This window comes from Pogona vitticeps, chromosome 5, assembly GCF_051106095.1.
Source record: "Pogona vitticeps strain Pit_001003342236 chromosome 5, PviZW2.1, whole genome shotgun sequence".
Lineage (NCBI taxonomy): Eukaryota > Metazoa > Chordata > Lepidosauria > Squamata > Agamidae > Pogona > Pogona vitticeps.
This window is the reverse complement of record NC_135787.1, coordinates 72,808,017-72,874,682: the sequence shown is the minus strand read 5'-3', so window position 1 is coordinate 72,874,682 and position 66,666 is coordinate 72,808,017. Positions and strand designations below refer to the sequence as shown.

General features: G+C 40.7%; 2 protein-coding genes and 1 long non-coding RNA gene across 13 annotated transcripts; 1 reads left to right on the top strand and 2 right to left on the bottom strand.

Annotated features, from left to right (window-relative positions):
- Nucleotides 1-8,961: 8,961 nt before the first annotated feature.
- Nucleotides 8,962-37,120, top strand: GUF1 (GTP binding elongation factor GUF1). 7 transcript variants are annotated; one of them, XR_012087614.2, is made up of 19 exons: nucleotides 8,962-9,060; nucleotides 11,730-12,132; nucleotides 14,979-15,090; nucleotides 16,274-16,422; nucleotides 17,267-17,347; nucleotides 18,451-18,528; nucleotides 19,962-20,045; nucleotides 20,720-20,784; nucleotides 23,424-23,627; nucleotides 24,096-24,235; nucleotides 25,209-25,332; nucleotides 25,577-25,709; nucleotides 28,246-28,389; nucleotides 30,756-30,889; nucleotides 31,552-31,653; nucleotides 32,665-32,784; nucleotides 33,923-33,959; nucleotides 35,526-35,661; nucleotides 36,866-37,024. XR_012087614.2 is itself a non-coding variant. In XM_078394714.1 (19 exons), exons 4-19 carry the CDS (start codon nucleotides 14,991-14,993, stop codon nucleotides 37,001-37,003), a joined length of 1,833 nt encoding a protein of 610 aa, XP_078250840.1. In that variant the 5' UTR covers nucleotides 8,962-9,060; nucleotides 11,730-12,132; nucleotides 12,755-12,871; nucleotides 14,979-14,990; the 3' UTR covers nucleotides 37,004-37,120. The 7 variants fall into 7 exon arrangements, 6 of the variants coding, with proteins under 6 accessions (XP_078250840.1, XP_072857305.2, XP_078250839.1 ...); XM_078394714.1 differs by lacking the exon at nucleotides 35,526-35,661 and adding an exon at nucleotides 12,755-12,871 and having other exon boundaries at nucleotides 36,866-37,120; XM_078394711.1 differs by lacking the exon at nucleotides 35,526-35,661 and adding an exon at nucleotides 11,498-11,596 and having other exon boundaries at nucleotides 9,029-9,060; nucleotides 36,866-37,120.
- LOC140707507 (uncharacterized) lies at nucleotides 31,415-36,640 on the bottom strand. The gene is made up of 4 exons (XR_012087616.2): nucleotides 36,510-36,640; nucleotides 32,322-32,439; nucleotides 31,877-31,926; nucleotides 31,415-31,677 (listed from the first exon to the last, which is right to left on the bottom strand). It is a non-coding gene; the product is annotated as an uncharacterized LOC140707507 (long non-coding RNA).
- A 4,122-nt stretch (nucleotides 37,121-41,242) lies between the features above and the next one.
- On the bottom strand, nucleotides 41,243-50,816 carry GNPDA2 (glucosamine-6-phosphate deaminase 2). Of its 5 annotated transcripts, none has more exons than XM_020786306.3 (7): nucleotides 50,576-50,816; nucleotides 48,111-48,274; nucleotides 47,187-47,288; nucleotides 46,838-47,020; nucleotides 45,641-45,825; nucleotides 44,507-44,681; nucleotides 41,243-41,651 (listed from the first exon to the last, which is right to left on the bottom strand). In XM_020786306.3, the coding sequence occupies exons 2-7, from the start codon at nucleotides 48,232-48,234 to the stop codon at nucleotides 41,590-41,592; spliced, it is 831 nt and encodes a 276-aa protein (XP_020641965.1). In that variant the 5' UTR covers nucleotides 48,235-48,274; nucleotides 50,576-50,816; the 3' UTR covers nucleotides 41,243-41,589. The 5 variants fall into 5 exon arrangements, with proteins under 5 accessions (XP_020641965.1, XP_020641966.1, XP_020641967.1 ...); XM_020786307.3 differs by having other exon boundaries at nucleotides 50,582-50,782; XM_020786308.3 differs by lacking the exon at nucleotides 47,187-47,288.
- Nucleotides 50,817-66,666: the final 15,850 nt, after the last annotated feature.

The following is a 66,666-nucleotide window of genomic DNA, read 5'->3' as shown; positions in this document are numbered from 1 at the left end:
AGAGAAATACAGGGAAAATAATATCTGTTGCCCTCTAATGGCCCATTCTGATATTCCACCATGTAAATATTTACAAAAAATAGAAACACAAAACCAAAGCATATCTATCTTCCTGCTTAGTTCTGAGAAGAGTATGCCATAAGACCTGAATAAATCCTGTCAAAATACCTAGAAAATGCATTACAATGGGCTTTAAAAGTAAATTTTTAAGTAATTAGGTCTTAAGTTTTACACCTAAATACCAACTTTGTAATTACTACTTATACTACACGTTACCCCCTGTGACGGCTGCGATGACGCCACCTGCCTATCAATGTTATGCTGCAGCTCATCTGCCTATAGCAGGGCAGGAGGTGGGACTCCAGGAGGTGGAGCTATGTATATAAGGGGGGAGTGAATGATATGTGGAAGTTGAGCTAGGATGAGAAGATAGAGTTTGAGTTAGGGCATGTATGTTATGAAGTACTGTGTTAGATAAGGTCTGAGTGATAGAGTGATTGAAGGGATTCTTTATTTTAATGATTGACTTATTCAGTTCATATATTGATTTACTATACATTAAGTTGTACCAATAAACAATAATTTTTATTTTTAAAATCCATACCTTTGTCTGAGGAGTCAGATATATGTGTGTGGTTGGTGGCAGCGTGTTAAGAGAAAGAAAGTGTGAAGTGGTGTCCCCTCTGTGATGTATGAGGAGGCAGCCACACCCCCATATAACTAATTTAAGGTAACTCAATTATTTATAAAGCACCCGATGTAGCATAATGAATAGAGAGATGGACTAGACCAGTGATAGCTAACCTTTTTGAGCCGGAGTGCCCAAACGGCGACACAAACCAAATTATTTCTTTCGAAGTGCCAACACTGCAATTAAATCTGAATACTGATATTTTAGTTTAGAAAAAACAACTTATACAGTTGTCTGAATTAATCATCACCTTTTGTCTTCAAAACATAACAGAACTTTGAATGATACTAACACTTTTTATTGAAAAATAATCATTAACTCTAGTAAATGGAAACAAATATTAAAGTAATGCAAGCCAGGTAATTTATACAAACTTTTAAAATAATTATATGCATGTATTTTTTGACAAGGGATACTCAACTTGCATGCTTTCGCACAATGTGATTTTTTATGTTGAACGCATGCTGATAATTTGTCAAACCTTGGCCTATATGCTGTTAGTCTGAGAGCAACACATACAGCACCCAGACAACCCAGATAGTGTGGTTGCTGACCTTGAGTCAGACATCCTGGAGAGTGAAGTCAAGTGGGCCTTAGAAAGCATGGCTAACAACTAGGCCAGTGGAGGTGATGGCATTCCAGTTGAACTACCGGTATTTAAAATCTTAAAAATGACACAGTTAAGGTACTACACTCAATACTACACTCAAGTTTGGAAAACTCAACAGTGGCCAGAGGATTGGAAAAGATCAGTCTACATCCCAGTCCCAAAGAAGAGCAGTGCCATAAGAATGCTCCAACTACCATACAATTGCACTCATTTCACATGCTAGCAAGGTTATGCTCAAAATCCTCCAAGGCAGGCTTCAGCACTATGTGGACCGAGAACTCCCAGAAGTACAAGCTGGATTTCGAAGGGGCAGAGGAACTAGAGACCAAATTGCTAACATGCGCTGGATTACGGAGAAAGCCAGAGAGTTCCAGAAAAACATCTACTTCTGCTTCAGTGACTACGCAAAAGCCTTTGACTTTGTGGACCACAGCAAACTATGGCACAACTATATACCACAATTTAAACATAGTAATAATAATGTAGCGCAAGATGGGAAAACAATAAAAAAAGACAGAAAATTAAAATAAAAGAATAAAGCTCAAGCAGTGACAAAGGGGAAGGCCTGCCTAAAGAGCCAGGTCTTAATTTGGCTCTTGAAAATACCCAGCGAAGGAGCCTGGTGAATCACAGACGGAAGACTATTCATAAAAAGACAAGCTCATTGGAAAAGGCAGCAATGCAGGAAAATGTCCAAAGCAGTAGGAAAAGAGGAAGACTGCACATGAGATGGATTGACACAATAAAAAACCCACAGACTTTTTGTTTGTAAGACCTTTTGTTTGGTGTTGCAGTCAAAGTAGGACCAGGAGCAGAAAGACCGGGATTCAGATTTTGTTAATAAACTCTGGGGGGTAGTGCTCTGCTTGCGTGCCAAGGGAGATGTTTCCGCATGCCACAGGTGGCATGCATGCCAGAGGTTTGCCATCACTGGACTAGACTCAGGAGGCCTGAGTTTGAATGCCCACACTGCCAAGGACGTACACTGTGGGTGTGAAACTGGTAAGGAGACTCCTTAAACACCTCACTTACCTTAAAAGCCCTATTAGGGTCACTATAGGTTGGTTCTGACTTTACAGCACTTTAGGAATGCTGTAAAATTTTGTAAGCTGTGGCATTCCCAATAAAAATCTAATGTATAGGATAGTCTTGTAGAAGTAGGTGGTGTGGAGGGGTCATCAGCTCCCAAATCCTGTGAGGCTGATGGCAGAGAGGGTGCAAGATGAGGGAATAGATTTGTATTTCCCACCTATCTTTTCACAACCCTAGATCTGGGGTTCAGTCAAAGCAGGGCCCTCACAACAGAACTTACTATCTATGGATGGACTGACTCTAAACCCATGGTGAGGAATGCCTGCTGCTTTTCCTCTGGCCCTTGACTCTTTTTCCAGGGAATAGAAGAATGCACCATTAGGCAATAACATAGATGCCAGGAAATTATTTCTGCAGTGCGCTTCTATGTGTGTTTACTCAGAAGCAAGTTCCATTGTGCCCAGTGGGAAAAGGCTTCAGGAAATGTTTTTCAGAGTGAATCTACACACCTGAATCTTCTCCATCAAGCCTTGTTCATTTTAATGGGAATTGCTCCCACTGAAATGTAGTTAGGGTGGCCACCCATGACTGAGTGTCTCCTATAATACGCCTGAGTTCTCATTCTTTGATCTACCAGGTGTTTGGACTTTGGTTACCATGATCTAGGATTCCAGGATTTTAAGTCTAAAAGCAACTGAAAGACCCGAGGTTGAGAACCATCGGTTTACATTAACAGCAAACTCAGGGTGTTACTACATTGACTAATAATAATGTGGGAAATGCTACAGGACTCGATGGTCTGATTCGCATTGGGATGGTCTGATTTGCATACAAGTCAATGCAACTCAGTAGAGAGTGGGAGAGGTGTGTACATCACTAACAAGCAAATAAATATTTAAGAGTGGAAAATTAAAGGGGAATACCTCCCCCATGCATAGCCCAAAGAGTGAACATATTCAGTGAATCCAAATGACTATTGGGAGAGAAAACAATGTTCCTTGAAAACTTGGTTTGGCTGTACTTGGTAAATGAAACAACTCATTTTACTCCCTCAGTGCAGAGTAGTGGGATTGATGGCAGGGTCGAAGTAGATATGAAGAAACCTCATTACAAAATCTTATAAAATCCCTGCAATTAACACATTTTCCCTCCGGAGATGCGAGTTTCTGTGAAATGAGTGTCTCAGCAATCAAACTGACAAAGTAGACTTGTGCTTCTTTTCTAGTCACAAATCAAAGTGTCCCTGAATACAAAAAATGGAGGTGAGAAAGGCTGATGCTGTTATGTCCATTGTTATATTTATTTTAATCTACAAAAACTCTTCTCTCTCTCCCTCTGAAAGAGAAGAGCATCTGTATATTAAAATCATCATAGCAATGGACACATGTCAGTAACCCTGAATGTGATCAAACGGCTGCAAAAGTGTGTGTGCCTGATCACACTGGAAAGGGTTGACAGCAGTCTGTGATCTTCGCCGGAGAATTAGAATCCAGATTTGGATGTTAACAGGGTCACTTTACAGAGTGTAATCTGCTTTAAAGCCACCCTTACGCCTGCCAGGGAATCACTCCAGCCCAATTCCCCAAAGTTGCAGTCCTACAGGGCATGGATTGGATTGGGGTGCATTCCCCCATATGTCATGTGATCTCCAGGAATTGGATGGCACTGGACTGCTCCACAAGCTGTCCAAATTGCGTTCTATTTCCTTGTGTAATCACACCCTTTGTTGCACTTACAGAAGCAATTGGGTCCTTTTGAATCTCGGTCGCTTTAGATATACCTGTTCTAAAATGTTCTAAATTGGATATCAGAATCCCACACAGTCACGGCCCTTTGATGTTGCAGTCCATGATGCTGTTGCAAAAGCTTAGAGCAGTTGTAACTACTCTCAATTGGCTGCTGCATCTCCGTGCTTACACAGGCCAGGCAGGAGCTCTGACAACTATTCTTGCATCTCTCAGCAGTGTTTATGATTGTGGAAGAGCTTTGTTATGTCTCTGTTCCCTGGATTGCTTAGCATCTTCTTGTGCTCGGGTATTATATTTGAAGCAGGCTGAGAAACAGAACTTAGAAGCATTGCTTTTTTGGACTATAAATCCCACACTACGTAGTTAAAGGATTCTGGAAGCTGCAGTTCAAAAATCAACTTTTCCAACTTTACTGAGAACTTGGTACACAAGTGAGGACTTGCGCTTTTCTCAAAATTCCATGTGTATGCAGAATGTCTGATACATTCAGAACCTGCTTGGAAAATGAACACAATCATGTGAACAAAAAACAATACTGTAACTAAGAGTCAAAATCCATGTGACACTGCACTGGGGCCAACAAACCTCTTCCCATCCACCCCTATTAACAGCAGCATGGAAGCGTGTTTTTTGTTAGGACAATTGTGAGGATGAAAGGGTTAAACCTTTTCATACCATATGCTGTAATTCTGATGAAACAAATTAGGAGGTGAAATGGAGCAGGAGAACAACTTGTAGAGTTTCGTGACACCAACATTCTGTTTGTTGTAAATAAGCAACTAAACATATTACTGTACATGTGGACATCACTAGATGGCCAAAAAAGAAATAAAATACACCATATAATTGGAAACAGGAGATGGAGAAGCTGTGTTCTTTCTTCGAAAACAAGACAAGGATGCAGTGACACCTTGTATCTATTAAGCAGGGAGAACCGTAGAATGGTGTGCTTCTATAAATGCAATATTTAGATAATCTATTTTTTTCTTGATAAGGGATCATTTAAAGTGAATGAGGCATACCTTCCTTCCCCAGACTAACAATTATGTGAGGCTGATCTGTGTGCTGTATCTCTCAAAGTTGTGTCTGCATTATTTGAGAGAGAAAGAAAAAGATGGAGAAAGTCTAAGAATAGACATTTGGGTTCTAAAATCTACAGGAAGTCCAGTTTTTGTGGTAAGGGACAATTTTCTAGAAATTTTTCATGCAGTCAGTGGCTTCGGCTGTTGGAGAATTTAAGCCACAGTTAAATTTGCTTTCCACGCTCTAGTGCCCCCTCCCCGATGTTAGAGGCAATACCTCTCATGCTGGCTGGGGCTGAGTTCAAAATTTAATGAGAAAGGAAGAACAATTCTTAACCAGTACCCTTGCAAATATGTACACATGTTTTAAAAATACTAAAAAACTTCTGAGGATCTCATTTCAAAGGACAACAAATCTGAGTAATCTATGCAACACCAGAACTACTCATCACTCAGAGAAATGGGATGGGTGTAACATCAGACATAGTCTTAGAGAAATGGATCGGCTGAAGGAAGTGGTTAACAATCTGTCCATATAATTTTATCATGCATGTTAGTCTGACTGGAGAGTGTGGTGCCACGCCAATTTGCTGTATCCAGAGTCATTCATTTGCATTTAGTGGCACTGACATTTCTAGGAATACATGGGAGCGTGTACTTTTTTCTCTGGCATTTCTGGTCATTTTCCTGGGCACAGACTGCTACAGGGTCATTTGCAGGTGTAAATAAAAGCAGGTGCATAGTACTGAGACAGTGATTTATGCAATGTTTGCTATATTTACATTCTTCACAAGTTTTCCATTTTGCCATGCTGTACGGTATATTATTCCCCATGCTGCATTTTGGAATGGCAGTGTCTTGTCAGTCACATGCAACTGCTTATATATACTAATGAATACATTGCTACTTCAATAACTTTTCATTTCTTCAAGAAGCTAGTTATAGGATCATAATTCTGAATGATTTCCTGCATTACAGTCCCACCCCCCTTAAGTATATAGAATTTTTAAAACAAATCTGAAGGAAGTCCAACCATGTCCTTGCTGTATTAGACTTTTTTTAATCATAAAGGGATTTTTTTCCTTGTTGGTTAAGAGAACATCCAAGTACTGTATGTGATCCTGTATATACCACCATCTGTTCTAATATTCTGCCATATGTATGGAGCAAGCGTGAACAGATTTATATGAATTTTAGTCAGAAGTCCAACATTATACTGTATCATATTATTAGAAGCAATAAATTAATATTAATTAAAAAGTTATTTTCCTAAATTGGGCCAGTTTTTAAAATAGAACATTATGGTGAATGAAAATATTTAAACAGAGTACCACAAATGCAGGCACTACTTTAAAAAGTGAATCTGATAAAGTGGGCTGTAGTGCAGACAAGCTTCTTTGCCAACAAATTACTGTACTTTAGAAGGGGGTAACCATGTTAGTCTGTGCTAATGTATCAGGCAAAACCAAAAATAAAATAAAATAAAATAAAGAAGACAAAGATGTTGTGGCAGAATAACTGCTATATTTAGATGTCTGAAGAAGTGGACTTGTCTGCGAAACCTCACATTAAAATATAGCAGTTTTTATCTTCTTTTTCTTTTGTTTTTGCCAAATTTCTTTAGTCTTCAAGATGCCACATAACACAATGTAATTGTTTTAAGAGATTGTTCTGGCTACTCCTCCACCTCCAATGGTCTTAGAAAAGGCATTCCCTCCTTTTAAATAATTACTGTTGAGGAATTTTATCTCCCAGGTTATCAGAATCACAGGAGGGGAACAAAATCTCATTGCAGTGCTCATTTTTCTCCATCAGAGGCATCCTGCGAATCAAGCGGGAGTCCCAACGAAAAGCAAGAGCCCACCATAGGCGAACTCAGGGAGGGCACTGGGCATGCTAAGCTTTCTTCCCTCTCCTGCACTTCGAACTAGAGCAATCATGAGGAATCTTTAGCCTTCCAGGTATTATAGGACTACAGCTGCCATGAGCCCTTACCTTAGCCATGTTGTCTCATGGCATTTCTGAGTTTGGTCGAAAATACAGTACTGAAGACCAAAATCTCCTTATTCCTGCCGCAGGGGACGAGAGTGCTTCAACAAAATCAAGGTACATCATCTACTGTAAAATCTTAAGAAACTTCACATTATTATTTGGAACTACAGTACTGCTTTTCCTTGCATAAAAAGGTATGCAGACTTAAACAATTTCATTAGCTAACATTCCTGTAAACTGGCCAGTTGTTTTCATGTTACTGAATGGAATCTGGAGATTTAAAAAAAGCTTCTCAGCCGCTGAAAAGTTTCAAGTGTGCTACACAAACGCAACGTATTTCACTGCTTTTAAAGCCAAAGAGGCTGCAATGTGCTATTGCAAATACACATATATACGAACAGAGGACACCAGAATAGCAGACACCAACTCCACCCACCCAGCGGCCACTTTGCGTGCATACGGTTTTTTTTAAAAAAAAACTTTGGCTAGACTAACACACCAGATTTCCTGGTGCTTGCTGCCCATCGCCCATGCCAGCAAATGTTAGTGTCGGTATGACATAGGAGTTCAAGTAGGATGTGAAATCCTATTAGTAAAACCAAAGAAGAGCCTCGTGGCATCTTAATGATGGAGTTTTATTTGGGGAGGGGGGGAAAAGAGAGAGAAGAAACTGTGGTCCTTTTACACAAAAATCCAAGGACAAGTATGGATTACAGTACATTTCCTCAGATATTTATGTCACAAAAACGTAAGAAATCCTTTATAGTATGTCTTCTTGTGGGGTCACTGATCCATGAAAACAAGAGCAGATCCTCTATTTCATATTTTTTTTATATGGGATCCTTAACAAATCACCATCAAATCATATCTCCCATCTATGCCCACAGACTACACCTCAGAAATAATGGATCCTTTGGCACATGGCTTTCGACTAGAACAAAAAACATTGCTCTGAGGGACAGATCCTTATGATTTTATGCGATTTTTAGATGGAATCCTCTACACCACCATTAGATCATAGAGGCTATCTGTGTCCACAGACTATAGTACAGAAATCATCAGTCCTTTTTATCGTATGGCTTTCAAGTGACACAAAAACACTAATCCAAGGCAAGGATCCTTGGTTTGAGGTTGATCCCATGTAAAATCATGTGTATTCATAAGGATCTGTGCAGTGGATCCATGTTTTTGTGCCACTGCAAAGCCATGCACCAAAGAATCTATAATTACTGTGTTGTAGTCTGTGGACACAGATGGGACCTATGATTGGACAATGGTATGGCGATGATCCTATGTAAAAACCATGTGGATCCATGAAGATCTGTGATATGGTTTGGAGTTTTTCGCCACTTGAAAGCCATGTGGAAAAGGACCCATGATTTCCGTTAGATGGGATCTATGATTTGATGGTGATTTGGCAATGGTCACAAGTAGAATTAAGATGAATTCATGACGATCCATTCTTGATCTCATGTATTCTCCTTTTGCTTTCTTCCCTTTTCGTGCTGGAAAAATTGGATTGCTAAAAAATTGTGGTTATGAGTTGACTTAAAACAAACCTTTGATGTCTCCAGAATTATTATTCGCTATTACAACATATGGCTGAGGGTCCCTTAGGACAGATCCCCAGGGTTGAACTAATATAACCTTTCCGCAATTGTAGGGCAATAATTACGGGGAGGGAGACAGAGAAAACTTTTATAACACTTGCTAACCCGCTCAGGAACCTGTGATTAATCTTATTTAAGGTCCTCCCCATAAACTACAGACATTCTGCATTAAAATCGAACCATTTATTAGAAGCTGTGCACCCCTCTCTAAATTATAGCTCTATGAGTTCCGGTCCTTTTCCTGTCATAGAGATGAGAAAAGATGACAAACTGGCCTTACTACACCTACTGGTTCCGTGTCGCGGGGTCATTTTCCCGGAAGTGTCTGATTTCTGAGTCTGGTTTGCCGTGATGGGTGAGTATTCGTCCTTTAAAACCTCGCCGCTGCCCGATTGGGTGCTGTGCAACCTGAGCGGTGGGTTACCCGGTAAAGGAGTTGATGGGGTTCCGATGCAAACCTTACAGAAAGTGTATCGGATGAGAATTTAATTGTAGTGCAGTTTAAGAGATTTTTTTTTGTCTTTTTATTCATTCATCTTTTGCATGCCACTCTCAGCATTTCTTGGAGCAGCTCAAAAGAGGGTACATGCTTTCCTCAAGCTGGCTTCTGTTGTAGTATTTATCTCCATGTGGCAGGTTAGACGAGGAGAAAAGTAGACCAGGAAGATTTAGGGCTGGGTGGAGATTTGAGCCATCATCTGTCCTGTCCATAACTCTTAACACTGCGAAATCACATTGGGACTCCAGAAATTGCATATCAGTTTGAGTTGATAGAAGTGAGTTAGTTGCATAACTCTGAACTCCCAAAAGTTGGTTTCTCCAGGTATATCATGTGTTGCAGAACTGCAGAATTAAAGGCACTCGCAAAAGGGCTATATCAGCTCTTGTGTCATCTCTCAGTAAACCCTGCAGATATCTGCTCCTGAAAGTATTCTAGATGTATGAACACATGAAGTGAAACCAATTAACAGTGGAGCAGGATCATAGAAGAGACTTGGCAGTGCGGTTGCATGTTTTGTAGTCAAAATTGCAATCTTCTGTCTCCCCACATCAGGTTTAAGTATGGAAGCATTTTGCAAAAGTTATATTTACACCAACTCTGAAACAGAGCTTGGAAAAATTACTGTTCCTATATGCTTCTTACAGTTTTCCAGGGAACATGGCTATTGCTGGTTAGGGGATTCAGATAATCTTACTGACTATGTTGGTGTGGTGAATTCTGGAGTTGTAGCCTGAGCTACAACTGCTCTGAAATCATGCAACACATGCATAATGTAGAGATAGAATTTTGCAGTGTACAACTTCATATTCCCCCCCCCCCAAAAGAAGAAGAAGAAGAAGAAGTTTTGAGTGCCCACAGAGCCTGAAAGAGAAAATGCAGAGAGATTTTTATGTGGATACGTTTTCAAACGTATCCCTCTCAGAATTCTAGCACTTTATTCTACAGAACCTTGTTAGCGTTCTCTGTGTATGTGTTATCTTTGTGTAAATGGCCAATGTGCTGATTTGTCACTTGAAGGCACCACTGGTCATAGTTTCCTGGCCTACGTACATGTGGTGGAAAACACTTAAGCATACAGGTTGCCCACTCAGATTTTCTTTTGAAGAAATGCCTTTCGTGTAGTGATGCAGCTGTTGAATCAGCTCTGAGAACTATCACCAACCAAGTGAATAATAATCAAACTCAATGGAAGTGAACTTCAACAATAGTAGGAGTGAAAAGGCTCTTTGGGCTATTGGGGATAATGGTAGGCACTGACTGTGTAATTGAGCTGACTACTCTGTTAGAGCTTTACTTCCAGATGTAAAAGGTTATTAAATAGTTAATAGGCTATGCATTTGAGCTTGCAGATCAGACTTACGATATTTGAGCTATTGAATATGGAACTCAGCCAAATAAAATTCTGTTTATTAGCTGATGTTGGAGTATCCTGCAAAGGCTGATTCCATTGTATTGTTTGCTGTTGGAAGCAGGCATTCTGAATGTTTAGGCTGTGCCAGATTTAACAAGCTGATTGCATTTAAAACTAGACTAAAACTTTTGAATGACACAGTATAAGAAGACTTTGATGGAGTGGATAAAAAAAATCTTTCTGACCCAGCATTTCTGCCAAGGTTTAGTTGAATGCTGAAAGTATCTACCCTCACTCATGTGACCTTATCCAAGGGATACAGGTTTGGATGTTTTACTTAGTTATCCTATTTTGCTTAACTTTCACTTCAATTAATTATCTTCCATAACTTGAATAGAAAGACTTTCACCCCTACTGTTGTTCATATTTACCTCCATTAGGTTTGAAAATTGCTCAGTTGGCTGATTAGTAGATTTTTTTGTTTCATGAATGTATTAGTGCTGTAACTTAGAAATGTTAAGCACAATAATGTAAGTGCAATAATTCTCGAAGGCTTTCACAGCCGGGATCTAATTGTTGTTGTGGGTTTTTTCAAAGGACAGGAGTGCTACTCCTGTCCTTTGAAGATGCCGGCCACAGAGACTGGCAAAACGGTAGGAAGAACAACCTTCAGAACATGGCCAAAGAGCAAGGAAAAGCCCACAACAACCATAAGTGCAATAAATGTGCAATAAAAATGTGAGTATAGCTTAGGAGGATATTGCTTATGAGCCAAGATAGACTACTTCAAGATTTATTTTTGTTACGAGCTATAAGCTTTGCACTCCAGGAGTTGACTCCTGAAAAAGCTTGATTCATAGACCATGATCTACTAAATGATTCTGATGATGGAACTGCTTCAGTCAGTGGAATGACCAGGATGGATCTCTCCCTTTGCAGCTCACACAGCACATCCCAAAACCTGTTTTAAAAAACTGGGAAATCTTCTGTAGCTGGTTTTCAGGTACCAGAGAAGGCAATGGATGATTGGGCTTGGAGGTGAGGGAAAACATATTATATATCATCCACTATATCTTGAATGTTGGTTGTGGTTTGGTTACGGCAAGGGAAAAGTATGATTTTAGACTGGATGTACTTTTAAAATCTAAGTTAAAACTTTTTCTTTCTGCAGGTGTAATTGAGTATATAGCCTGTGCAAGGAGGAGATAAACTCTGGATTGTGCACCGTCCCATCCTATAAACAGTCTTCTTTACAAAAGCAACCTGCTCCATTTCTTCACAATGTGTCTGGATGAAGAATTCCTTTAGCTTTTATAGAAACAAGAATATTTGTGTGGAACACAGTGCCGAATCAACAGTTAATTTTGGACACTGTTCTAATACTCAGGTTTCAATGTTGACACTTACAGCTTTCCTGAAATATGTCTGCACTTGTGAACAGAGCACTGTATGTTTGCCTTAGACGTCAGGGAACACACAATGCTTTTGTCTGTTCATATGTTACTTCAGGGATAGAAAAACCTGCTGCTCATCATGTTACATTCCTCAGGCGATATGGCTCTGAGAGTGGCAAGGTATCTGTATATGTTCAGATATATCTATGGATGTGACTTGCTTTTGTCAGTGTTAACCGCCTTTTATATGAACAGTAATAAAATACTGCAGAAAAATAAGTATAAGATTTAACTTTGTCCAAACCAACGACATACAGTGGTGCCTCGCTTAACGAGCGCACCGTAAAAAGGAAGAATCTTCATAGCGACACGTTTTTTGCGATCGCTAATGCGATTGCATTGCGACGTTTTGAATGGCAAAACATTGCATTGCGATGATCGGTAAGCGTTTTGCTTATTGATCTTTGCATTGCGATGTTCTAAAAACAGCTGATTGGCAGTTCCAAAATGGCCGCCGGAAGAAAAAAAATGGCCGCCCGCTCCATTTTCGCGCCCTGCCTTCGCTTACTGGGCGGCAAAAATGGCGGCCGGATGGGGGAATCTTCGCATAGCGGTGAGTTTTCGCCCCATAGGAGCGCATTAAACAGCGTTTAATGCGTTCCTATGGGTTCCCCCCCCGCATAACGACGAATCCGATTAGCGATGTTAATCCTGGAACACATTAACATCGCTATGTGGGGCACCACTGTATGTTCATTTGTTGTGTTGTATTCTGAATTTATTTTTTGTCTTATATTCTGAGTTTCCTAATGACATCGGATAGCTGGCTTCTGTTGTGGCTTCACAAGCACCACTGTGAGGGAAATGAAAGCTCTCTAACATCCTAATCCTATGGACATTTATCTGGAACTGAGCCCTGGTAATTTCAGTGGAATCTTTCTTTAAATAATTGCATTTTGCATCTATCAGTTCTGACTTATTTTTCAGGACTGCATATGAAATGGTCCTTCTTTTACCCATAACTCTGATCGTTTCCTGCTTTGATTACTGCAGTCTTGGTTCTCTGTTTATTGGGCATTCTGCTGACCATGGGAAACCACTGCTTAAGTCCCTTGAGTTTTTTATCACCTTTTGGGCCTCGTACACTTTCTGTTCAAAGCCCTTCATCATTTTTGATCCTCAGCCTCTCTCTTTCTCACTGCTTATTTCTCTTCCTATGACAGTTATTCCTCCAGCTAAAATGAAAACTGAACAAATGCTGGAAGAGTTCTAAAGACAAGTATATTTTTAAAACCACTTTAATAGATAAGTTGCTCCTAAGGTCTGTCTAAGCCCAGAATCCTGTTTTCAACAATATCCAGAAAATTTTCAGATATCCTACTCATTCTATCACAAGTGGTATTTAGGAGTAAACTGTTTCTCAGTCAAAATCATGGCTCTCTTTAATCTGTGTGCTCAGACTAGTACTGCTTTTCTAGCCTTTTCTAGTATGGAAAGATTTTTCAAGTCTTGTTAACTAGCTTCAATTTCTTAGGTAGTCTGTATATAGATTAAAAGGTATTCTATATTTTTAAGTAGACTAATAAATATATGGTTCATACAGTATTGTGCTATCAGTATGCATGGTACTTTACGGAGTGTGACAGAAAGTGTTTGAGATTGAGCCTGAGTTAGTGTTTGCAAATTGTGTTTCACTGAGCAAGGATTCCTCTCTCTTATTTTTATGTTAGTTGATTACAATATGTTCAATTCAGTTAACATACCTGTTTCCCCAAAAATAAGACAGAGTCTTATACAGTGGTGCCTCGCTTAACGATTGATTCGTATAATGAAAAATTCGCTTAATGATGGCTTAACGATTTCCCTATGGGTGATTTTCGCTTAACAATTTCAGGACCATGCTTTGCATAACGATTAGGTTTTTAATCCCCTTGTTTTGCTTAACGATTTTTTTGACAGCCCCGTTTTCGCTATTTTTAAAATATTCTAAAATGTTTAAAAATGTTTAAAATGCTTGGAATCGTTAGTGCACCTAATAAAACCTTCGTTAAATTAATTTGGCTTTGTTCTGAGTCTTTTTGAATTTTTTGTGAATTTTTTTTCTCCCCCATTGAAATGCATTGAAAAGGCTTCAATGCATTTCAATTGGGGAACCGCGTTTCGCTTAACGTTTTTTCCTATGGTGATTTTCGCTTAAGGATGATAATCCATTCCAATTGGAACGGATTATCCGGTTTTCAATGCATCTCTATGGGAAATGGTGTTTTGCTTAACGATGTTTTCACATAGCGATTTTTTTTGGAACCAATTAAAATCGTTAAGCGGGGCACCACTGTATTAATTTTTGCTCCAAAAACGCAGTGGGGCTTATTTTCAGGGGATGTTTTATTTTTTTATGTACAACAATCTATATTTATTCAAATACAGTCATGTCATCTTCTGGTTGCTGCACAAGGGTGGAGGGTGGGGTTTCACTTAACTGGGGCTTATTTTTGGGGTAGGACTTATATTATGAGCATCCTGAGAAATCATACTAGAGCTTATTTTCAGGTCAGGTCTTATTTTCAGGGAAACAGGGTATTTAAAGGCTTTTATATTTAAAAGGCTCTGTATTAGAGAGGCTTTTGGGGTGGGGGTGTGGTTTCTGGAGACATCTGTTTAAAAATAGAGGATTCCTGCTTTAAAAATAAATTATAGCTTAAATGCATGAATGAGCCCTACTGTGTTCAATGCGACTTATTCTGAAGTAAGCGTACACAGGATTGTCTCAATTTTCATAGCTTGTCTGATTTGCATAAATTATTGCTCAGCCAGTACAACTAGGTAATATTAAAATGGTGAACTTATGTAAGGATCTTGATTATTCATTTTATTTGGAATCTTGGAGCAATAAAAATACACTGTATATGTTTATGAAGCTGTAATGACAATATAATTATATTGGCAAATGCGTATATTCCATTGTGTCATTTATCCACTATCATAAGTCAGCTACTGATTCCTGACTTTCCCTTTATGTGTTTTAGGATGCGGTAGATATGTCAGTGTTTCCAGCTGAAAATATCAGAAATTTTAGTATAATAGCTCACGTAGACCATGGCAAAAGTACTCTAGCAGATAGGCTGCTGGAGATAACAGGTGAGGTAATTTTACAGTATGCTTTCTTTCTTTTTGTTTCCACTTCATCTGTTTCTGTATTACCTTGTTATGTATGCATGGTGATGTAATGAGGTAAAAGAGTATTGGTTTTTCTGCCTCAGTGGTTCCCAACTTTGGTTTCCCAGATGTTCTTGGACTGCAACTCCCAAAAGCCTTCACCACTAGCTGTGCTGGCTGAGGTTGCTGGGAGCTGCAGTCCCAAGGCTGGGAACCACTGTTCTACGTATAGTCCACACATACGGTAACAACATTGATCTGGCACAGGAGTGGTCAATGTGTGGCCCTCCAGGAATTGTTCCAGCCCTGATCAGCCCCAGCCAATGTAATCGGTAGTCGTGCATGTCAAGTTCAGAAGCATGTAGAGGGTCAGAAAGGCTACCCACCTCTGGTTTGGAAGGCAGTTTCCAAATATTTATAATCCATTGGTAAAATCTAGCACTTTTTCAGTGTTAGTGGCGCATACAATGGGAGATTCCAGAATTTCTCTTATTAAATGAGAAATTTCATTACAGAAATTTCATTACTGACATTTCATTACAGCTGTTGCTTTGCTGACCTATTTCTCGAGGAACTACTGTTTGCCTGCATTTAAAAAGTGCATTTTGTCTAATTGACACAGAAAGCGTGAAAATATAAATATCCATATGTCTGCCTTCCAACTTCATAACATTGTGGAGCAAATGTATTTGATACCTTTCCCTAGGAGTTTTATGTCTGATGTGCTGTTGAATTTTACAACAATTATGCATAACACAGCTTTCTTAATCTCAGTAGATTAGGAAAGCTAGTATATGCAAATTGATATTTTTGTAGCCATGTGTGTACATAAAAATATATAACTATATACAGTCACAGAGTTGTATATTCTGTATGTCTTTGAGCATGTAGAAATGTGTGTAAATAGAAGATGGGGAAGGAAGATTATTTTTGCTGTTCCTCTCCCATCAACTGACTTGCTTCTATTTTGGGGGCTAGGAGGATGTTTCAGAATAACATGGTAGGTGGTTTGGGGTGTAAGGGAAAAAGGAAACACCTATGAAAAGTACCTCCCCTTCAGTTGATGGATGCCTTGGATGGAGGATAGTGAAATGTTGTGGGATACAACCCATTATCTTCTTACTTAAAGAGTACATAAGTAATCAGATATGTTTTAACTCTTCAGGAACAATTGCTAAAACTGAGCATAATAAACAGGTACTGGATAAACTGCAAGTGGAGCGGGAAAGAGGAATCACTGTTAAAGCACAGACTGCCTCTCTCATTTATAATTATGAAGGAACAAACTACCTCTTAAATCTCATTGATACACCTGTAAGTTAATTATCACAATGGCTAAAATTATCACCTAATTATAACTTAATTTGGGTGTTTGTATTTTTATTGTGGGGCTGGAGCAAAATTAGTTGTCTGCAGTTTTGATTTGCTTTTGTACATGGGTTTGGGCAAAGGTACACTGTTCTAAAATGTAAGCAGCAGAGTATTGTTATGAGTGTAATGGTTAGATCACTTTACAGCCCTATTGAATCCCATCACAGGACTTATTGCTTCAGCATGCTCCTGACATCTAGTGGTGTGCCAGATTGAAATTGGGGAAATAACCACATCTGTTTTTCTATAATGTGTTGTCTTTTTAAAACAAAGTGTATGTGTGTGGGAAACTTCTGCCTAAAGGTTGTAGCTGCATTCTGCTTCAGTGACGTGCGTACACTCCTGGCATGATGCGGCAGCTGCCAGCAGCCGGGGTAGCCCCTTCTTCTGCCCTTTCACTTAGAGGTAGAACATAAGATCAAAGGGTTATTTTAGCCAATCCTAGTTACGATTAGGTAACTAGTATTCTATCTGTTTCTCTCATAACATACTGTGAAATCATGCTAAATCAATAAGAAGAGCCCTCAGGGAGTTGCCAGTAGGTTCCGCTGGCTCAGAATATGTCTTTCATTAACTTGATTACGGACAGCATCTATACTATCTTTCAGAAAACGAATTCAAGAAATAGCTGAAAATGAGTTCAGATTGTATGCTAAAAATGATTGAGAATATGGAACACCATGACTTTATGACATTTGATTGACAGTATTTTTAACTAGACTAAGCAGTTAAAGAAGTACTATTCTTGACATTTATGGACCATACTTTTTTCCTGTCCTTTGAATAGGGCCATGTTGATTTTAATTATGAAGTATCAAGATCATTGTCAGCTTGCCAAGGTGTCCTGCTGGTAGTGGATGCAAATGAGGTAGGACTTAAACATGTTTTCCTTTGATTTACAAATAATAAGGGTAATCTCTGTGTGTTTTGTTCTCAGAACAATGATTAGATGTCCTATTGCAAGTTAATACATACAGTGGTGCCCCGCAAGACGACTGCCTCGCATCATGAAAAACCCGCTAGATGAATGGGTCTGGCTAGGGTTTTGGTGCCTCGCTAGGCGATTGTCCCTTTTCGCAAGACGAATGTGGCCGTGGAGATCCCCGCCAGAGCTCTGATGGTGCAGGGGAAGACATCAGAAGCCTGGCAGGGGTGCCCTGAAACCACCCGTGCCTGCTTTAGAGCACTTCGGAGAATTTAAACCTTGCTCTTATTATGTTACCATATGAAATTTTCCAGCATATAAAACTATCCAAAAAAGTCGTGTATCCCCCAAAATTCACAAGTATAGTGATAATCAGCTTCATTGATCACCTCCAAGCCACCGTTTGGTATCAGAGATCTGAATACACATGCGCCAGTGCATGTTTATAAAATAACTATCCAGGCTTTTCTCTAAACCACTAGGTACAGCACAAGCTCTAGGGTCAGTGGTTCTCAACTTTGGGTCCCCCGGTGTTTTTGGACTACAGCTCCCAGAAGCCTATACCACTAGCTGTGCTGGCCAGGATTTCTGGGAGTTGTAGTCCAAGAACATCTGGGAACCCAAGGTTGAGAACCAATGACCCTAGAGCTTTTGCTGTACCTAGCGGTTTAGGTCTTTCCCTCACAGTTGTTTGTACCACTTCATGAACCACACTGGGGGAAAAAGCACCCTGCAGAAAGTACTCTAGTGGTATCTCATACTAAAGAGCATTCTGTGCCCATACAGCAGTTCCAGAGAGAGCCCTTATACATCATATTTGGGTGTGTGCAAGATATAATCCAGAAACATTGCATTCAGACCTGGTTTCACAATGACTTAGCCTGGCTTGTTGTTGGGGATGACCAGTTACACAACCTGTTAAGATCTATTGTCATGTGCACATTGTGGGAGGAGGGCATTTGATTTCCTTTTGTGTGCTACATATTTTGGGGAAACAAAAGAGCATAAACATGACCTTCTAATGTGTAATATATTTTTCCCCCTAGGGTATTCAAGCCCAAACTGTAGCAAATTTTTTTCTTGCATTTGAATCACAACTCGCTATAATTCCTGTTATAAATAAGGTAATACCATACTTCATACAGTCTGAATAACTCTTAAATAATGATTTTGGCATAAGTGACGTGCCTGTGTTTACAGCCTATGGATTTGTGACAGAGGTGAATGGCAGGAGTTAATGTCCTGACTGTATGTTGTCTCTGTATATTTATATTTCTTTATGGTGACTGTCTTTTTCCACTAGCGTTCACTACAAATGACTGCCACTTCACTTAAAAATATATTATCTTCCCATCTCTTTTTGATTTTTCTTAGTCTTTCTTCTTGTCCTTTATTCTCTGTTCAGCTTAAGTTTCTGGTTAGACCACCTTTTTCTCTTCAGTGATTTAGCTTTGGTCATGGAGGGTGCAGTTCTGTACAAATATTGGAGAGTAAGCCCTTTTGAAAGGATGGGGACTTAAGTGCTAAGTAACCATGTACAAGATTGTCCTTCACTTTTTGTTTGGTCTTGTGTTAAGGACTGTCAGGCTCTTATTTCCTCCTCCTTTTCTTTTTCCAAACAGCAACAGGATTTTAAATGTGCTTATCCTGCCTGTGCTTTGTGATAGGCTTTCTTAAGTTGCTCAAAGTTTTGGTTTAGAAAACTTATGTTTTGCTTTATCCCTCATATTTCCTTTCATACCCAATTTTAGACTGTGAAGGTGTACATGTAGAATTTGTAAAACAATGAAAATAAAGTGCATGCACACAGAACTTCCAAAGATACCTTATGCAGAACTTTTGATTTGCTTCTATAGGAAATATAGTGATGTTGAATTAAAGACTTCCTTCTTCACATTGCTATTCTAAATAAACTGCATCTCCTTGATGGAAGATCACTAAGCTGCTGTCATTCTTAAAAAACACAAAAGCTTCCCAGCTAGCTACTAAATGTTGAGGGGAAAAAAGATTGTGTAAATACAACGTACATTTTTAAAAGAATCATTAGAGAATATGGCCTGAATCCATCCACCAACTAGAGTGGATAAACAGGCTGAAATCCTGTTTGTGTCAATTCTGTGGCATAAGGTTGATGATGTCATCAACTGGGGCAATATTTTTTGGGAAATAAACATTTCCTTCCCCCACACGGAGGCCTACATGAGTCATTTGATTGCCCAGAACCCATGAGTGATGTGGTGGAGGAGGTTCTTTAATTATGGAAAATTGCTGCTACCAGTAAAGTCATCCTGGTGACAGAGGTTTTTTGGTAATTAAAGATTCTTCCTGGACAGGTGAAAGGAATATTTAATTTCTAAGAATTTAAACAGGATTTTGGTCATTATCTCAGTGAGGCTTACATAGATGTTAGCTCATGAGTCAACAACTGGTTTAGTGGATCTATTGGATTTACACCCAGGGCTTGCTTTCTTCATTTTGTGTATAGTTAAGAGTTTATTGCAAACTTCTGTTCTCTTGTGTTTGTTACTTATATTGTTAAAATAACATTGTTTTGTAGATTGATCTAAAGAATGCGAATCCTGAGAGAGTAGAAAATCAAATTGAAAGAGTATTTGATATTCCGAGAGAAGAGTGCATTAGGGTAAGATGTCTTTTTAGGTTTGTATATTTGTTTTGGCCTGTTGCTGGTAAAAGTCTTTTGCATGACTTCAATGTAATGGGTCCTCTTGTAAGCATCTAGTATATATCTTGTAAGGTTCTAGTATATATCCTCACCGAGCAGTTGGGGAAGCATGGACAGGTGCAAGGCATCTGCAGACAGTGTCTCGCGGGATGTGTGGGTAAAACCCTTCAGTGTCCTTTCCAGACTTTTCCAAATTAGCCCCCATGGTTAGCTTGTCTCAGCATGTGGACAAAATAGGTGGTTGATATGGCCAGCTGTGGAAGTGGCTTTGAGGAGGAGTATCTGTTCAGGATTTCAGAGTCTTCTGAAAGTATTTCTTTTTGATGTCTAAAATTTTCTTGTTGTCTATAAGGCTAAAAAGTATATAGTTAGTTTTAGGTATAAGTTGTTTTCTAGGGATAATAGACAGTCCTAATCTTTCTTTTTGTCTATGTTTCTGAGTACAAGGTATGCCTATGGAGTGAACTTAAAAAGGTTGCTGTATGTATGTGGTTGCCTCCAATTCATTGCAGTTATAATTGGTCATCATAAAATACACAGTACAAAAGGAGTGCTTGATAGTTTGTTAACTAGTGTGTGCTCTTATTGTTGTCTTCAATTAAGAGTGATTTGTATTTTTAACTTCTTTCTAGATTTCTGCTAAGCTTGGAACAAATGTTGAAAAAATACTTCAGGAAGTTATTGAAAGGATCCCTCCGTAAGTTTTATTTTCTGTCATCATTTAGGCTAGTGAAAATTAATATCCATTATAGTTATGCTTAGATTTCTAATTCAGTCAGTTTTTATTTATTAGATTTTTTATTAGATTCATTAGATTTTTTAACCTATTAGAAAGGTAGCTAATAGACAAAATTGAAAAAAAGAGAAACAGTTAAAATCATAATAGTAATCAGTTGTCACTGAAACAGTTTAAAAAGCCAGAGTAAAAAGCTACGGCTCTGTATCCTTCCTTGAACCAAAAAGAATTATACTTTTTCTTTGAAATTGGAACTGGATGTTCACTTCCTTTAATAATTTCTGTAATCCTTGGTCTTAATTTTAAAATATTGCACGTAATGAAAAATAAGTATGTGGAGAGGCATACATATCCCAAAATTGTATGTATCATATGTATGGAGTTTATACTTTATTTATCTTTTCATTCATTATGTGCCATCATTTTGATTCTGACTTAGAGTGACCCTTTTCATGGTTTTCTATGATTAAAGCACTCAGAAGTGGTTTATCCATTTGTCATTTGGATGATGCTTTAGGGCCATGCATTTTGCTCAAGGCTGCATAGGCTGGCTCATCTCCTGGGAGGCATAGCGTGGAACTGAACTCCTTGTCCTGCACTCAGTTGCCTTAATTCACTGAGCGATTCAGTCATAACTTTCACTCTTTGCTCTTATTATTGAATTTGATCATTTGAGCAAAATACATAATGTACTAAAAAATAACATGATATGGGGGGGGGGGGCTTTGTTGCAGTGAGATTGGTTGGGTTTCAGGAGACTGCCTGAAACTGACCGAGACCACTCAGCTTTGACCCCCCCCAAAAAAAAACTTGGGGGAGGGGAAAGGACTTTTACTAGGAGAAGGGAAAGTCTGAAGTAACAGAATATGACTGAGAAGGCTGGGGGAGGGGGGAAATCCCTGGATTGGCCTCTCTTTGAAGTAGCATCTGAAGCAGAAATCAAGTGAGTGCCATCCTGGCACAAAGCTGTGAATGCCCCAATGGCAGAGAGTGGGAAAAGTACAGAAGGATTTTGGAAACAATCTTGACCAGAGCTTGAAATAAGTGGCTTGCTTTACATATGGAACTCTTAAGGACCTAAACAATGAAGAGAGTGGGTGCAATCTATCAGAGAAAGTGACTAAATTTATATCTGGCCAGACTGGCAAGTAGATCCCCCCCTCCCCAGGATTGACTGGGAGAAATAGAAAGAAGGAGAAAGGGGGGGGGGAGAAAACAACTTTGATTCTTTTGTGGCAATAAAACTCGCAGGACAATAGAACTATAAACTACTGATGGATTTAAATCTGTGAAGCAGCCAGAAACAGTCTTGGGAAAAGCCCTTCCCACTGTCAACCATTGCTAACTAGGAAGAAGTCTGGAGAGAGATTGAATTGTAAATGTTTCTGCCCCAAGACATAAGCTACCATTGTGAATAACTACTGTGGTTACTATCTGCTGGAAAGAAATCCAGATAATACCTCCAATCATGAAACAAGACGTTCTCAAGAATATTAAGAACAGATAAAAGCAGAGATGGATCAGCTATTTGAAAACACTAAAGAGGTGGGTTCCACACAAATGGAATTTACAGTGAAGATGGGAAAAATGGGTCATTAAAAAGCTCTGGCTCAATGCGTTTCCACATTTCCACAAAGCCGCCTTCTTTCGTTGAGCCAGAGCTTTTTAACAACCCATTTAAAGAACACAAAATAAAGAGCTTCATTCTGTTTTCTACATCCTGAGGCTTCATCTCTCATAATCTGTACTTCTGTACATGTACCAGTTCCTTTTGTTTTGTTTTACACTAAAGATGGAGGAAAAAACTGAACTGTGACAGGAAATTAACTTTTTAAAAGCACAGAGGAAAGCAATTTTATTCTTAAACCCCAGAAGGCTTCAGAAGAAAAAGGTGAAGATACAATGGGGTGGAGAGCTAATTCCCTCTCGCTTATGGAGATGTCAGGAGCAGAAGTGCAGCAAATGGTGAACTTTACTATAAAAGGGAGAAGAATTGAGATGATGGGACACATGCTGTGGCAGATGGGACAATAAATGGAGTGTATGAAGCTCTTGAGAATGGATGCATCGTCTATAAGATGGAAAATGAAAAACAAAATGATAAGAGGGGCACAAAATATTGGTTAGAATATGGAGATAGAGCAGTGGAAATAAATATTGTTAAATGTAAGAAGGTATTTTGTGGTGAAAGAATATATGATAAAATAATCACTAATGGTTATAAAATTGATTTAGAGCAATAGATATAAACGTGGCAGAATAAGACTAAACCTATAAAATTAGTAATCTTAAAGATAAAAAGAAAGAGAAGGTCCAAAAAAATGGAAGATTAGCAATGATAGATATATTGGAAAATTGCTATAATGTTTTTCCCCCCTCTTTGTATGATTTTCATTTTTAATATAATTGTATAAGCGGACGTAAGAATACTTTTTGCTCTCTGGAATTTAACCCTTTCCTACCCTTTCCCCCCCTCTCTTTTACCTGGTCCCCCTTTTTGTACCATAACTACTATCCCTATGAAAATTAAGAAAAAAAACAATTAAAAATAAAAACCCTGATACGTGATACAGTAAAGCCTGTATATTCTTTCTTAACAGACCCCAGGCTAGCATACACGATCCATTAAGGGCTTTGGTGTTTGACTCTACTTTTGATCAGTTCAGAGGGGTGATTGCTAACATAGCACTGTTTGGTGGAGAGATTCATAAAGGCCAGAAGATAACATCGGCTTACACAAAAAAGATTTATGAAGTTAACGAAGTGGGAATTCTGAGACCTGGTGAGCAGCTAACGCATAAACTGTAAGTGTTTTTGATCGCTTCACCCCATCAAATCTGTTGTGTGTTGTCTTTTCAGATATGTCAATCCTTTGTTCCTATGACTGTCAGCACATTTCTCAGCTTTTGTATTTTTTTTAAGTATTCGGGATAAATGCAAAGTACAATCATTTTCTTTCTAAAACCAGAAAGTTCATCTCACTGATGGCATTTAGGCGCTACTTCCAGGTGTCTTATCTTTAAAGTAGAGGATTTCAGGCAATAAGAAAATGATTTCTATTAATTTATAAAAGCTGTGTCACAGTTAGGGGAGAAAAAAGATTGTACCAATGAGCATGCCAGAAGGGATTTCACACATTTTTGGCAATTGATCCACATTTTTGGCAATTGATAATTTGCACCCAAGTTTCCAAACCCAAGGATTTCTGTGAGGGTTGACATTTGAAACATTTAATGTAGTTTATATTTCAATGTAATGCCAATTTTATTTAGATATGCTGGCCAGGTTGGCTATCTTATTGCTGGAATGAAAGAGATTACAGAAGCTCAAATAGGAGATACAATCTATTTACATAACCAACCAGTGGAACTATTTCCTGGATTTAGATCAGCAAAACCAATGGTTTTTGCAGGTAAGATGAAGTTGTTTAAAAGCCAGGAACCAGTTTAATGTATATTAATATTAGCAAAGTGCCGAATCTATTATAAAGTCTTAGTTACTGGAAAATTCCTGCTGTAACTAGAAGCATGAATTTCTCTAGATTTCTTTGGTTCCTGTGGTGGTTTGGGTATGACTGTCCTTCTTGTTAAAGTGCAGAGAGCTATGAGAGCATTTGGAAAGAGGGGACTTGAGGAGAAGATATGTTTTTCAAGAGGAATACAGTGGGATGTGTTCTTGTAGAGTTTAAACATGTGATTGGGCATTAAGCTTTTGATTGATTTTTGTCCTGCTCTTGTAATGCAAGTCTGCTTTAAAAAGGACAGTTGATTGCTTATAGTGCTCTCATTTTCGGGTACGTGGTGGATTTCTATAAATTATGCTGGGTGATGCATCACTGTCTGTGAAAATTGTCATGTATTGCAAGAGTGACTTTAAATAAGATGGTCTGTTGATTTGGATTTTGTGTCATGGCAGTGTAGCCTTTCATGGATAAACAGTTTATCAGATTCAATTTTAAGAAACAGTTACCTCACCTCAAAGTGTCTATGAAATATTCCAGATGCTTTATTGCCCTGGAAAGTTGTGACAAATGTATTTAAGGCCGTTATGTGTGAGATGAGATTAAGGATTTGGGATGGAATCCAATTCATTCCTTTTGTGGTGGAACTGCTTCTGTCAGTGGAATCAAGAGGATACAACCTGTTTTGCAGTGTTGAAAGATCCTTTGGGGCAGATACTTTGGAGTGGATGGAGGCTGTGGTGGTGCAGGAGAGAAGTCCCATGGTAAAAATGGGCTGATTAAAAAGCTGATGTCATTTGTGGGCTACAAATGAAGCAGTTGCAGAAAGAGGTTTTACAATTGGTTGTAAAGAATGTCCTAAATCAGGTGTATGAGGAAATTGATCAACTGCTTTGATCGATCAAAGTTTTTTGTGTATTGACAGGAATGTACCCAGTGGACCAGTCGGAATATAACAACCTGAAAAGTGCTTTAGAAAAATTGAGACTTAACGACTCTAGCGTCTCTCTCCACCGTGATAGTAGCCTTGCCTTGGGAGCAGGATGGAGGTGAGCCTGATTGAATACAATCAACTGTTTTGGCCTTCAACTTTGGGAAGTGTTGATGGATGTGATAATCGCTGCTGCCTTGCAGCCTGGACAATTTCTTGTGATTTTATTTGGCTCAGACGTTTAATGTACTTAGTTTGTATTGAACTGTTGGTAGAAGAACAATTCTTTACCACCGTTGCGTGACTGACATTGTACTTTGATGCCTTTTTAAAAGAATGCAGTGTAAATGTTGTATTTGCAGGTTGGGGTTCCTTGGCCTTTTGCATATGGAAGTTTTTAATCAGCGCTTGGAGCAAGAATACAATGCATCTGTCATTCTGACAGCTCCTACCGTGCCCTATAAGGCGATTCTTTCTTCACAGAAATTGATAAAGGTGATGAAGGACTTTTAAAGTTTAAAGAAACTGTCAAATAAATTATACATTCCACAGAAACTCATTGGGTAAATTGTAGCTGACATTAATTTTTAAAAAAGAATAAATAAAAATAATCAGTGGGTGACATCACTTATGTAGCCTGCTTTGACCTATCATGCTAGGCCAGCGATGGTGACCCTATGGCACATGTGCCAAGGTGGCATGCAGAGCTCTTTCTGCGGGCATGCAAGCAATAAGTCACCGGATCACTACCCCCCCCCTGCGCAGCCAAACCTGTGGAGGTGGCTGCAACCTCAGTGCTGGTGCTTCGGCAGGCCAGGATCCAGAGCAGCTGGTGCTGGCGGCGGATCCAGAGTGGGGTCTCGAGGCACCTCCGTGCCTGGGATTCCCCCTTCCGCCGCTTCCGGTTCTTCTGCTGCTGCCGCTCACTGCCCGCTGTTTCTTTTTTTTTTCTTTTTTTTTTTTTTTAAAGTTTGGGCACTCAGGCCACTGTGCTAGGCCAAGTGCCAAATCACAGTTCTAGACAATTAGGACCAACTTGTGGGCTCATAAACCTACCCCTATCCTACGGCCCAATCTCCCTTCTGCGGTTAGTACTGATTTTGGTTTAACATTATGTCTGAGCTAGTATAGCTGTACTTCCTAGCTTAAACCAGACACTGAAATCTAGCTTCTAATGTTGCTTCTGGTACTTGTTAGACTAGTTACAATGACTTAACCAGTCTAACCAAGTACCAGTTAAGTATACAGATTCAAAAAGTAATCCTAAACAATAGTTAACATTAAGTAGAGAAAGGCCTGGAAAGAACTATGATGCAGGACAAATTTCTGAGATTATGGAACACTCCGGATTGCCAAATGGTGATTTGCTTTTGTATTTCTACCACCGTTGAAGGCATTTAATTACCATATTTTTCTGTGTATAAAACAACACTTTTTCCTAAAATAATTAGAGGAAAAATTGAGGGTTGTTTTACACATGAAAAGCGGCAGCAGGAGACAGAGGCAGAGGAGCAGCCGCCGCACTCAGCCACCTATCGTGGCTGCCCATTGACTCCTGCCTCCACCATCTGATCGCCTCCTCCAGTGCCATTGCTGATGCTTACCTCCAGCTCACGTCGCCGCCTTGTCCCCTGCCCGAAGGAGACTATCACTGGAGGAGGCTATCTGGCGGCGGCGGCGGCAGTGGCAATCAATGGGCAGCAGCGAGAGGCAGCCGAGCATATCTGCTTCTTTGCCTCAGTCTCCGACTCCTGCTGCGGAGCCCGCAAGTGGCGTTGGAGGAGACTGCAGCAGCAGGAGGAGGCAGAGACTGAGGCAAAGAAGCAGCCATGCTCGGCCATGCTGCCCATTGATTGCCGCTGCCAGATCGCCTCCTCCAGCGATCATCTCCTTTGGGCAGGGGACAAGGTGGCAATGTGAGCTGGAGTTAAGTCCCGGCAGTCGCACTGGAGGGGGGTGATCGGGTGGTGGAGGCAGCAGCAGCAGGAGACAGAGGTGGAGGAGCAGCTGCGCTGGGCTGCCCCTTGCGGCTGCCCATTGACTGCTCCTCCGGCTCTGACAAGGGTAAAAATTAGAGGGTTGTCTTATACATTGGGGAGCCTTATACACTGAAAAATATGTTACATTCTTAAAGTGCATCTTCAGTTTTTATTTATTGAATTTTCATAAATATCATGATGCTATAATCCCTATCCTACCAGTAGGAAAAACATTCATGCCGGCAATCAGTCCACCAGTCATGGCTTCCTCCAGAATACTATAATTTGCAAGGGTCTCAAGCAAGCCAAAACTCAAAACTCAGTTGCTGGTACTGAGCATACTGTGTCTTAATTAGGTTGTATTTTGGGGCTACTGGTGATGCTGCCTTTGTTGTTCTTTAAAAATACAAAGGTTAATTGATGGATGTTGGTCCATCATTCCTTCACAGTTGGGTGTGTGACCAGGCATGTGGCTGAGACACATGCCAGTATCTTGTCAATTAGCTCCAACTAGCCAACAGAAGTTACACAAACCTTATTCAAATACTAGTAGGATTCTGGTACTTGTAGCTTTTGGAAACCTTGGGATTCCCCCGAGATGTGTCCTACCCCCTTGCTTGTGGTTTCATTTTTGTCAACATAGGGGACTAAGTTTAACCTCCTTCACAGGGAGGTAGCCTATGAAGTACTAGACTGATATATGATTTCATATGAGAGACTGCTCATTGCATATCTATGTGAATTACTCCACAGTATTGCCTCCTCTCATTCTTGGAGGTAGGGAATTCGTAATCTCCATGTGAATCTATGTTCTGGCTTTGCCTCCTTCCAGAAAAGGAGACTTAAGAACTAACAGCTGAGAGTAGGATTTCCTGTCCTGTTGGGATGTAAAAATCAGATCTATCCCATATTTAAATTAGTAAGTGCAATTTCAGAGTTATGACATGTTGCAGAATTCAGCTTTTGTTCGGAACTAGTGCCCAGAAGCCTATGTAACTTGGTGTTCTTCTCCTCCTCTTCCCCCCTCCCTTTTTTTTTTTTTTTTTTTGCAGGCACTTAGGACACAGGAGATCACCATCATAAATCCCGTTGAGTTTCCTGAGAAGTCAGTTGTGGCAGAATATTTGGAGCCTATTGTTTTGGGAACGATTGTAACCCCTGATGAATATATTGGAAAAATAATAACTCTGTGCCAAGTAGGTTTATTGAGCTGAGGGCATTAACACATTAAATGAGGCCATTTTAATTGTAGCAAGTTAGTCCAGTGGTTTGCAGTTTTCCAGGAAACATTTTGCTACAGAATTTCTGCATATTGGAGAGGACTCTGGGTCACATGTAGGTCACACACCTGGTTCACATGGGCATCTTGAGTTTCATTATAACATGTAAACTGGTCATATTCCCTTGAGGGGGCGATGACAACCCTTGGGTAATAGGTCTAATGTGGCTCATGGATGCCTCGCGAAGGCAGGGCACTAAATCTGATCAGATGTGACACAGATGTGTGACCCATTGTCTTCTATGCCCTCTAGCTGAAAAAAACAAGGAGGATTGTGTATTTCAAATTACCATTTTATCTCAAAGATAACACAATGAAAGCTGCTACCACTTGGAAAAAGGTGAGGTGTTAATTCAATTTGTGATTCCATCTACACAGCATTGAATCAAGTACTGAATGGCAAGCCAACATTTGTGTGTTTTGCATTAATCAAATGGGTCTACTCTAGGTGAGACTGCCAGTAGGTTTAAGGCCTCAGTCCTCACTGCTGAACTTTACTGGATTCCAAACCACTGGCCAAATGTGCCCAGGTTTGCTGTCCCCACAGCGTCCCCGTTGGTCCTTTAGCTAGTGATGTCGGGGTTTAGCTATAGCCTTGATATCACCTGGAACACTGGGGAGGATGTGCCACTGATACCTGGGTTTGGCTGTGGCCTTGATATCACCTGGCCACAGGTTGTGGGATGGGCTGCGCTCCTTAAACTGTTTCCTCACTTCTGTCCTAGAACATAGTGAACACTTAATTGGAGTTATTTAGTATAGATAGCCATGATGGACAGACCTCAGCGTTTGGGAAAAAATACTGATCCTGACCAGCAATTCATACCTACTAAATGTTAATAATAATAGAATATAAAATACTTTTACTGTTTATCTTCTATACTCCTGTATAGTAGAGCCTTCAAATCCTACGTTTTGTCAGTTGTCGAGCTTGCCTGGGCTAAGCATTTCCTTTCTTTCAGCCTTATAGGATGTGTTTGTTAGTTGTCCCTCTTCTGAAGCCAAGACTACTGTCGGTGGGAGGCCTCCAGGAGGCGACCCGGGCTTCCACCGCCACCTGGCCTGGGCTCTACCACTGCTGCCCGGCCAGGATGGGTCCTCACCTCCCGGCCGGGCTCTACCTCCCAATGTTGGGTCCATCTGTGCTCACTTCCTGGCCGGGCTCTGCCTCCCGGAGTCCAGCTGGGAAGCACACAGTGTGGAGGGACCCCATGGTGGCAGAGCCCAGCGGGGAGGCCATTTGAATTTCCCAGGGTCCCGCTGCGGGGTCAGTCCACGCTGCCCGCTTCCCAGCTGCGCTCCGGGAGGCAGAGCCTGGCTGGAAAGCCAGCAGCACGGAAGGACCCCTTGGTGGGAGGCAGAGCCCAGCGGGGAGGCCATTTGAATTTCCCGGCCACTGCCTCCCGGCGCTGGCTCTGTCCCTGCTCCCCGGCTGGGAAACAAGCAGTGGGGACGGAGCCAGCGCTGGGAGGCAGGAGCCCAGGAAATTCAAATGGCCTCCTGGCCAGGCTCTGCCTCCTGGCGCTGGCTCCGTCCCCGCTGCTTGTTTCCCAGCTGGACAGCAGGGACGGAGCCAGCGCTGGAAGGCAGAACCCAGCCGGGAAGCAAGCAGAACGGACGGACCCAATGTCGGGAGTGAGAGCCCATCCGGGAGGCGAGGACCCATCCTGGATCCTGGCCGGAAAGCAAGCAGTGGGGACGGAGCCAGCGCCGGGAGCCAGAGCCCGGCTGGGTTGGGTCCTTGCCTCCCAGCCAGACCGCCACCGCCGTATCCCTTTGCCGAACCGTTGGGGTGAAAGAGCTACAAAGAAGCAGCCTCTTTGCCACCAACAGTTAGTATATTTGAATTTCCAGCCCCTTTCCCCTGCCTTTTTCCATTTGTAAGTCAAAGCTCCGTTTGCAAGTCAAAGCAAAATTTTGCGAACGGAGCTGTTCGTAAGTCAAAATGTTTGTAGGTCAAGGCGTTCGTAAGTCAAGGCACCACTGTAGTTTAGATCTAACCCACCCATGAATAAACTTTAGAGCTTGGCCTGTGAGGTTATACATTAATATTCAGGTTGGATATTATTAATTTCTCAGTTTAAAGACAGAGCTAAATCCAATTAGTTCATCCAGGACAGACCAATTGAAACAACTGTGATTTCCATGACTTGATTAACAAAACCCAGTCATTTTATTTGAGCCTAAAACTGAATTTGGCTTTCAGCTATCAGAGGTATAAGACTTGGTGAAGATATCTTACACTAGCCTCAGTTGATTGTCAAACTGCTTATCATTTGTCAGAACCGAAGGGCTGTTCAGAAGGACCTGGTGTACATTGATGACCACAGAGTCATGATGAAGTATCTCTTTCCAATGAATGAAATTGTAGTAGATTTCTATGATACTCTGAAATCCATCTCATCTGGATATGCTAGGTAATGTAATTTTTGTGTTTGAGTGGTTTCCAAAATTCCACAGACTGAGAAAAATACTAAATATCCAGCGGTTTCCAAGATTTCGGGACAGAGATTGCCTTTCTCTTAGCCTCATGACTTGGGAATTGTTGGGGTTCTTGGCCCTGTTGTCATGACAGTGGTGGTCCGGAACAGAATAGGCAAGTTTAAATGTCACTGCTCTCCAGGTATGTTTTGAAAGTCTGGTATTTCTAGACAGATAATTCCTGTCATTTACTATCTGTCCTTTATTTTAAGTCCTCCAGCATACTCTAGTGGAAGCTGTAGGAATACTTCAGAAGAAAGCAGAGAAAAGCCCTCTAAAAGAAATCTCACCTCAAGTGTAGAAATTTGAGGAGTAATGACTGCTTGGACCTGTCTTTTCATAGCTTTAGTTGAACTAAAGAGTGACTTTACATCTTGGTCTGTGCTGGAACTGTGAGGTGTTCTGTGGTGGGAAAATTTTCCTAGCATGATTGTATTCATCAGTAATTGGAAAAGAGAACATTTTGCTGAGAACAACTATGGATTTATTTGTTCAGTTATTTGAAGAGCTAGTCATGTATTAAAATATCTTCTGAAAAGCTAAATATGAAAATGCTTTGAGCAGTGAATATTTTGTTTACTTTTTCTTGTCTCTTCAGCTTTGACTATGAAGATGCGGGATATCAGACAGCTGATCTTGTCAAAATGGACATACTTTTAAATGGAAATCCTGTAGAAGAATTGATTACTATTGTGCATCAGTAGGTTGAATAAAAGATTCACTCCTGTTACAGAGAAGAAATAAGAACAAATAATTATATAGCTCTTCTTACAGGTGTACATCTCGTATTCCGAAGAAACAAGCATTCTCATAAGAAGACTAACAATTAAACAAATATGCTTTGTAATAGTTAGAACTGTAAATGCTTCTTTTTATCATCTTTTACTGTGTTATTTGATCCTTTTTAATATGTTTGTACTTACTGTTTTTGGCTTTAAATATTGTCTCTGAATGATGTAAACCACCTTGGATCCTTAAGGAGAAAGGGGGGGGGGGGTTAGAAATGTTTCAAATAAATAAGTAAAATAAATAAACGAAAATTGCAGAAAGTAGCCAGATATGCTATTTAAGTATGATTTTCTACTTTTGGTTTTACTCCAAGAATTAAACTTTCCCATTTTCATTGCATAGAGATTATTGTTCAGTAGTGTGACTTGTTTCCACTGCATTGCCTTGACTTATTTATTTATTTGGTTAAATAGATAATATAACCTATTTTAACCCTCACCCAGGCAGCCAGTAGCACATTTTTCTACTCCACAGTTGCAAAATCTGCATAGAACTAGACCTGTGACTTTATGTGCCTTTTTTCACAGGGAAAAACAAATAGAAAATTACTGCAACAAAATTATTTTGCCAGTTAGGTACCTTTTTGCCCCAGCCAATGTAACATATTGGGAAGAGGAAGTGTTCCATGCCATTTTTCAGTGAGCAGTTCAGAAGTAGCAGTGGCCAGTGGCTGTTCTGGTTGTCAGTAGTGTGACCCCTTCATAGAGAGGATGTTAGAATTAGTGGCTTCAGCAGATAGAAAACTGCTATGCCTAACTCTGTCCTGAACCTGAACCCCTCTGCTGACCTTCAGTACATTGAAATTCTTATGGATCTGAAACTACTCTTGTTCTTTTTTCTCACTTGATAAGATCTAAAACATCCAGTAATAAATTGAGGCTTTATCAAATTGTGATATTTTCTTTTTCCCCATTGTTTTCAGAGACAAAGCATATACAGTTGCTAAATCCATGTGCGAACGTTTAAAAGATGTTATTCCAAGACAACTGTTTGAAATAGTCATTCAAGCAGCTATTGGAAACAAAATAATTTGCAGAGAAACGTAAGTTGTTTATCTTAACTCTCTTTAAAAAGGTAGCTAAACATATTTATTAGGTGATTGCATCTGTGGTTGTTGATGATCCTTCAAATAAGTAGTTTTATCCCTGTTCTGTATAAACCATTACTGAAGTATTAACACTCAAAACGAAATTACAGCCTTTTTAAAAGATAAAACAGAAGAGAAAAAAGTGCATGTGTGAAGCAGTCGTTTCATTTCATGTAATCGTTCATTAATTTTGTCCCCTAATACAAGAGTTCACAAACCAGGTTGCCCTAATGAAAATCTCTGATCAGGGATGGACAACTCATAGCCTATAGGTTGCAGACATCATCTGTTGATTTTTGTGACCACTCAAGGATCCCCCATCTGTTTCCATGGGAAAACAGTGCTTTACCTTTTAAGAGCACCCTCTTAAGAGTGCTTTTTTCAAAGTTTTTGGAAGTAGCGGTGGGTCAGAAATGGGTCAGTACAGCTCCTTTGCTCACACTATCCTAATCCTACCATTGTACTGAGAGGTTTGGATGGAAGACGTACACAAAGATACTGGACAGAACAGGACCTTGAATTTGGCCTAAAGGTTCATTAGCAGCCATGGAGGCTTATATAAGATGGATATGTGGTTCAGGTATCTGGTGCTGGTTAGACTGGACAGCTTCATTCCGAATCGCTGGATGTTTTTGAATAGTCTTGAAGGGTTGTCCCAAATGGATGCCATTCGAGAGATTAAAAAATAATAATGTCCCATTCTGAATTTAAGGAAAGGATTGTTACACTGCCCTGTAACCCCTCTTTGTGTTTATGAAGCGTGGAACGTAAAAGAATTTTTCTTCTTCTCTATGTGTAATGTAGACATGAAATTGATTTGGGTTCTAGTAGCTTAAAATGTGTGTGTGTAAAATAAACTAGAAATTTATTGACTCACAACTTTTGTTATAAAAATATTAGGGTCTAAATTTAATGCTTAGTCCCAACTCAACATTTATACAAAACCCACTGATTAAACTAACCTACTCTGTTCCTGATTAAAAATTGAATTTAGATTTAGATTGTATAATGGAATATATTTGTATTACATCCTCTGTAAAGAGATTAGTTTTGTTTATGCACTGAAACAATAATGCATTTTTTTTTCTTTCAGGGTGAAGGCATATAGAAAAAATGTCCTAGCAAAATGTGTAAGTATAACTTTCTTTTATTTTGGCAGCCCACCCCCACCCCAAACAATAGTGTAATCATTCCCTTCCTCCTACTCCAACAGCACAATTACAGAATCAATATTTCTCTTACAGTGGGGGTGTGTGACATCCTTAACATCAGTTGTCCCTCCCCTCCTCCCTCTCATAGGCAAGGATTTCTTTATTTGCTGTATGGGCTCTAGACACCCTCTGTTTGGTAAGGACAACCCAGTACTCCAGTCTGAGTTTTTGCCTCTGCTACATTAAGTGTCAGAATTGATCTCCATTCTTCACGTTTTTCTCATTTCTTCTTCCTCCACCAAACCAAACTGCTAACCACTTCCCATTTACACAGATTTGTGAAGTCAAAGACCTAGACTAGCTTAAGCTTCACACTTAAGCTTAATTGACTGTGAAGTTCTAGTGGATAAGGGTACACTGAGCAAGTGACGTTATGCATCGTCTAGGGGCTTTGCCACAAGTTTTGATGCAGCATCTGAGAGAGCACTGCATAGATGGCATAACTGAAAAGCTAGCTCACAAGGCTTCAATAGCCATAACGCTAGTAAAATTGCAGGGAATATGAAAAAAAAAGGTTTCTTTTCTAATACATGAAGACCCATATCAGCATTACTGTCAGTTTCATCAAGGGACTTAACATCTCAAATGCATATTAAGAATATCTTGAGAAGTTGATAGCTACCCACTGTAGAATTTTCATGGGGTCATTGAAAATGTATCTAAGAAATTAAAAAACTCCAGGAGGTTGGATTCGTTCTTTCTCTTCTTTCAAACTATCTACATGGCAAAAGGATAAATAAATCCCACTCTGGCCAGGTGGATTAAGGCCTGTATTTTGCAGTGCTATGAAAGTTCTGGCTCTATCTAAGTGTGTTATGTCTTGTAAAGTTGGAACTGACATATATTGATATCAATAAGGTTTTCCATGTCTGCCCACTCTTTAATTTCTATGGCTGAATGGGGATTTGAATCCATTTCCGGAGTCCTAGTCCATCACTATTCACCATACCCATTGAGTATCTGGCTTGATGATACCTGTGGAGTATTAGAGCTTACTCAACTGGAAATGGATCCATTTCAGCAGTGTTCAGGACTGGGGCTCCAATAATAAGCATTTGTTGGGCTATGACATGGCAGGTTCCCTCATTTGTGAAGCACTACATACAGAATCATTTTGCACTAGCAGAAGCAACTTCTGGGCACAGGATGTCAGAGCAAGTCGTCTGACAGATAACAATAACTTCAGGAAGCTCCTAGAGCTCAAGATGGAACTTGGCAGCACAGATCTACCCAGGGATGAACTGGAGCTTTGCTACATTTTATAGCAGGGATATTCTCCTACACTGTAGAGTAATACATTGATATGTATCATAATATATTCATTCTCTACAATGGAAGGACATCCTTCCATAACCATTGTTGGCGTTGTAGAATGTAAATTAGTGGAAAAGTCATGAGCATTTGTTTTGTTCAGATGGTTATACTGATATTATTCACATCTTGTTTATCTTAAAAATCATACTTTTTTTCCATTCTGTGGCTCAGAAACAAGACTGGAGTGCCCAGGTTATCCTCATGCCCTAGGACATGGGTCCCCACCCCTGTCCATGGCCCGGTGCCGGTCCGTGGGCTTTGCCAGGCAGGGCCATGGAGACAGATCCCCCATCCCCCCACAAGCACGGTAGGTGTGGCACACTCATGCACATGCACAGGTGAGCAGGTGCATTCGCAGATGGGTGTGGCATGCTCATGTGTGGTTGTGGCACGCATGCGCACCCCACTCATGTGAGCACCCCCGTGCATGCGTGTGAGCACACCACACCCACCTGTGAGCGCGGGGAGGTGCCCCTGTGCACGGACCCCCCCCAACTGGTCTGCGGTTCCAAAAAAGATTGGGGACCAATGCCCTAGGAGACATCTATTAATCATGTGCCGTAAAGTTGGTTATGATTTTACGGCAACCTTGTTCATGGTTTTCCAGGTAAAGAATACTCAGAAGCAGTTGACTGTTCCCTTCTTCTGGGGGAGGGGTGCTCTGGGACTGTGTAGCTTGCCCAAGGCCACACAGGCTGGTTCTACTCACATGATGCATAGTGGGGAATTGAAAGCACCCGGGGCCTACAAAATTCCTTAAGAAATTGTTGCCTGTTAGAGGGAGTGAGAGAGATAATCCATTATAAATATGTCCTCCTTCCATTATAGGAATGAATAAGCTATAGATATATCTGTCTTGTGCACTTATATTGTGAATTCTCATAAGCTATTTCTGTAAGCAAATAAAACTATTGTTTAAGGCTATCTGGCTAGCATGCCCCCTCAAGGATTCTTACTTTTATGAACTGTATCACTTACTTCACTCAGATGTGAGTTACGACCAGTGCTATAGTTAAATTTGTCTAGAATACCTGACTGCACAACTGTCACAGTTCTAGACGGATATTTCTATTGTTCAGAGTACATGCAAAATTTCATTTTGGATTATCTCTGAGGGTTTTCAATGTAGAAAAGTTTCACTACTGTTCCTATTACCTTCTATGCAGTATTAACAAGAGTTAATTGACTGAAGATCCTCCCGTGGTATCATCTTACACTGCTGTTACTACTCAGTGTGAGGAGACAGCTGCTGAAGGTAGCAGAAGAATACTGAAATCAGATAAAATAAAAGAAACCACAATCCTTAGTTCGGAAGACTCAAACAAGGCTGCTAATTTCACAGCCTTTTGAAGCATATTAACTCATAGGCTTCCTGTCAGATTGAAGTGACCTGGTGGCTTACGATACAACAGCTTGCAAAATTTTAGGCCTTTACCACAGCGTCCTGCTCAATTTTGTTGAAAATACTCTAAAGTCTAAAGAAACTAACATTGTTTTATTCAAAAAAACAGTATGGAGGAGATATTACACGGAAAATGAAACTTCTGAAGAGGCAAGCAGAAGGAAAGAAGAAATTGCGGAAAATCGGGAATATAGAAGTGCCAAGGGATGCTTTCCTAAGTGTTCTGAAAAGGCAGCCTGACAAATAGTCTGCAGATATGGCGTCCAAATATTTTTTAAAAAGTAATAGGCAGTTAACTGATTGCTGAGTGCTGTCTTGTATATACTCCCAGTGTATAATACACAGCTCAATGAGTTATCACTAATGCAGTTGTGTTGTTCTTTAGTCGTTGTCACGTCTGACTCTTCGTGACCCCACGGACCAGAGTACACCAGGCCCTCCTGTCTTCCACTGCCTCCCGGAGTTGGGTCAAATTCATTCTGGTAGCTTCGATGACACTGTCCAACCGTCTCCTCCTCTGTTGTCCCCTTTTCCTCTTGCCTTCACACTTTCCCAACATCAGAGTCTTTTCCAGGAAGTCTTTACTTCTCATGAGATGGCCAAAGTATTAGATCCTCAGCTTCAGGATCTGTCCTTCCAGTGAGCACTCAGGGTTGATTTTCTTTAGAATGGATAGGTTTGTTCTCTTTGCAGTCCAGGGGACTCACAAAAGAGTCTCCTCCAGCAACACAATTCAAAAACATCCATTCTTCAGTGATCAACCTTCTTTATGGTCCAGCTCTCACTTCCATACATTGCTACTGGAAAAACCATAGCTTTGACTATGCGGACCTATGTTGGCAAGGTGATGTCTCTGCTTTTTAAGATGCTGCCTAGGTTTGTCATTGCTTTCCTCCCAAGCAGTAGGCACCTTTTAATTTCATGGCTGCTGTTACCATTTGCAGTGATCATGGAGCCCAAGAAAGTAAAATCTGTCACTGCCTCCATATCTTCCCCTTCTATTTTCCAGGAGGTAATGGGACTAGTGGCCACAATCATAGTTTTTTTGGATGTTGAGCTTCAGACCATTTTTTGCATTCTCCTCTTTCACCTTCATTAAGAGGTTCTTTAATTCCTCCTCTCTTTCTGCCATCAGAGTTGTATCATCTGCATATCTGAGGTTGTTGATATTTCTTCTGGCAATCTTACTTCCGGTTTGGGATTCATCCAGTCCTGTCTTTTGCATGATGTATTCTGCATAGAAGTTAAATAAGCAGGGAGACAATATACACCCTCATCGTACTCCTTTCCCAATTTTGAACCAGTCAGTTGTTCCATATTCAATTCTGTTGCTTTCTGTCCCACATATACTGTAGATTTCTCGGGAGATAGAGAAGGTGGTCAGGCACTCCCATTTCTTTAAGAACTTGCCAGTTTGTTGTGGTCCACACAGTCGAAAGCTTTTGCATAGTCAATGAAGCAGAAGTAGATGTTTTTCTGGAACTCTCTGGCTTTCTCCATAATCCAGCGCATGTTAGCAATTGGTCTCTAGTTCCTCTGCCCCTTTGAAATCCAGCTTGTACTTCTGGAAGTTCTCGGTCCACATGCTGCTGAATCCTACCTTGTAGGATTTTGAGCATAACCTTGCTAGCGTGTGAAATGAGTGCAAATGTATATTTTGATAAAGATTTTTTTAAAAAATGTGTGATGGTAGATGATATGATTGACTAGAAAGTTTGTAACTCTTTAATGAAGCATTCTGGCTTATGATTAATCCTGTAGTGTCATCATGATTCTGATGGACTCCTTACTTTCTATACTTAAGCATTGCTGAGAAGTTGCTTGCCTGCTTGTGTTTAAAATTCTCTTTAACATCTTACATACTATGGGATATAAATCAAATTATTTATTTATGGCATATTAATCACATTGTCCATCTATTCGTTTATATGTATGCGCAACAGTTTTCAGAGGTAAAAATATATTTGAATTTAATTTCATTCATGTAGAATAAGTAAAACATGTTCAAATGAAGAAATTTTCATTTCTAGAAGGGCATATCTAAATTCACCATCAGACTGCCATTCCATTTAGGAAAAAAAACACCCTGATGCATCAACAGCCCTTTCACTGCTTTTAATTTTCTCATTATTTAGTATGTCTGTGCCAATTACACATGAATACATGTAGTCTAATATGCTATTATTTCCTGCAACCTGTGGACCTAGTGTAATTGTTCAGATGTTCAGCATGTCGTCTTCCTGATCATACAACTTTTCTTTTTGCCTTCCTAAGCTTCTGGATGCTATCCACTAGTTGGTTTTCTCATTCAGAAACAGGAAGGGCAAAGAGGAACTCGGGGACTCTGTAGAGAGCAAATATAGCATACAGACTGGCACACATTCCTTTTGATTTTCAGAGAACTCTTTCTGGTTCATATCACACCAATTAACTCCTTCTGTTCCAGAGATTGGAGTGTAGCAGCTGCACACCTTTTAATTCTATCCTAGAATCCCCAGTGTACTCAATAAAAATCAGTGGTATAGATCCAGAAAGGCTGATTTCTGCAAAATCTCTTCCCCACCCCCCAAACCAATCAATCTTGGGCAGTAAGTGCAAGAATTAAGAGGAATGTACTAATGAACCCAAAGTTTGTTTGCAGACATTTAAAGGATAGCACATAGCAAAGAGCTCTACAGAAAACTCCTCTCAGTGCAACTAACAGCAGCTAGATATGGAATCACCTCCCCCCTCCCCTGCTCTGAAGTCACCAAGTGTAAAAAAAGTAGTCCTGGTGACACTGTTTGTGATCTGTTCCAACCTTAGAACTCTGAAGTGGGGTGAGCATATAGTAGCTCTCCAAATGCTATCGGACTGTAATTTCCAGAAGCCCTAGACTATGTTGCAGAATGGGAACTGCAGTCCAGTCCCAGCTGCACGGCTACAAATTGCCCACCTTTTCTATGATGAAAGGCCCAGGATCCTGTTTGCCATGAGTACAGCTCTGGGAATGTCCAGCTTGCTCTTTCACAAGCCAGAGATCACCCCACTTAATTCCAGCGGGGCTTACACTCATGCATGGAAGTACTGTACCAGATACCTCCTTGGATGAACTCTGGATAAGCTCCACTACTACACAGATAATGGAGTCTTCCTGAAAAGGATTAAGTTTGCATCAGCTGTATCACATCCATGGTCTATAGTGCATCTTCAGTTTTGTCTGCACAGGCAAAATCCAGGACACTCTAAATCCAGTACGCGCATGCACATGGCAGCATGGCTATGTAGAGCCTTCAACTGGTTTTAAATTAATACCAGTGTCTCTGCTTCATGAGTAAGAATACAAATTTCCAGTCTAACACTGGCTTTATTTGCTTTAGAAGCAGTACACTGATAGCGGAGACTCCACTGCAGAATCACAATATAGCCAACCTGCAAAAATGGTAGAAAAATTTGATATTACCTCACACAGTGTTTTTCAAATGAGCTAGTTTGCACACTCAGCTGCACATATTCAGCATGTGGCATAACTTCCAGCTGCTAAAATCAACCACCGCTTTCACTTGCTAGGCAGTATTTATTCAAACAGGTGCCCTCCAAAGTGTCCTCCATTTCCTGTTGGAGAGCCTTGAACTGGAAGCGCCAGGCAGAGAAGCTACTGTCTTCAGCATGCAAGACATGTATTCAGCTACTGGGCTCAGGGTGATTGTCCAGTTATGAAGTGATGCATGTGGGAAAGCAGCTCTTCATTCCTGCTAGAAGGAAAACATCAAAAAATCTTGTGTCTCCCACACGAGGCTAGAACAACACTGAAAAGAAAAAAGGTCCGTTTTGACTTTTGTGCAGTCAAGACTGATAGTTTAGCTTCTCTTGGGTGATCGACTGTACTTCTTGCCTTCTAGAAACTAAACAGAGGACATGAATGGCACCATCAAACCAGCCAAACCATAACCAGCCTGGATAATCAAATATTTCTTTCAATCCAGCTGACTTTGGAGAAATACAATTTCAGTGAAGAAAAACACCCATGTCAGGATTCATTAAACCATTATAGGACTGTTGTTCTTGACACTTAGTGCAATGACAATTCACAGGCATTCAATGGGTGAAGGACCTGCCTCCGCCTTTGCAGATTAACTACAGCTAAGCATCTAAAAGAATTTGAATCATTTAACAACAAAAAGATTTCTAAAGCAAACACACACATACACACTTACTGCAAACTTCATTTTCAAAAGTGAAAAGATTCCTTGATGTTTGTAAAACACTGGAATGGCTACTCCCTCGGGGGAAAAAGTACTGAAATGGTCACTTGTACGACAGGGAGTATTTTCAAACACAATGAAAGCAATACCATGCTTCACAGATAATCTAGCGCAGATTCTAAGGCAACCAACTTCAATGGTCCAAGTGCACAAAGGTGTCTGTACGTATTTTGCAGCGCCCACTTCAACGTATCGATTCATATGTTTATCGGTTCATTACATACGCCAAGACAGAACACACCTTAAGACGAAAAGAAAAAATTGTTCTATATTTTGAGTTACACAGTACTTTTCTCTCCCTCTGAACAGCTTGCATATGCCTGCACTCTGAAATCAGAGTTCTTCTTTCCAACAGCATGCAGCATGTAATAGGCACCACCATCTTGGCAGGAAAGCAGAGAATAAAGCTTGTAACTGTTAATAGGAATGTGTGTACATCTGACCTCTAGAAAAAATGACAACCCCCAGCTACAGTACTTAGAAGTTCTCCATTTTAGCCCATTTTCAGCATATTGCCCAGCAGTACATTCGTCTGCTAACGAAGATCACTGCCTGTGTCAAAAGTCAGAGTCCAGCATGGATTTCACTGTCAGTTTTGCTCTTTCATACTGTAAAGAGGATCCACAAGTTTGTTGTGCACATGCATTAAACCTTGAGGAAAAGAAAAAATAATGTTAGATAATCTAATATGGGGAAGATATGCCACACTTGGCCTTTACAAGATACTGATTTAAATGCTAATGGTGTAAAAGGCTGTTCCCTCAGTTAAGATCACATACACTGATTTGAGCTTGTGATTTCAGCCACATTATGAGGGGGTGCTGATAAGTACTGAACCTTTCCCAGAAAAAAATGAGGTAGGTTGCTGTAACTGCCACACTATTCTACATATTCCCCCTCAGGAAGTCAACACACTTGCGACATTTGTCCTGCAGCTTCTTAAGTCCCTGCAAATAAAATTCTTCCGACTGCTGCTGTAACCACTCATTTACAGCATTAGTTGCCTCCAGAACACTCCCAAATCATTGTCCCTTTAGGTGTTTTTTGAGTTTGGGGAACAGATAATAGTCAGGAGGAGCCAGGTCAGGAGAATAGGGTAGATGGGGCATTACTTGAAAGCCGAAGGAGGTCAGTTTTGCCATTGTTTCGCCTGCAGTGTGTGACAAGATGCTGTCACACAACAGGATGACACCTTTGGAGACCTTTCCCCAATGTTTTTCCTTGATGTTTTGCCTCAACTTCGTCAATAAAGCACAGTAATATTTTACATTGATGGTTGAACACTGTTGGAGGTAGTCCACCAGCAGAACTCCCTTCTTATCCCAAAAAACTGTTGCCATTTGCTTCTGCACCAACCTTTGCACTCGGAACTTCTTTGGCATGGGGGAACCACTGTGCTTCCATTCCTTAGACTGTTCCTTTGTCTCAGGATCATAACAGTAGATCCATGTCTCATCACCAGTTACCAGTTCGCCCAGGAAATCTAACTCATTTTTTTCAAAATGTTCCAAAATAGCCACCGATGACACCACACGTTTCCTCTCTTGTTCGGTTGTCAAAAGTTTGGGGATCAACTATGCTGCCAGCTTTCTCATTTCCAAGTCATTTTGGATAATGGCACCAATTCTCTCACGTGATATTCTCAGATATACTGTATAGCAATATTTTTGGCTGATATTCGACTGTCCTCCATGATCATGTCATGGATGACTTTCACATTTGCAGGCACAGAGACAGAAACAGGCCTTCCATTGGGTTTCTCACTTTCAACACCAAAATGGCCAATTTTAAAATTGACAACTCAACGTTTAACTGTTGCATATGAAGGGCCACTGTCACCCATAGTTTGTGACATTTCCTCATGGATCTGCTTTGCACCTTTCCCTTGGAGAAACAGGAGAAACATGATTATAGTCCTATGCTCTTCCACATTGAACTTTTCTGGAGGTGCTGCCATGTTCACTTTGTATCTGAACATGAAAGGTCAGTTAAAATCATAGGTAGTTGATTTTTGCACCATTGAATACAGACAAATTGGCCAATACACCCTGCAATTTATAGCTTCTTAGCTCGTTTTTTTTCTGGGAAATACTCAATACTTATCAGCACCCCCTCGTATAACCAAAAGAATAGAATGAATTTTCTTCCCATTTGTGATTACTTTCCCCACCCACTAAAACAGGGTGTCTGTACAAAATTTTATAGCTGGAAGCTTTCCCAGCATGGATCTTCTGACTGGAAGAAATCTTGAGCTAAAAGTACAGGAGCCATTCCAGCCAAGAGTGGGTGGGGAGAGAGAGAACTGCCATCTGTTAAGAAAAAGTCTGGTGATGCCGCACTTTGGGGTACCAAGAAACTCATTGGTACAAATGGGTTCAAAGCTCCACCTCTATTCTTTCAGAATAACATCCTACAGACCTGTGTTTTGCTTGACTTTTTAGGTGACTCAAAGTATTATATTGCCTAAATTACACGCTAGATAGAGCCTCAGAGAATAAATCATTTGTTTCATGAAGTTTTAAACACTTCTGAAATAATTTGGAAAAGAAGGGCAGAAATGGAAAGATGCCTGTCTAAGTCTAGATAGGCAGCAGAATCAGATGGCAGAACAACCTCTAAATAAGAGACAAAATGGCCACTTCAACTTCACTGCCATACTCTTTACCCAGCAAGATGGGATGATTGTTCTGACCATTGAGATGGACCTCCAAATGAAAGGAGGGAAGGATCCTATAGTTGTAACGGGATAGCTCCCATGCCTTCTTTGCAATGTCAGGAAAACTGAACTGATGGCAACTATGATGGCTTTTGAAGGAACTTTTAAGTTAGCACGGCTAACTTCATCCAAGAGACTGTCAGCACAATTTGTACTGTCACCTGTTCAATGTATGATTGAGAGGAACAGACGGCTTGCATTTGTCAAGCAGCTGTGGAAAAGAACTATATAGGCTTAAAAGAAAACCCCTTTGCCCTCTCTTAAAGCAAAAGGATTTTTCAGGGGACCAGTTTACATAATGAACTGAGACTTGAGGGCTGAATTACCAAATGGAAGATTCATGTCTAAACTAATACAGTGCCTGATTGGCGCTGGGTCTAAGAGGCTCCCTGAGGCTTGCCTAGCATGGAAAAAGCCTCTGAGACCCAGCGCCGATCAGCTGAGAAGCAGGGAGAGCAGGAGCAGAGACGCCCACAAAATGGCTGCTGGTTCCCTGCTGGTTGCCGACTCTCAGCTGTTTGGCGCTCTTTTTCTGGCTGTTCCGGGGCTACAAAGGCACTATGAGGAGCGGGGCTCAGCCTACTGTACCTGGTAAGTGACTTTTTGCTGACTTTTTTTGGTTTCTGACCTTTCCCCCCCATAGGAACACATTAATTAAATTTCAATGCATTCCTATGGGAAAACACGCTTCGCAAAATGAAATTTTCACTAGACAGCATTAACCACGGAACGGATTGATTTCATCTTGCGAGGCACCACTGTATTTTGTTCCTCACAGCGTAATGCTCACCTTTAAAATATTTGACTGTTTTAACTCTCAGTTCTAAGGTAGCATCTTCATCACATACAAAGATGGTGTGAGGATGTTGCTGGAAAGCAGAAACTGTCCACATATGATTGACTCCTTCTTCAATTGCCTTGTACAAGGCAAATGCTTTGTGTGCACCCGTGATCAGAATCATCACCTGTAAGACAGTCAAATTTGACAGTGTTATGGTTACCCCAAACTGTTAGGTTGTTAAAAGAAACAGATGGAAATGTCTGCTAAATTGCTTTAGCAGATGCTAAACTTTTCTCTCCTACGGGTTTGGCTTTATGGCCTTTCAAAGTGATGCCCTTGAAGTCTCTTCTTGGTAAACAGTACAGAGCACATTAAGTTTGGAGGGAAGTGAAATGGGAAAATGATTGATTCTGCTAAATTTGCCTTCAGACAAAAGTACCTGAAAGGACGGCACCCAGAGGCTGCTCTCTCCCTGTGGCAAATTCGTTCATCATACAAAGCATTGCAAGATATTCCTCAGCTCAGCCTCTTCACAGAATTCACTAGAACATTAAATCAGTGGCAATAGACAAAGTAGCTCTCCTTCCATTTGGGTTTTTGCTGGTTCTGTATGTGTGAGCACAATGGGGCAAGCGTCATCTTGATTTGTCAGCCAGTTAAAAAAAATGGGAGGGGCACCTGTCGTTCCATCAATACAAGTTTTCCAGTTTTGGCCACATGACGGCAACAAAACAGAAGGTAGCAGAAGCCCCTGCAATGGAGTATTATGAAAAGTGTATTGAAATTCTTTTCAATACTCGTCCTCCCTAATGAAATTTCCCCCACACAAATTTAACTCTGCATCCTGGGATACGATGGAAAACCTTTGGTTCTCCAAACGTTCTACAAATCTCTCCATCCCTTACCCTGCTGGCTGGGGCTTTTAGGAGTAGAAGTCTAAAATATCTGATGCAGGAGGAATGGCATTATTTTACAGAGATTATATCCATGTACATGGACACTGTCGTCTGATTCAGTTTAATTGGCACAAAGGTTGTGAAAACAAAAATATTCCCTTCCTTTTCTTATTGGTAAAATAACTCTCAAGGATTATGAAGCTATTAAATTGTTGTAGACAAAAGGAGTTCACTTTAACGTTCTTACTTCTCGAGCATCCATCACCGTCCCCACACCAACAGTTAATGCCATAGTTGGCACTTTAGTTAAGTCTCCATCAAAGTATTTTGCATTTGCCAGAATGGTGTCCATGGCCAGCGTCTTCAGTCTTGTTCTGGATACCAAACTTGATCCTGGTTCATTGAAAGCTATGTGACCATCTGGACCAATGCCTTCAAAGAGAACATATTATAAGGTCAGCAAGAATGTGCACTGCTGATCACATTATGCATTGTTTCTACATAACTGAAAATTACTGCCAGGCACCCTAAGCTGTGTACCAAGTGTGATGTAGTGGAGACAGTGACAGATTAGGACTGTGGAAACCAGGGTTCAATTCCACACTTGGCCACAGAGACTCACTAAGGGAGTGGAACTGGTCAAACCTTATGTATCTCACTTACCTTCAAAGCCCTAATAAGGTCCCTATAAATTAGTATGAACTTGATGACACATAATTAACTCTAAGCTGTAGCTGCATGAAATGAGTTGAACTATGACAATACTAATGAGTCAGACTTTACAAGGTCTTACATCAGAATACTGTCTCTGATGTGTGTTTTGCACAAGACATCATCCTAAATATTGAGTAGTCTTAAGCTATGCGTTATAACAAATGCACAGAATGCCTTAGTGTCATATCTAAACATTCACAGCAGATAAAAAACCAAGAGCATCAGAATCTTGTGGGATGGAAATCTGAAAACCACCATGGCTGATATCATCAGCTTTAAGTGACATAACTTTTTGTGTTATGTGTACTATTAGGTCAACTCTGACTTATGGGGACCCTTCAGAGTTTTCTTGGTAGAGAATATTCAGAAGTAATTTACCATTCCCTTCTTCTGAGGGTGCCCCTGAAACTTACCCAAGGCCATACGGGCTGGCTCATAGGAGGCAGTGAGGGACTGAACTTCCAACCTCTGGCTCCACAGCCAGATACCTAACTCACTCAGCTATCCAGACAGCTGGCATAACTTTACACAACTGGATTTCTGCCACTGTGTGTTTTGTGCATATACAAGCTAAAGAACTTATATATGAGAATTAGACGATCTTATGACCACTTCCACTATTTCATTCTTCTAATCTTCCTTGGATCCCTCTAAATAGTAGCATAATCCAGCAATGGCTTGACCACTCAAAGTTTAGAACTTTGTCTCCATTTAATAAAGAATATTTTACCTCCAACAAACAGCTCTATCCCACCAGCTTCTTTTATTTTTTTTTCAAAGGAATCACATTCTGCTTTTAGATCTGGAGCATTTCCATCAAGAATATGAGCATTGTTTGGATCTATATCAATATGTTTAAAAAAGTTATTCCACATATAAGAATGATAGCTCTCTGGATGACTTCTGGGAAGCCCTGAAATAAAACATTGAACAAAGTCTAGTTTATTAGAGTCCCATTGATAGACTGCAAACAACAGTTTGATTCACATGATGTACACTTAACAATACAGATTTATTCTATGTGTGCAAAGTGATTTCTGGTCAGTATAAAACACATTAACATGTTTAAAACAGCTTACCCACATATTCATCCATGTTGAATGTCTTCACATATTTGAAAGACAGATCTCCCCTTTTGTGATATTCTATTAATTTCTGGTAGCATCCTAGAGGGGTACTTCCTGCATTAAACAAATTACTTCATTATGATGTGCACCTTAATAGTTACAAGATGCAAATTGGTCACAAATCCAGTTATTATTACATGGATCGGTGATCCCACTTTGTATTTGGTTTCATTTGTTTGCACACATAGGAAACATTCAGGTTTATTCAGAGGAACCAGTCTCTCACTAGAAATAAACACATTTTTTTTTTAAAAAATCTAAGTTTTGTAAAAAAAAATTTCAGCAAGTTCGTTACTGTGAAGCTTTTCCATGTTGGAAAACTGCTCCACGCTATAGCAATTGGAAGAAACACTTAATTTTGTCCTACAAGAAAAGTGTCCCTCTGGGTTTTGTTACACTTGCTTGTGTGGATGACATTTAATGTTACCTTGAGATTGTCTAAATCAGCTGGGAGAAATGAGTCAATCACACAACGAGAAGAGTAACCAGACTGAGGGAGGAAGTGGTGGGGTGTGTGCGCAGCCTAGATAGAGGAAGCATTCCACACTACTGAAGAAGCCACAGTTTTCACAGACAGGAGATACAACATTGAGATAGCTCTCTAGATCAGGGGTTCCTAACCTTGGGAAGCCCAGGGGTTCTTTGACCGGAACTGCCAATAACCCCAGCCAGCACAGCTGGTGGTGAAGCCGTCTGATGACATCTGCCAGGTCACAGTTACCAATCTTGTTTAAACTGCTTCTTTAACATGACTCTATTTGCCACTGAGCCCTGGAAGCAGTTCAGACCCACCAAATGATAGAGCCACGTTGCTGGAACAGGAAGTCCCAAACTCACCTTCTCCTGCACTTAACAAAAGAGGAGGCAATATGTTACCTGTTGGTAAGCCAAGAGTGAAATATCTGTTTTCATTTGGCTTGAACTGGATGATGCGATTACAGATGTACTTGGCAGCCCATTCACTAGCCAGGTCGTAGTTGTTGAGTATGACCAGCCTCATCCTTTCGTGAATCAACTCCCCAATCCAACCAAGACCGAAGCTGAGGGGAGAACCAGTCACACATTACAAAAAGGACTTCTTCTAAGCCAGGCAGGGGCCATTTGCAAACCACTTATCCAACAAAGCCCACTGATTCCGCAGCATGGTTTGCCAGGGGTCTGACGGCTTCCCCTCGCTTTTTCACTGGAGGCAGATATCAAAACTAGAAGACATAGCAATCCCTGCTGGTCCACTGTACAGCAGGGGTGCTTTCTGATTAGCTTGGGAGGTCAGGAGCTACGAGGTGCATTTGACCACTGCCCCTTCTCAAGTGTTAGGGATAGCCTGCTTAGGAAACTTGCCAAGGATCCTGCAAGCATTTTACATACGTGCATGCGTTTGAGCAATCATAATTTGATTTAGAATGGCTAATGTGCTGACAAGGCAGCAATTTGCCAGCTAAGAATTTTGTGTGTGGCAGGAGAGAGGGTTGTTTGTTTTTTTTTGAGTTCAAGACTAAATAAGCAACACTCTCCTCTAGCTGCAATACACAACATTTCAAAAACTCAATTTTGTTTTTAATTAGTGAGTTTTTTCCCCCTTTAATGATGAAGACCATAATCTACACACACAACTTAGTCTAAAACAACAGCATCTGCTGTAGAGAAAGATAATTCAGATGTGATGGCCATTACATGAAACAGTGACTGTACTACTGAACTTTATTTAGTAATAAATTATATGAATGTGAATTTCGTTGTATGGTATACTGTGTATATACTTACAATGACAATAAATTATATTATTATTATTATTATTATTATTATTATTATTATTATTATTATTATTATTATTATTATTATTATTATTATTATTATTATTATATTAAAGCCAGTTTGCTCTGTTTACTAGAAATAACTCCCATAGCGTTCAGTGGGGCTTACCTTGTAGTAAATAGAGTCGATGATGGCATTTGAGAAAGGTTAAGCAATTTAAACAACATTGCTTACTAAACTAATTTATATTTCTTTAAGAAGACACAAGCTTTGGAGAGACAGAACTCACCAGAAGCTGAGAATCATTTAGTACCTGAGAACCCAACCCATTTTAGGTAAAGGTAAAGGTTTCCCTTGACATTTTTAGTCCAGTCGTGTCCGACTCCAGGGGGCGGTGCTCATCCCATTTTCAGCATATTTTTATGGTCTGTAGGCATCAAAACAACTAAACAGCATAATAAATTATCAAAGTTCGAATATTACTACAAGCAATACCTTGATCTAATAATAAACACAACACAGTGTGTTTGATAATTACCACTCTCTGGAAAAGTATTCTTTTTGATAGTTTTAATTAGAATATTCCTTTGCTTCTTCCTTGAGCCTGTAAGACCATCAAGTCTGCTTCCAAATGGAACAGTCGTTATTTTTTAAATGGCTTTATGATCCATTTTGGACCTAAATATCAGTATATATACATTTCAGCAGAGACAGCTTTTGTCTGTAGTGCTGCTGGAGCTACAAGATGCCTGTTTTGCTCCTCTATCACAGGGGTGGGCAATTAATTTCTATAGAGGGGCTACATGAAAAATCTGAACTGTGTTTAGGGGGCTGAACCAACTTTACTTAAAAATAAAACAGTGATGTTATGATTGTTTTTATTTTAAACTTGTTAATCTTCACAAATACTAAACAGGTTTTTTTGCGGTATGTTAAAGATAAGCAACTGATCAACTTTAGACAAAAAGCTATAAATGGTTTTGATGTCCATCGGGCTGGACAGGAGTGGCTTGCAGGCTGTGCCCAGGTCTGCTCTATCAGGATCTTCCATTTTTCAAACTGCAATTGACTCGTAAGTAAATTCTCAAAGGAATAAGGCTGTACAGAAGGGAGACCCATTATGCTCTAAAAACTGAATCAACGGTGGTGGGAACACAGAAAACGCCCTAAGGCCTTCTAAACAACCATGGATAACTTGCTGCCTTCCAGATGTGTTTGAGTGCAGGCAAACGTGTTGTGCAAGATGGGAGTTGTGGTCCACGCTTATTGGGCACGATGGAAGCTGTATTCAAACACATCTGGTGGACACCACTTTGGGACAACGGGGCTCTAACAAGTTCAGGGTTTTCAGGCTACAAGTCGCTCCGCAAACAAGCATAAAACAAAAAAACGATGGACAGGTTGTATAAAATAGCATCATCCATTTTGCAAAAAGTGAAATCCGCTCCCCTTGTTTTCACAGTTTATTGCAAAAAGAGAAAGCGAGCCTCCATTAGCTGATTTCATCCACTTCCTCCCCCCCCCATCCCCCGACACAGAACTCCTTCTTCCCTTCTCCCTCCCCTTGTTTTCCCTGAGTCACTCACACGCACAGCTCAGCCGGCAAGACTCAACCTCTCACGTTCTCAAATCCAGGTAGACAAGCAGCGACCCAGAGAGCGAAGGCAGAGAAACAAGACCCCCTCCCTCCCTCCCTTCTGGAAGAGGGGGCGTGGCCAAGACTTCCAGGAAAAACACCGGGCAGCTTCAGCTCTCGCTGTATTAACCAGAGCCACAGACGGGAAAGAGGCAGAGACTACGTACCACAGAAGGGCGGGCCAGCCGGCCGGCGAGGGGCGGGGGGGGGGGGGTGAAGAAGGCGTCCATTGCGCCTGCGTCCCAGAGGCCACACACACACACACACACACACAGAGAGAGAGAGAGAGAGAGAGAGAGAGAGAGAGAGAGAGAGAGAGCGCCTGAGGGCGCCTCTGCGTTTAGTCTGGGTAGTCAGGATTTGGGGCTGTTGGTGTAGAAGTTCTTATCGCTGTTTTTTTTGAAAGGAATTGGGGATTTTATTAAGATAGTAATAGCAGCGAGAATTATTTGTGCTGTTCTTTTGTACCTAGGTCGTTTGTTGTGGGAGAGTAAAGAGAATGACCTATGGCGAAAGTGAGGCCTTAGCACTAGTTAGTCTTAGGGGTCCTGGATCATGGCCCTGTCAGGAGAATTCAAGGTTTTGGCAGTATTGGTGCACTTCTATTCTGCGTTCTACCTTTACACAGGCTTTAGAAACGTATAATCTTGGTTATTTTTGTTCTAAATAGTTTTGAATATTAGCAAAATATATGAATTTTGGAGCCCTACATGTCTCTGGATTTTGGGGTTCTTAGTTTTACTACTAATAAGGTTTTTAAATAGGGTTTTTAACTGGTAACTATTGATACTTGCTTAATTTTGTGGAATTATTTTCACATGGCCTTTAAAGTTCAGAATGAAAGCAACTGCTAGAATGGGCTAAAGTATGCCAAAACCAGAGGGGTAGGTAAGAGACAAAGGGCAAAATTAATGGACAATATGGAAATTACAATTTTTTTCTACATCCCTTTTAAGCAAGGTTTATATGCCTTCTATTTACAGGCACACAAGCACACACTGGTTTCTAAAACAGCCTTCTGATATTAAGGAAAGCTGATAACAAGGAAAAGTTATTTTAGGACTGGTAAAAAGTATTAGATTCATGCTATAGTGAGAATTGTTTTCTAATCATTCAAAATTATATTTTAAATGAAAACAAGTATACAAAATGCTAATATATGCAAAAGAATTAAACAAAACCACAATTAACTCTACTACTCCCTACCCTCAGGGCTAGTTTTCATTTTCATTTTTTGCTGTGTTTCATACTGCCCTGTTTTTCTTCAGAAATATATTGTTCCATCTATAGTTGTATATCTTTTCCCTTTCTGGAACACAACAAAACGTCATTCCATTTTTCTTTAACTTTATTAATATTTATTTATATATTCCATTTATACCCCGTCTATCTGGTCATTGAGACCACTTTAGGCGGCTTACAACATAAAATGTAAAACACATAACACAATTTACATAATTAGGAAAAAAAATCTCTCCAAATTACATTTTTACTTGCTATGATTCCTGGAATGTATCTAAACTGATTTGCTCTATAGTATAGTTTAATATTAGGTATGCCTAAAACTTTTCCCTGTTGTAGTATATGCCATAACTTTTTATTAATCCTTGCTCTCATTTCCATTACAGTAGATATTACTCATAGCTATTCTCTTAACTGCTTTTTAGTAATCTTTATAGGTAACATGAAAAAAAAACTTTAGAGGGGGAAATAGTATTCATTTTACATAAAAGTATTCTATCAGACCAAGAAATTCTCAACTTTTGAAACTCGTTTATCTGTTCATTCATCTGTTTTTTCATCTTATCTAGGTTCAATTTAATAATGTCTTGTAAATCCCAAGTACTATTTTATTGTGAGGATTCTTAGCAATACCAAGTTGTTCTCGGGGTCCCCTTATCCTAGAACTGCCCCACGTTGGGCACCATTGTGATAGGGTTCCTCTTTAATCTCCCTCGCTTCCATAGAGTGAGCCCCCAGAAAAATGTTTCCATTTTTGGGCCCAGAGTAGCCTATCTGCTGTGAGTATATACATTATTTATTTTTATTTATTTAATTAATTTATATGTCGCCCACACTACCCAAAGGTCTCTGGGTGGCTTACAACATTTAAACTACAATAAAAAATCAAAACAATTAAAATGCAATTAAAAGATAAACTTTAAAAATTGCCATTGGACCCACAGCTGATATTTTTCAATTAAAAGCCTTCTGGAACAGGAAGGTTTTGACCTGGTGCTGAAATGTCATCAGCGTCGGCACCAGACGAATCTCAGTCAGGAGGGCATTCCATAGTCTGGGGGCAGCTGCCAAAAAGGCCCTCTGTCTACAAGCCGTCCCTCTTACTTCCTTAAGGGACAGCTCTTTCAAAAGGGCCCCCTGGCTAGATCTTAACTTCCGGGTAGGTTCATATGGAAGGAGGCAGTCCTTCAGGTATCCAGGGCCCAAGCCGTTTAGGGCTTTATATGTCAAAACAAGCACTTTGAATTAGGCCCGGGCAGCTGGTAGCCAATGTAACTTAAACAGAATCAGCTTGATATGTTCCCTAGTGGCACCGCCACTTACCAGCTGTGCAGCTCGATTCTGGACCAGTTGCAGGAGCAGAGCCACCGTAAAACAGTGCTCCCAACCCAGCCAGCCTATCCAGAAGGACACCATGGTTGATGGTGTCGAATGCCGCTGAGGAGTCCAGGAGTATCAACAGGGTCACACTCCCCCTGTCTCTCTCCTGGGTCATTGTACAGGGCGCCTAAGGCAGTCTCTGTGCCAAAACCCGGCCTGAAACCCTATTGAAATGGATCCAGAAAATCTGTTTCATCCAACAGCCCCTGGAGTTGCCCAGCCACAACCCACTCCAACACTTTCCCCAAATAAGGGAGGTTCGCTACTGGTTGGTAGTTAACCACCAACCTTGGCTCCAGGTTAGGCTTTTAAAGGAGTGGATGAATTACAACCTGTTTCAAGGTGGTAGGGAGCACTCCCTCTCTCAAAGAGGCATTCACGGCCTCCTTGACCCAGGTGCGAACCCCCTGGCTGATCTTCCAACTAGCCAAGATGGGCAAGGGTCGAGCGGAGTGGTGGTAGAATGGACAGATCCAAGCACCCTGTCCACATCCTCAGGTCTCAACAATTGAAATTCATCCATTAATATTTGACCTAAGCACGGCACACTGGACACATCCTCTGATTCTGTAGTAACTGTGGAGTCCAACCCACTGCGAATCTGAGTGATTTCCCCCTCAAAATGGATGCCAAACTCATCACAGCGAGCTGACGAGCAGTCCGGGACCTCCACTGAATTTCACGGTTGAAGAAGATCCCGGTCCACCCGAAACAGCTCTGCTGGACAACATTCTGAGGAAGCAATACGGCTGGAGAAATATTGCCGTTTCACCAGCCATATTGCCACAAAATAGGCCCGATAATGGGCTCTATGTCTTGTTTGATCGGACTCCCAGTGGGATTTCCTGCACCTGCACTCCAGCCGTCTCCCCTCTCGCTTCATTGCCGGCAGTTCAGAAGTATACCAAGGAGCTGTCTGGGCTCGGCGAGCAGGGAGAGGGCGCTTAGGCGCAATCGTGTCAACAGCCCGGGTCATCTCCTTATTCCATAGGGTGACCTGAGCATCGACAGGAGCGCTAACCACATCAGACGGATATTAGACAATATTTTATTTTCTTATCAATGATTTCAGGCATGATATTCAGTAATGCTATTTTGGGTTTAAAATTTAATTTTTGTTGAATAATTTCTTTTACTATTTCCTACACCTGTGTCCAGTATCTTTTGACTTTTTCACATGTCCACCACATACAGTGGGGTCTTGACTTAAGAACGGCTTGAGTTAAGAACATTTTGACTTAAGAACCGCTCTCATAGGAAAATATTGACTTGACTTAAGTACTTAGATTTGAGTTAAGAACTGAAAAAAAAAACCACGTGGGAGGCAGGGAAAGTGCAAAATGTGAACTTTCAGTTAACTGTTGGCCAGTGAAAAGGGTGCCTGTTTGCTTCCTCACTCCTCCCAGCATTTAGAGAGTGGATTGGGAGACAGTCTTCGGACTGCCTGGACTGTATTTTCCCTGCCTTCCCTGAACCTTTCTTGACCTAAGAAAAAAAAAGAAACCACCCCTCTAGTGGTCGAAGGTGGAATAGCAGTTTCCCATTAGTTTCTATGGCCGGAAAAGAGCAGATACGGATCAAATGGTTTTCAATGCATTCCTATGGGAAATGCAGATTTGACTTGAGAACTTTTTGACTTGAGAACCACCTTCCAATATGGATTAAGTTCTCAAGTCAAGACCCCACTGTATGATAATAAGTCCCTGGATTTTTTTTTTACACTTCCAACAAACATAGCTGTTACCCTCTGATATTTTTTGCCAACCTTACAAGGGTATAATGCTATAAAACATTTTGAGGATATTTTCCCTAAGATTTACTGGCTTAATCATTTTATGACACTCTTTCCACATCTTTGTCCAATCATCAATATCAATATTATGTCAAAAGCTATTTGCCCATTTTCCTCATCACCTTCTCATCCTCCAAGTCATACTCCAATCAGTATGTATAATTTTTTTTATTTTCTCATCAGTATATATCCACAGTTTATCCACCTGAACTTCATCCTCAAAGTACTCCACAATTTTATCTTTTATGTATCTCGATTCCAGTTTCAACATTGACCACCAATCAGTGGCCACTCCTAATTCCTCTAGCTCTTGCTTATCTTTTATATTCTGTTCTTTAGTAAGTAATTATATGTGAGTAACACTCCTTTCTGGTTCAACACTTTCAATGTAAATGCCTCTATAGGAGCTACCCATATTGGAGTTTTCCTATAAGTTTGTGTATGAAATTTTTGCTATACTAAACATAATGCCTTCCTCAAAATATGTTCTGCAAAATGTGATTGTTCTTTGTATTTTCTATACCACAAATACAAATTTCAATGTCAAACTATCCAGGTCCTTAAAATATTTAAAATTTAACAGTATTGGCAAGTTTTGAAATAAAAATAATAGTTTTGGTAATATTATTTTTATTGTGGAAATTCTTCACATCAAAGTTAGTTGCAGCTTACTCCATTCTTCCAAATTTTTCTGGATTTCCTCCTGTATTGTAAAATAATTTTCTTTCATTAAGTTACTTGTTTTTTTGTGATGGTAACTCCTAAGTATTTAATTTTCTGTACCACCTCAAAGTTAGTTTTCCTTACCAATTTTTCCACATCTTTCTTTACGTTTTTAGTCATGAATTTTGTTTTTTGATAATTTATTTTAAGACCTGCCACCTGTCCAAATTCTTCTATGACTCTCAATAATTCTTCCAAATTTTCTAGAGGATTTTCTAGTATTATAGCCAGATTGTCCGCATATGCTTGCACCTTAAATTCTCTAATTTTCAGTCGTGTAATTCCCTCATTATACCTGTCTGTTCAGGATTTCTAATGTTAGACTAAATAGTAGAGGGGATAGTGGACATCCCTGTCTTGTCCCTTGTTCAGTCTATGTTTCCAGTTAGATTGCCATTAATTAATTTTAATCCTGGCTTTCTGTTTGGTATATATTGCTTTAATTGTTTGTAGAAAGGTTCCTTCCACTCGCATTTTCTTTAATTGTAACAACATAAACTCCCAGTTGATGTTATCAAAAGCTTTCTCCGTATCTAGAAAAATTAGCATCGTCTGCTTTTCTAGATATATTTCATAATATTCCAGAGTATCTATTATTGTCCTTATATTTGATGATAATTTCCTTTTAAGAATGAAACCTGTTTCATCTGTATGTATTATTTCTTCAAGTACCTCCTTTAGTCTTGTTGCCCAGATGGTTGCAAAAATCTTATTGTCAGCATTTAAGAGAGAGATTGGTCTGTAATTCTTAATTTGAGCTGTATTTCTTTTCTCATCAGATATCTTGGTATTTAAAAAAAGCAAGAAAGCAGTGGGGAAAATGCACATATATCTGTAACCTCAGATTAACTATTTGAATACCATTTATGCATTATGTCATGCGGGTTGTGACTATTTTGGATCTTTTTGGAGAATGGTTATGAACTAAGTGAGGCACATCCAGGGCTGCAGGGTCTTATTAGCATACAGAGACTTACAACAAGCACATGCCATCTAAATCAGCATAATTGTTCTCGAAAGTATTTGAATTCTGAAACTACATCTAAACTTGACATTACACCGTGTTTAAAATATTTCCACTTATGTTTTTGACATACCCAGCTTGAAGTGATCCCATGAAGTTTGCAGAATATTTTCTGGCTTAATAGGTAGTCCTTATTTTATGTTTTCAGTCTGTACTGGAGTTGTTAAAGTGCATGGATACTAAATGGAAAATAAATAAATGAACAAACTTGGTATGGGAAAGTATCATAGCTTTAATTCTTGACTCAGATTGCCTCAAAATACAGAACTGCCACCACTGCCTATCAACATTCTTTGTTTTGCTCTTTTGTCTTTCCTAGTACATTTATGAATCGGAAAAAGAGAAAAAATGGATCAAAGAGAAATGGGAAGGTACAAGTGTTCTGAAAAATATTTCTTCTGGAGACAAGAATAGATTTTAAAGCAGGACAAGTGCAAAATGAAAGTGAAAAGAGTTAGAACAGGTGTCATGGTCTGCTGTGTTCAGAAGTAATCTTTTCCTTTTCCCTTTTTTCTGTTCTAAGGATTGACAAAGATGCATTCAGCAATCACACATACTTTAGCTGCAAAAGGTGCATCTTAAATCCTCACATGAGAGCCAGTGTGGTGTAGTAGAAAGAAGCTGTCCTAGGACTGTCTTCAGTCCTAGCTGTCCTAGGACTGAGGACAGCTGTGTTCAAGTCCTATTTGGCCAGAAAAGCTCACAAGCGGGTGGTAATGGTGGACCATTTCTGGAATATCACACATACCTAGCAGTCTATTATGTTAATTGTTGTGGTGGGTAGAGTTTCGACTAGATCCTGAGAATTGGGTTAAAACCCCTGCTTGGCCATGGAAACGGGGATGTGTGGCAGCAATACTGTACTTCGCAACACTTCACTGCTCTTTAAAGCCCTTTGAGGGTCACCAGAAGTTGGAGGCATGTTGACAGCACATGACTAGAATTTTTTTTAAAAAAAGTGTTTTTTTAAAGACACTGTAGTGTCTTCACTCTTCTAATGCAAATTGTGATGCAATGGCAAAGAAATTTTAAGTGTTTGGATTTGCAATTGGAAATAAGGGCTGCAGCACGTAATCATACAGGAAAATCAAATGCCCTGTTCACAATTCATATTTAGAGCGTTTCATACCACCTTATTGAAAATTATGGGAATCCAAAATATTCCAAACTGTATGTTAGGTTGGGTAGCTATTGCTTGGCTGTCTGCACAGCCTAGAAATAAGTGTCCATCATATTCTGTACTGACCTTGTGAATCACTTGCCAATAGCATTGAAATATAGTTGTATGGGATGGATTTATGGTACTGACATATGAAAACCTTTGGTAGCTCCTCTGGATCAATTCCTAGGCAACAGGAGTGATAACAATCCTTTCAAGTTCCGTCAGAGAAGACCATGGGTTACATTCTGGTTGAGCATAAATATTTGTCCTTCAAAAAACATTGTGACATCAGCCCTCAAACTGGGAAGGCAAAATGCAGGAGCGGTAGGTCACTGTGTGTCCTCAGAGTTTGGTGGACAGGATGTAGAAAAATTAATGCCAACCTCTTGTAAGAATCTTTGCTTCCTAGGAAGCTCATCACCTATTTTCAGTGGGTAGTAGTTGTCTTCGTTTTCAAGATAGGTTCTTTCACAGTTTTTAACTATTTCCTTGGCAATTGGAGGCTTCATGGAAGACATATCCTTTTGTGTGAATTGCTGTTTTTACCACCTGTGCACCTTACCTGTGGTGAAAGGTTCTGGTGAGGGTTGCTGAGCCTTATTCCAACAGGATTCAGCTGCCACTGCTCTTTTTGCCAAGTGGGGGGAAGCCTGCAGGCAACCTGAGAAGCAGAATACACTCTGATGAATACCAGAGATTGCTCACTACTCTTTTGTAGGGCTGCCATCATCCCCTGGAAATCTGGTTAGGAATCTTTTTTTTTTGTACTGCACACCTAGATATTGACATGATAGTTGTGGTTGAATGGGCCTGGATGTTGGATTTAGTTTAACTTGGGCTTTTCTGCAAAGGCTGATAGAAAGTCTAACTAAAAAGCTTTGGTAAAAGGAAATAAAGAGGTGCAGGACAAAAATAGGAAAGAGTAATGAGGTTGCAAACACAAGTAAAAGGGAGATAACATGAGACAGGCTTATAGGCAATGCATACTAAACAAGCTAAGCATACTGGATTTCTAAAAAAACTACCTGTCAATAGGTTTTCCCTATTGATGGTCTACAGCTTACTTTATTCTGAAGTAAATCAAAATCAGAAGCCAGGAAGCCGAGACAGGAAGTTTCCCAACAACTCTCAAGGGGGAATCTCCACATCAAGCTCCTCCAGTCCTCTGAGAGAAATATGGAGGGCACTTCAAAGGACTCTGAACTGATCCCTCTGAAGGCAGAATTCTTCCAGCACTTCTTTCTTTCAGGACAGCAAATGCTTTTCAAACCACAAAAAAATGGGCAGGGCTGAGGAAAACAGATTGGCTGAAGTAGCATCTGCTGGCAGCTTCTTTTCTGCTTAATCTTGTTCTTCAAAGAAAAATAGGAGAAAGAGTGGTAGAATTAGAAAACCCCTTGCACACTGAGGGATTACCCACCAGTCTGCCATGACAGCCACAAAACACAGAGGCCCCATCAGAGGATCCTCATACTATTACCTCTCTTGATCACCTCTTACATTTAGCAGCAGCACCCAAGTCAGTGTCTCTCTATGGCCAGAAAGCCCAAGTCCTGTGGAAAGGAGCACTATGCATCTGGAGGCAGACAAGAACTCTGCTCACCCTAGTCTTTCCAACAGGTCTTCTACCTTAGGCATAGGGTAGGCATCAAACTTGGATACCTCATTCAATTTTCTAAAATCAATACACAACCTCACACTTCCATCTGGCTTGGGGACCACCACTGGGTAACTTTTCCACGGACTGTAAGAAGGTTCTATCACTCCGAATGTCAACATTTCCTCTACTTCTTTAATTATCTTCTCTCTTAAGTGATGTAGCCAATTCCTCCTGTCCTAACCACAACTTGCGGGGAGGTATTAATCTGATGTTTCACCATCTTGGTATATCCTGGTCTGTCAGAAAAAAACATCCTTGAAATTTTCCTCTATTTTTCTAACTTGATCAATTTGGTCAGATCTCAGTTCTTCTCCTAAGGATATCTCTAGCATCACCTGCAAACAAACAATTGCTTCAGGGCCTAAATCTTCTTCTGCTTCTCCCCACAATACCTCTCTTTCTCTCCATTCCTTCAATTAGTTCACATGGAATATGCTCGTTCTTTTTATCTGGCATTTTTATCTCGTAATGTACTTGTCCTACCAGTCTGAGTACTTCATAAGGCCCTTGCCACCTGGCAAACAATTTGGTGTTCTCAGCATGTAGCAAGAGGAGGACTTTCTGTCCTACTTCAAACTGCCTGGGTTCACTTTTAAGTCATATCATCTCTTTTGTCTTTGTACATTTTGTAACCGTGTTCTAGCTATTTCTGCAACTCTATTCAAATGATCTCACATTTCAATTACAGTGGGGTCTTGACTTGAGAACTTAATCCGTATTGGAAGGCGGTTCTCAAGTCAAAAAGTTCTCAGGTCAAATCTGCATTTCCCATAGGAATGCATTGAAAACCATTTGATCCGTATCTGCTCTTTTCGTCCATAGAAACTAATGGGAAGCTGCTATTCCGCCTTCGACCACTAGAGGGGGGATATTTTGTTTCTTTCTTTTTTTAAGTCAAGAAAGGTTCAGGGAAGGCAGGGAAAATACAGTCCAGGCAGTACAGTACCAGGCAGTCCGAAGACTGTCTCCCAATCCACTCTCTAAACGCTGGGAGGAGTGAGGAAGCAGACAGGCACCCTTTTCACTGGCCAACAGTTAACTGAAAATTCACATTTTGCACTTTCCCTGCCTCCCATGTGGTTTTTTTTTCAGTTCTTAAATCTAAGTACAGTGGTGCCTCGCTTAACGTTTGCTTCGTTTAACGTTTTTTTCGCTTAACGTTTATTTTTTCAGAGGCAGATTGTGCTTCGTATAACGTTTTTCCCTATGGGCGATTTTCGCATAGCGTTTTTGGGACCATGCTTCGCTTAACGTTTTTTGTTTTAGGTCCCCTGCTTCGCTTAACGTTTTTTTTGTTTTCAATTTAAAAAGTGTCTTAGAAGGGTCCAAAACAGTTCTAAATGCTTGGATTCGTTAGAGGACCCCTTAAGTCATGTGCAAACCTGATTTGGCTTTGATCTGACGTTTCGTTAATTTTTTGTGAATTTTTGTTTTTTGGCCCATAGGAACCAATGGACCTGTCAAAATCTGACAGCTCCATGCTTTCCTATGGGGGAGAAAACAATTTACAAAAAATTAACGAAAGTTCAGATCAAAGCCAAATCAGGTTTGCACACAACTTAGGGGGTCCTCTAACGAACCCAAGAATTTAGAACAGTTGCTGAGTCTTCATTAATTTTTTGTGAATTTTTTCTTCCCCCATAGGAATTAATGGAGCTGTCAGATTTTGACAGCTGTCAAAGTTGGGGGAAAAAAATTCACCATTAATTAATGAAAAGTCAGATCAAAGCCAAATTAACTTTTGCGTCCGTTTTAGAGGGTGCAGAAGCTAAGCCAAGCATTTAAAACCATTTTTGACCCTTTTATGACACACTTAATTTTGCAAAAATTGACTTCGCAAAGCCATTGAAACCTATTGAGTCAGCTACAATACATTCCAATGGAGGATACATTGTATCGTTTAACGATGTTTCCTATGGGTTTTTTCGCTTAAGGACGGCAATCCGTGCCTATTGGAACGGATTAACCGGTTTCCAATGCATCTCTATGGGAAATGGTGTTTCGCATAAAGTTTTTTTCGCATAAGGTTTTTTTTTTGGAACCAATTAAAAACGTTATGCGAGGCACCACTGTACTTAAGTCAAGTCAATATTTTATGAGAGCGGTTCTTAAGTCAAAATGTTCTTAACTCGAGCCGTTCTTAAGTCAAGACCCCACTGTACTTGTTGCGCTACCATTTGAGCCTTATCTTTCCCAGTTTCCCACTTCTCTTTTACCAAATCTCATATCCCTCTAGGATTCCACCCATACAGCATTGCAAAGGGCGAGAATCCTGTGGAGGCTTGAGGCACTTCTCTAATTGCAAATATTAATGGAGCTATTAACAGGTGCCACCTCCGTGGTTTATCTAGCACTAGTTTTCTCAACACCCCCTTCAAAGTTTTAATGAACCTTTCTACCCATTAGTTTGAGGGTGGTACACCGCAGTATGGACTGGTTTTACTTCTAATAAATACCATAATTCTTTTAACGTCTGACAGAAAATTGGTGCCCTGATCAGATTAGGTTTCTCTAGATTAGGTTTCCTTGGGTAAACCTAATCTAGAGAATACTCGCATTAACTCCCTAACTAAAACCTTGGCAGTGGTATTTATTTATTTATTTATTTATTTATTAAATTTATACCCCACCCCTCTAGACCACGTCTACTCGGGGTGGCTTACAGCATAAAATAGATCAATATAAAAAATGTAAAAATAAAATTACAATATTAATTAAGGCAATTAATTTAAGAAAGGAGTACCAAGATGGGATAGAATAAGAAAAGAGGAGGAGAGAAAAAAAAAAGACTTAGCTGACTGGAGGGAAGGCCTGCTTAAATAGCCAAGTTTTTAACTGGCTTTTAAAAACACCCAGCGAGGGTGCCAGCCGAATTTCTGTTGGGAGGGCATTCCACAGCCGAGGGGCCACCGCCGAGAAGGCCCAGTTTCTAGTTTTTTTCCTTCCGAGCCTCTCTCGGTGTCAGACCCCTCAGCCGTCCCTGCTGGTAGATCTCAAAGGGATAGCCTCAGGATATTAGGTAGCATAATTTATTATAACCAAGATATGTGTACGTCCTCCAGCTGATCTAATCAAAGGGCCTACAATATCTACCCCAATTCTTTCAAAAGGTGGATCTACCGAGGCATGGGGATCAGAGTGGCCCCTAGGTGTGGTTGCACTTGTGTCTTCTGACATTCCTTGCAAGTCTTATAATATTTCTCTATATCTCCTTACCTACATTGGGCCACCAAAACCTTTGCATTATCCATAGCGTTATTTTGTGAGTAGATAAATGCCCAGCCTTGGGTACGTCTTGAGCTAATTGTAATAAATCTTTTCTCCATTTTTTGAGGGACCACCAACTATTTCCTTTTTTGTCTACATGATACAACGAACCCTCTTGCATTTCAAAACCCAAATCGCCTTCCGCAATCGTTCCTCCCTCTTGGGCCTCCTCTAGGACTTTCTGTAATGTTGGATTGTTTCTTTGTTCTTCACATTCCCCTTGAAGGCCTTCTTTAAACTGTAATAATTTGTGGGCTTCTACCCAGTCTCGTTCTAATAACATATCTCTTGATAATCCCAGCACCAGCCCTACTTTCAACCTTCTATGTTCTCCTCCTATCTCTATGTCAGCCCAAGCCATATTACATGATTTTGAATCTCTGTGAATACACTTTACATATAAATTTCCTGATCTTTTTTTCCTTTGGAGCCACGAATACTGTTCAGCACACCACAGTACACAAACCCTAGGAGCCACAGAATCCAGCAACCATTATTCCAGCAAACAGACTCCCTCAACCTAAATCCAAACTGCAAAACCCTTGTACAGTAAATACAGCGTAAACTGTACTCACCTAGAACAGGCAGTGTCTCTGTTTTAAAAAAGAGAGTTAAAAAAATCCAGAAATCCAAACATTTTTAAAAAGGCAAAAAATACAGTACATACAAGCAGTACAATACCAGGCAGTACCAGGCATTATAATATATAATGAAATAATAATAATACAACTCACCATAATGCAGAATCAGTGGGAGCCCTGGGCTTGTTTTCCTGCAACTTAGATGGTCCCATCTGGGGGGGATGGGAAACAATGCCACCAAAGTGTGTCTTTTATGTCGTCTATTGCGTAATTCAGTTTTTGTTGCAGTCATAGCAGAAAAACCTTCGCAAAGATAGGATGTTGGAAATGGAAGCAAGCTTTTAGTGCTTTTGTGGCAATTCCAGGATATTCTGTCTTTACTTTGATCCAGAAAGCATGGAGATTTGAAGTTGTCTCAAGCATACTTTTAAGGCCACCGTCATTTGCGATCTCAAGCAGTTGATCCTCTTCTAGCACAGATAAAGTTGATTCACCTGGCTTGTTCACAAATGCGTCACTGATTCATTCGTTCCCAGCTCTGGTTTTTTTTGCTGTTGGGAAGTAATTCTCAAAACTCTTTCAAAAGCTAAGATAGATGATCATGCACCAGTTGCGAGAAAGAAGGCACTGGCTCAGTCCCTTTCAAAATATCTGCTACTGTTTGAAACATATCAAAAATTCCAACGTTTACTCGTTGCCCCCATAATTCTAGTTTGGCTTTGAATCCAGCCACTTTATCTGCTGACTTAAACACAGTTGTCATTGCTCTCCCAACCCCAGAATAAAACGCGAGACGCTGAGTATGGGTTAAAATATGGGCCACACTTTATTAATATACACTAATAATCCAAACTTTTCATTCACAAGGAGGGGCCTGCCGTAGTGCGGAAACAGTAAGATGGCGTGAGTATCTAAATACTCCTAGATCAACGAAAGGGCGAGTCCCCGGCCCCAGGCTCCAGCGACCTTAAGGATAGCAGGAACCTGGCCGGCCGCTAACAAACACCCCCAGACCTTGATCCCCCTTTATTTGAGGGTTGTTAGTCTGGAAGTGGCCCAGCACATCTTCCCGCCACAGACACTGTAATCGCACGATCCGCAGTGCCAGGTGGTAGGATGTACTGTTGGCTTACTTGAAATTACTGCGGGACCCACCGTAGATGCCTGTTTTTTCTGCACTACCCGCCACAGCATAGGGACTAGCCTGGCTATGTCCCATGCCCGCCACAGAGCCCTGTGAGCTCGGCAAGCAGGCCCCCCCAAATGTCCTCTAAAAACACCTCTAAACCAGCGTCTGACAGATGTACGCTGTCGCTCCGGAACAGTTCTGCATTCTCGGCTTGAATCCTGTGGTGCCCTATCACCGATCCAATGCCGTTGCAGACACCTCTGCATACTTCCCTGTTGACGCCCTGCAGGGCCCTGTTCACAGCCGCACTCCTCTCAGAGCCTCGCCAGGCTAACCAAGGAATAATTGTAGACCATAAGATCCTCATCGCCGGGTATGCAGCCTTCAATCTCTTAAGGTCATGCAGAATGTCCAGGATTAAGGCCTTGCCGGGCAGTCGAGGCAAGTCGTTGCCTCCTAGATGTATCAACAGAAGGTCTGGTGGGCAGTGACCGAACGCCGTCATTCTGCCCAGTTGGCACCACTGCATGCCACGCAGCCCCTTCCATGTAACGTTAGCCCTTGCTCCAAGCCCCAGATTGCTTCCCCAAGGAGATGCAGCTGCATAGCGCTCTGCCCAGTGTATATAGCTATGCCCAATGATCATGATCTGCTTCCGTGTTCTTGCCCCCAAGCAACCTGTAAAAACATAAGTTAGGCCCCTGCCTACAAGGTAGGTAAGGTCCTAATATATCTTTTATAGCAGGCAGAGGACCATCGCCCTAATTGCTTGATGTCCTGTATGCTGTAGCCCATGGCTGCTGCAGTGGCTGCTGCTCCGATTCTGAATGAATGTGTGCCAAACCTTGCACCCTTAATGCCATCCTTGTGTAGCGCTAAACCAGTCAACCTAATTGGGCTGGGCCCCTTTTCCAGAGGCGCCGCCGCCATTGTTGGGCTTCCTGGGGCCTCCCACGTTCTTGCTTTGTCTGTGGGCCCCTGCCCTAAAACAAGAGGAATTTGGATGCATTTCCCCCACAGGTGAGACATTCATGCCTAAACTTGCAAGGCTTCTTGTTACAGAAGCCCCTGGCGTTAAATTGAAAGCAAGGCAGGCGGGGTTGAACCACCTGCCCCACGCCTGTGCGGGTGGCTTGCGGCACTAACGCTTTCCTATTAAGATGCCCACTATCGAACCGCTCCCCTGTGTTGGGCCTAGAAGGCGCCATGTGTTGAAGCCAGAGCCCCAGCTGTGGTTCATCCCAGCGTAGGTTTGGCTGGATGGCGCTTCTCATGCGAAAGGCTTGGTCATACTGTAACCAAGCCTGTCCAGCAAAATCTGTATAAGCCCTGTAAATGATATCCAAATACTGGAAAAGGTCTTGTGCCCTCCAAGGCTGCGCTTTCACAGTGACCCCTGCATAAATTAAGAATCCGGGGAGCCAATTTGCCCATGTCCTCTCGGGCTTTTTCCTCCTTCGCCTCTCTTTATCCTTCTCATCCTCCCCGTCCAAATCTTTCTTCTCCACCTCTCTATTAAGTAATCCAAACACATCAATGTACTCGTCTTTCCAATTTTTTTCTTTGGTTGCTGGGCTCAAATGATCTCCCAAGGGAGTCGAATAGTCCCCATAAGGAAGCACACCGATAGGCACGGTGTTATAGCCTGTATTGGGTACTGCCGGATAGGGCCAGGACCCTGAGCCGGGCGTATTGTCAGGCTGAGCCTGTGCGCGAGGGGTAACATAAGGCCCACCCCCCCGCTGAAATGTGGAGCGCCATAAGGCCATGATATATTAGGTAACCCTGGGCTCGTAGAGGCGTAGGGTGTGTTGGCCGCATAACCCCCTGGTGCACCCGCGGCCCAGGGCCATGCCACCGGAGGCGCTTGGGTGACTGGCCTGGTTGCATACTCACCGTAAGACGTAGATGCTCTGCCCGGGTCCTCGGAATGCTGCGGAGCAATATAATCGGTCTCCTCCATCTCATCCTGCTCATCCTGGCTTACAGATGCCAGTTCCGAATCCTCCAGGGATAATGGCTGCTGCTCCTTAGTCCGGTGCCTTTTTGAAGCAACAGCTGCCCCATCCTCCTCTCGTCTC

Bases quoted from the DNA above. Each gene is read 5' to 3' on its own strand.
- GUF1 (XM_073001204.2), top strand. From the start codon at position 11,980: ATGTCTGCACTTGTGAACAGAGCACTGTATGTTTGCCTTAGACGTCAG. The intron at 12,133-14,978 runs GTATCTGTATAT...TATGTGTTTTAG, and splicing joins ATGGCTCTGAGAGTGGCAAG to GATGCGGTAGATATGTCAGT. The intron at 20,046-20,719 runs GTAAGATGTCTT...ACTTCTTTCTAG, and splicing joins CGAGAGAAGAGTGCATTAGG to ATTTCTGCTAAGCTTGGAAC.
- GNPDA2 (XM_020786306.3), bottom strand. From the start codon at position 48,234: ATGAGGCTGGTCATACTCAACAACTACGACCTGGCTAGTGAATGGGCT. The intron at 47,021-47,186 runs GTAAGCTGTTTT...GTTTTATTTCAG, and splicing joins CAACATGGATGAATATGTGG to GGCTTCCCAGAAGTCATCCA. The intron at 45,826-46,837 runs GTAAAATATTCT...TTCTCTTTGAAG, and splicing joins GATAGAGCTGTTTGTTGGAG to GCATTGGTCCAGATGGTCAC.